The sequence below is a fragment of the Ambystoma mexicanum genome, chromosome 1p (assembly GCF_040938575.1).
Source record: "Ambystoma mexicanum isolate Mex_15411 chromosome 1p, UKY_AmexF1_1, whole genome shotgun sequence".
NCBI lineage: Eukaryota > Metazoa > Chordata > Amphibia > Caudata > Ambystomatidae > Ambystoma > Ambystoma mexicanum.
In genome coordinates this window covers 891,718,333-891,790,421 of record NC_090921.1, presented here as the reverse complement: position 1 = coordinate 891,790,421, position 72,089 = coordinate 891,718,333, and positions in this window count along the sequence as shown.

The window sequence follows — 72,089 nt, the reverse complement described above, 5'->3', positions numbered from 1 at the left end:
GTTAAACGTGAGTGGCATCATAGAATGGCATGTTATTGTAAACTTAAAGCATCATATTAAGTTATGTTGAGATCGAAGTGAGCGACAAGGAACATATGGTCAACATTTCTGCTGCAAATACTGCCAGTACCATATAAAGTCCTGTGCACAATATACAGCGACATAAGCTGGAACCGTTTACCAATCGTGAGCCTGTGTAATTGGCGCAGAATAGTGGAGATTAGAGGCAATGTGAGAGTCAAAGGGGTTGTGGATCACAGCCATGCCACCATGCTTTGTAAAAGTCACCCTAACAGGTATTGGGGATGGGCTAAAAAGGGCGATTTGCAATATTCAAGTCATCTCAGGACCTGGGAAGTCACAACAAGGGCATGAAAATGATCAGGAATAACAAATATTTGTTTTGCAAAATCTTTACTCTGGAATGTCTATACTGACTGACAGCTGCAACCCGAGTATCCACCAAGAGTGAAGCTTATAATTTGACACCTAGATCCTTCATCACTGGAATAGGGGTCAGAACAACTCTGCAGCTGAGAGGCAGCATTGTGCTGATGAAGGTTGAGCTGAACAATAATTTGCATGCAATCAGCAAAGGAGTAGCACCAGAGGCCATGGGCATGGACGAGCTTAACCAAAAGTTGGATATACACATTAAATATTGTGGGAGACAAGGAGGAGCCTTGGGGGATCCCACAAGAGAAAGTTACGAGAGTAGAGCAAAACATAGAAAGTGAGAGGGACTGAACTCAACCCGTCAAACATGATTTGAACCCGACTAGCACCTACCTTGACACCCATGCTTCAGACCACTGATCAAGCAGAATGCAGTGGTCGACCATGTCAAACTCTGCTGAAAGATCTAAAAATATCAGCATGTGATCCTCTGCAAAGACTCTGAACCATTAACATTGCCCAAGACCTGTTGACTTGAATCCTAGTTGTAGTAGCCGTTTCTAGATTGCCCTGCCTATAACTTGTTGGTGCTATTGATTTTGGATAACCTTGTCTTTTCTCCCTTTTAAATTGCTGGCGTGCAATTTTGCTCACACTTCATTTTAAGCTGAACTTGTCCAGAATTGATTGTGTGTTTTTGTAGTATATTAAGATTGTGATTTTCTGCTGCTTTATGATAGTGAACAGTTTTATAAATGATGATATAAATACATGTATATACTTTTACTCAGAAACCTTGAATCAGTGTTTGTTTGAACCATAGTGATTGTTGTCCTTTGTGTAATCTCTTGTACTGCTCATTTTACTCTTGAGATAAGTCTGGCTGCTCAGCCATCGCTACCACAAATTAATAGTCGTTTGCAAGAGAGTCGTGAAATCAGCATTTCACCCTTCGGGTAGAGCTTGTCAGTATAATGGGGTCATGGCAAATCACTAGTAATTTTATTGTGATTCCCTTTTTGGAGACCTATCCTTAAATACTGCTTTAATCTCAAGAATTAAAGCAGGGTGAATAAACACTCACCAACTCAATTCATGCAGGATCAAACTGTTTTTTCAATCATGAGTAGTTTAGATAATGCTAGATGCATCATCTATGACATTACCCTACGTGGCAAAACCTATTGAGTGGTGGGATTCAATTAAGGGATACTCTCTACATATAGACCATGTGTGTCTTAGTCCGTCATTGGAGGTCTCCTTTCTATGAGACACACTCAGAGCTACTTCTAATCACATGGTATGAAGCAATTGTTACAGCAGAAAATAAGGCAGCAGACTAATATTTTGCAACATTGTATGAAAAAGTGCATGGCAGGCTATTCTAATTGGTTGGCAACCCAAATACAACCTTGGACATTCAACTTGTTAGAAATACGTACATACAAATGAAACCCAGGTGGTTGGAGATAATTAGGCCATCCCCTTTCATCAGTAGGCCTAATACCAGTGTCTTCTGTTTGAAGTTTCAACTTGCCAGTCTGTTCAGTCTGGGGACATCCAAGGGAGTGTAGGTACACTGCTATCTTAGCTCCAGGGCTAATGAATAGTCCTTGTTTGCAAGCTCTTTATCACGTCTTGCCGTATGATGAATTTGTCCATACTGCCAGTGCTTTTAATCGTATTTGATTCAACTTTTGCTAGGTGCAGTTCTCCTTCTGTCCTTTAGAGACTTGCTCACTCTAGCACATATTGACTTTATGCCTTTTAACCGTACAAAATTTGGCATCAGTAAATGTCTTTAGAAAATATGTCCTTGTGCATATTATACTCATAGACTCCCTTTATAATTGTTCTTCATCTCTCAAAATAGCATCCTTGCTTCAAAGCCAATGGCCTCCCCTATTTCACAGGGAAAACAACTTTCTGCATCATTTCTCCATGTTTAAGATCCTGGGCTCGTCTTTTTGAGGTAACTGGGTTGATTAACATGAGCCGTCGTCCATCTTGTTCTGATGGTTGTCCTAAACATTAAATATATACCTCTCCTAATCAAACTTTTAGGTATTATTTCTACCATGTGTTTTTCAGTGTATTTACAGTTTGTATTTGCAGCTTCTGCATTATGGAGTACATATTTCTCTTACTGCATCAGTTACATCATTATTCTCAGGTATTTTCAAATAGTTTCAACATAGGGTCATATATCTTCTTTCGGACATTCTTTTGCTGTTATAAGACTTTGTTCAACGTACATCTATATCATGCATGATTTTATTCATGGCTGCTTTCATCATCATTTTAATCAGTTAACTTGGTAAAAAGCCAAAGAAAAGTCAATGAAACAGGGGTAGAGACGTGTCTCATTTAAGTTTTCTGGGCCGATAACCATAATGGTGTTATATTGGCGCTTGTACTATGTTATGAATGAAACCCCACTTAATAAAAGGATAGTGTCAACGTAATGTCCTCTCATTTCATAAAATCGGCAAGGGACACCCTTCTTGGTAGGTTTCCTCCACTGTTTCAACATGAGGGTATCTTCTGAATGGCTGCCTGAGTGCATATTGTTTTTCCAACAGTCAACCTGCTATGGACATGTTGCATAAACATGTGCATGGGTTCCCAAATATTGCTCCTCGTCGGTTACTCCAAAAGGGTGTGGGTGAGGGGGCATTGACTAGGGAGAATGCATCCACTTGCTGCTCTACAAAACAACCTGAACTGATGGACTAGTGAAAATGGATAATTAGATGCAAAGTAAATCCTAGGAAGACAAGTTAATGATGAGGGAAACAAGATCGGGACAACCTGATTTCTTGGCACTCTTCTCAGAAAAGAAGACCCCCCAAACATCAACCAGATGTTCCACGTTTTAAATGATACGTTGGCAAAAACCACAAGATCTCACTGACATAATGTGAGAGGAATAAAACAATCCTGAAAATCATCAAACAAGTAACCAACGCAGACTAATATTTTGTAACATTGTATGAAAAAGTGCATGGCAGGCTATTCTAATTGTTTGGTTGGCAACCCAAATCCAATCTCAGATATTTGGCTTGTTAGCAGCACGTACATAGAAACAAAACCCAGATGGTTGGAGCTACGTCAGCTCTTCCTTTGTTTCCCAATTAGGCCACTCTTTTTTATCAGTAGGCCTCATGCCAGTGTCTTTGGTTTGAAGGTTGACCTTGCCAGTCTGGGTACATAGAAGAGTGTCGGTGCACAGCTATCTTAGCTCCAGGCCTAATGAATGGCCCTTGTTTGGGATCTCTTCATCACGTCTTGCCGTATGATGAATTTGTCCATACTGCCAGTGCTTTTATTCGTACTTGATTCACCTTTTGCTAGGTGCAGTTCTCCTTTTGTCCTTTAGAGACTTGCTCACTCTATCCCATAGTGACGTTATGCCTTTTAACCATACAATATTTGCCATTAGTAAATGTTTGTGTTCCTCCTAATCTTTAGAAAATATAGCCTTGAGCATAGTCTACTTATAGACTCCCTTCAAACCTTTTCTTCATCTCTCGAAATAGCATCCTTGCTTCAAAGCCAATCTACTCCTCTATTTCACAAGGAAAATGGCTTTCTGCATTGTCTCTCCATGTTTAAGAGACTGGGCTTGTTCTTTTGAGGTAACTGTGTTGATTGACATGAGCTGTCGTCCATCTTGCTCTGATGGTAGTCCTAAATGTTGAATATATACCTCCACTAAGCAAGCTTCTAGGTATTCTTTCTACATTGTGTTTCAGCGTATTTACAATTATTGAACAGGGGGGTCACTTCTTTGTATTCACAACTACTGTATTATGGTGTACATGTTTCTCTTACTGTGTCATTTACATCATTATTTAGAAGGTATTTTCATATTTTTTCAACATAGGGTCATATATCTTCTTTCAGACATTGTTTTGCTGTTATAAGACTTTGTTTACCGTACATCCATATCGCGCATCATTTTATTCTTGTCTGCTTTTTGTCAACTCTGTTTCCTCCACTGTTTCAACGTGAGGGTATCTTCTGAATGGCTGCCTGACTGCATATTGTTTTTCATACAGTCAACGTGATATGGACATGTTGAATAAACATGTGCAAGGGTTCCCAAATATATCTCCTAATCTGTTACTCCAATAGGATGTGGGTGAGGGGGCATTGACTTGGGAGAATGCATACACTTGCTCCTCTACAAAACACCCTGAACTAATGGACTAGTGAAAAAGGGATAATTAGATGCAAAGTAAATCCTAGGTAGACAAGTTAATGATGAGTGAAACAAGATTGGGACAACCTGATTTCTTTGGCACACTTCTCAGAAAAGAAGACCCCCAAACATCAACCCGATTTTCCACGTTTTAAATGATATGTTGGCGAAAACCACAAGATCTCATTGACATAATGTGAGAGGAATATGGCGATCCTGAAAATCATCATACAAGTAACCACACGTTGGTATGAAACACCATAGAGTACACAGGGAAATGGAGTGCCTTGGTAAAGTCCAAACTCCAAGGCAAGAAAATGCATAAAATCAGAAAGCCATGATATGTAACTTAGCCTTAATGATGTGATTGAGTGGTGTTGAAAGCCATATGCAGTATGACAAGTAAAAACGGCAAGCACTGTTTTAAAATGCATTTTGAAATGTACTGAGGCAATGTGAACAAATTCACAAATAACAACAGAGAATTACATTGGAAATCTCGGATGTGCGGCAATATTGTCTTTGTAATGGAACACTGTAAACAGATTGTGTAAACAATGTTTCTGGGAATCACTCAAGACAGTCTGTGAGGCACTCAGTTTATTATGGTAAACAAAGCTAAACGGTTTAACAGATAATGACAATTACTAACAAACTACAAAGTACTCCAGTATTTCTAGTGACGTTGGATACAGGTAAATAGCTGTAATTTAATCAGAGAGCTGCCCATAACTCTGTGAAAGGTTTCAGCATCTTGCCGTTGGACTTGCTTTAGATATAAGCACCAAACGCACCTGCTGCATGCTGACAATGGGGACTGGATCTAAAAAAAAAGATGAGCTTTTGATAAACGTTGACAGCAGGTTTATGATCTAAGCTGTGTTCTGCTCCTGACTCTGGTTGGTAGGATGTGAGCTAAGCAGTATCTCACTCTTGCTGCTAGTGGGCTGAAAAAATATAAAAAGGGCTAGCTTTGGGAAGTTCGAGGTGGCTGTTCTGACGACTAGAAGAAGACAGGAGGCTGACAAATGAGGGCTGAGATGACTACCGCTAGAGAAGCACTGGAGACACTTTTTCTTATGATGAGGGGAGGTTTCCCTCCTTTTTCCTGGACTGAATTGCATCTTTTGGCATATGAGTCTCCAAATGACTCTTTTAAGAAGAACTTATATTTTGTAATGGAGCTCTATGCTGTCTAGGGCACATAGCTCACCACCATTGTACAGTTGACTACTTCTGACACCATGGTCAACTAAAATGAGACTGAACACTTCTAAATAATTTTTCTTTTTATATTTGTCCTGCTTGTTGCTATCCATGGTGATTCTGATAGGTGGCTTTTGGATTCAATATGTTTACATTTTTCCATATTGTGAAGACTGCAGCCTCGCGGACACTCTACTCCTTCTTCTCATCTCCCTACTTTCCATCTAAGGAGTAGCCAGTATGAGAAATTGTTTTACCCTTCTTTGATATCATGAGAAACAAATGAGGTGGTGGTCAATCCACGTTTGTGGTAAGATGTTGGAGATCGAAATGGCACAATTTCGGTTAGCTATCCAATCTAATGTCCGTCCTTTTGTGTGTGTAGGGGCTAGGACTTTTTGGGTAAGGCCATGATTGACTAGGATTGATTGGATGGAGTGGGCCTGTTTGTCTGTTTCGTCATTGAATCCCAGGTTAAAGTCACTTAGTGAGTGGAATCTTTGATAATATTCGACAGGAGGCTAGATAGGTCTTCCTCAAATCTACCTAATGGGCCTGGTGGTCTATACACCAGAAGGACAGTTAGTGTACTTTTGTTAGAGATCGGTATTTCAGCAGCAAGAAGTTCACACGATGTGATAGCTGGTTGTCGGGTGAGCCTTACAGCTAGTTTTGTTTTGGCAATGATGGCCAGGCCACCTCCCCTAGAGTTAGGCCAATCGACTCTTAGTATATTGTAGCCATCTGGTATGGCAATCATGAGTGCGGGGCCAGCAGCATCATGGAGCCAGGTCTCAGTAATGGCTAGTACATTTAAGTTGTCCATGGCTAGTATATCAGCAATTTCCGTGTTGTGGGCTATGAGGGACCTTGCATTGATGAGGGCTCCTGATAAGGTAGGAGTTGTGATTGTTTTTTGGGTAGGTCTAGGATTGTGGAGATTGGGTCTCTTCTGGTTGTAAGAGAAGTCAGTATGTATTTTTGGGCGTCTTTCTGCAGCTAGGGCAGGAGGGTTGGAGTCGGAGGCAGTTAGAGTTAGTGTGGGACCAGGTGGTCTGGTTCTTTTGTTTTTGAGGTCGTACAACCGTGGTAATCTCGCTCTAAGTCGCATATTTCTCTCTTGAAGGTTACAAGGTGTAGCGTTGGTGTAGGCCATTGTTATGATGCTAGTGAGAATGGTCCACAGTAGGGAACAGAATATGAGTGTACGGTAAGTCTTAGTAGAGCACATGTTAAGAGACAAGTAGCAGTAGCGCCTAAGTGCAGCAATCCCAACAATGACTAAAATGCAATGAACAAGGGAGGCACCTAAGTGCAGCAATCCTAACAATGACTAAAATGCAATGAACAAGGGAGGCACCTAAGTGCAGCAATCTCAACAATGACTAAAATGCAATGGACAAGGGAGGCACCTAAGTGCAGCAACCCCAACAATGACTAAAATGCAATGGACAAGGGAGGCACCTAAGTGCAGCAATCCCAGCAATGACTAAAATGCAATGGACAAGGGAGGCACCTAGGTGCAGCAGTCCCAGCAATGACTAATATGCAATGGACAAGGGAGGCACCTAAGTGCAGCAATCCAAACAATGACTAAAATGCAATGGACAAGGGAGGCACCTAAGTGCAGCAATCCCAGCAATGACTAAAATGCAATGAACAAGGGAGGCACCTAGGTTCAGCAGTCCCAGCAATGAGTAATATGCAATGGACAAGGGAGGCACCTAAGTGCAGCAATCCCAGCAATGACTAAAATGCAATGAACAAGGGAGGCACCTAGGTGCAGTAATCTCAACAATGACTAAAGTGCAATGAACAAGGGAGGCACCTAAGTGCAGCAATCCCAACAATGACTAAAATGTTTAATATGAGTACATTGAGGCAGGGCATGTGCATATATAGGCAGGGAAGTAGATAGGCGTCTGGTCATCAGACCGAACAAGAAGACCCGCATCATCACCAGACACTTGCAGCTCGCCATCCGCAACGACGAGGAGCTCAACAAGCTGCTGGGCAAAGTCACCATTGCCCAGGGTGGTGTCCTGCCCAACATCCAGCCGTGCTGCTGCCCAAGAAGACCGAAGGCCACAAGGCAGGGGGCAAAGCCAGCAAATAACAAGCCCAAGGTACACACTCTCCCAAAAACAAAACAAAAAACACAAGAGCCTTGGGAGGCGCATCAGCAGCACCCAGACCAGTAATAGCTGGGGAAGAAGGAACACTCCCATTCCAGGCCCTGAAAGCCTTATTGGAAACCTACCCCACAAGGCAGGAGGAGATCCCTAGATGGTATTCCTCTAAGTTGCGACAGCTAGAGGCAGGCTAGCCTCAAGTCACTCCTCAGCAGAGGTAGAGGGCTTTAGCAATCATAATGCCAACTGGTTGTAATCCACCTATGGAACACTGAGATAGATGGGATTCAGTGTACAGTTGGTTATATCTGCATTTAATAGGGACTACTTCAATTACATCATTAACTTCCATTATGGCAGATATACTGAACTCCCAGGGAGCAGAACTGACAATGAGTTTAGGACATGCACAAGCTGGGGGCAATGCTCCCATGGCAGACATATTAGTTATGCTCATCATAAAAAGGTGAGTCAAAGAGACTAGAGATCTTTGAATACCTTGAGATATTGTGACCAGGAAAGGAAACTCTAGTTTGGTCATATGCCAACTACATAGAGGTCTATAGGTAAAGATCACCTGGGTAGATGACCCAGAGAGGGGCCAAATAAGGAATTGGGTGAGAGTAAGCACTCTAAAAGGGCACAAGCCACAAGCACTGCTGGTATCAGACAGGAATCAGCTTGAAACAAACACTCAGTTAGAGTCAGAAAGGAAAGACTTGGGATTCTAGTGTGCCCATTGTTGAAGAAGAAAGGGAGACCTTTCATAGTAGACCAGTATCTGTAGGAAGAGACAGTACTGGTCCCAGGCAAGAGTCTGGTTGGAGTACAAGACCCCACAAGGGAAGATGTGGTGAAAAAAGTATCTATCAGCTAATAGATAGGGCACAGCTTCGAGACCACAAAGATACAGAGATGAATATTATCTTTCTTCTCCTTCATAGAAAGAGAAGAAACAGGGCTTGGCACCCGAAGGAAAGCAGAAGCCCACCAGGAGGGAGAAGAAAGGAAAACATAATCAAACAATGGCAAAAGCTCCAAACCAGACTCTCGGGATAATTCCAGTGACTGAAAAGCCAAGTGATTGGCTAATAATGCAATTGGATTCTGGTACAAAAGTCTCCATATTTAAAAAAAAAGACACAACAGTGCAGATGATATCACCCCCAAAGTAGAAGTAGAAAATTAAGTGTGCATATTTACTTATTTATATATTTGCATATTTACTTATTTATATATTTATTTGCAGTTGGTTTCATCTTCATTTGCCCGAGGCGTCCTCCATACAAAGGTATGCTGGCAACTGTTTACTTGGCTATTCTTAGCGCCGTAAGCGCGGTAGCCGTGGAACTATCCACAAAGAATGCAAGCTTTTAATCCTAGGCATTTGTTTTGCACCTGAGTTGTGCAGCCTTGCTGTAAATGCCAACAGCACCCTTTGCCACCATTAAAATACACGAGGTGCTCGCATTTTAAAGATGGCCGCCCGTGTCTTCTACACTGCCCAGCATCTGCAGCCCCTCCACCACAGTGCTACCTGTCGGTGATTGGCCCCTCCACCAACATCAGGAGCCTATCGGGAGCGGGTAGGCGGGAGCTTACTTCCGTGGAAAGCTCTGTGATCCAGCTACTGCAGCCATACGTCCCAGCCACTCGTACCATTCTGGAACAGGAGCAGGAGCTTCGAACCACTACAGGAGCAGTTGGTTTCATCTTCATTTGCCCGAGGCGTGCTGGCAAATGTGTACTTGGCTATTCTTAGCGCCGTAAGCGCGGTAGCCGTGGAACTATCCACAAAGAATGCAAGCTTTTAATCCTAGCCATTTGTTTTGCACCTGAGTTGTGCAGCCTTGCTGTAAATGCCAACAGCACCCTTTGCCACCATTAAAATACATGAGGTGCTCGCATTTTAAAGATGGCCGACCGTGTCTTCTACACTGCCCAGCATCTGCAGCCCCTGCACCACAGTGCTACCTGTCGGTGATTGGCCCCTCCACCAACATCAGGAGCCTATCGGGAGCCGGCAGGCGTGTGCCGGCCCTTCCTGGAAAGGCCCTGAGGGTAAGGCCAACAACTGTCCAGAGACTGTCCTGAGATGACCAGTGCCCAGGGCCATACCCCTTGCCTGCCAGTCTCTTATGAGGTTGTGAGCAATCCTCATTTGCACAACCTACTCCACTTGCGCCTTCCACCTTATCCACTCTATCTGCACCCTTTATTACCTTACCGTCATCTGCTATGGGTACCAGTCACTGCACTGGACGTTAAGGTTGCTCAAAACTATAACATTTGCAACAATGCACCACTTCCAGTCGGACCTATGTACTATGACCTATTTGGCCATCTCTATTACCTCCCCTCATAGACAAATCACATTCGTGTGCTCGTTACTATGCATTTGCATTGCGCCCCTTTGAATTTTTTAAACCTACTGCATTTTTGCTAAACTGTGTTATTCTGAACTTAGGTGTCACCCTACTGCATTTTTGGTAAACTGTTATTCTGAACTTAGGTGTCACTTTACTGCATTTTTGCTAACTTTGTTATTCTAAACTTAGTGGTCACCCTACTGCATTTTTGGTAAACTGTGTTATTCTGAACTTAGGTGTCACCCTACTGCATTTTTGCTAACTGTGTTATTCTGAACTTAGGTGTCACCCTACTGCATTTTTGCTAAAATGTGTTATTCTGAACTTATGTGTCACCCTACTGCATTTTTTCTAACTGTGTTATTCTGAACTTAGGTGTCACCCTACTGCATTTTTGCTAACTGTGTTATTCTGAACTTAGGTGTCACCCTACTGCATTTTTGGTAAACTGTGTTATTCTGAACTTAGGTGTCACCCTACTGCATTTTTGCTAAACTGTGTTATTCTATATTTAGGTGTCACCCTACTGCATTTTTGGTAAACTGTGTTATTCTGAACTTAGGTGTCACCCTACTGCATTTTTGCTAAACTGTGTTATTCTGAATTTAGGTGTCACCCTACTGCATTTTTGGTAAACTGTGTTATTCTGAACTTAGATGTCACCCTACTGCACTTTTGCTAAACTGTGTTATTCTGAACTTAGATGTTACCCTATTGCACTTTAGCACAATCGTATCATCTTAAACCTAGGCATCACCTATCAGCCCAATCGTATGATTTTGAACTCTTGATCTACTCGGTGCAAAGGGAAGTTAGCCTACTTTGTGTAAAGTGAAATTAGTCTATTCTGAGCAAAGTCCATGCGCCTGCCTACACCTGCCTAGCATTTACCCCTAGCTGGTACCCCTAGCTGTTACCGCACAGCTTCTATCCGCAGAGTGTATTTTCTTATCCAGGCACCAGCCCTAGTGTGTACCAGTCCTGCAGTAGCCGCCCGCCCAGACCATGTTCACCTGGCTCACACTCACTCTCGCCATGTTCCCTTTCTGCAGCATGCCGGACAATGTACACTGTACCAGCAACATCTTCATAACCGTTAACAACGGTCTAGCCAATCTAGGTTGCCCTAGGCACTACCCGATCCCCTGCCCGACGTCCTTCCTACCCTCCCAGCCGCTTTTCCCACCCAACCATCACTTTCCCCCTACTGCCTCCGTAGTCAACAGCTCACCTGCCAAGGTGACCTCTAACAATACTCCCAATCAAAGCACATTTTGTGCTCCATGTCTTACAGTACCCCCCCACACTGAAATTTCCAGAAACCCTACGTTCCACTAATCCAGACATCACTGCCCGCAACAACAGATTAGGCACCAGGCTGCCCCCTACATATAGCATCCACCTGGCCAAACTCAACACCAAAACTAAGAAGAAATTAAAGACCCCCAATGAGTCCGACCCACTCCCCCTAAAAGGAGCCTTACTCAATGCCAGATCCCTGGCCGCTCACCCCACCGAAATTGCTGACACCATCCTAACTCATGATCTTGACTTCCTTGCCCTAACGGAAACATGGCTACATGAGGCCTCAGGTCCACATTTATCGCTAGCCATTCCTGCCAACTACTCCATCCTTAGAGCTGAAAGACCTAATGGTAAAGGAGGAGGCGTAGCTCTCATTTCCAAATCACCACTAGGCTGCAGACTAGTGTCCACACTAGCACTCAAATCCTGTGAGTTACTCACAATCAAGTTACAAACTTCCCACACAAGCACGATTACACTACACCTCATATACAGACACCCAGGCCCCCCGGGGACCTTCGAGGAAGACATTACAGCACTCATCACTGAAAACTCCAAGACACTAGCACAAACTATCATCCTCGGCGACTTCAATTTAGGTTACAACGACGCTAAGGACGCACCAGCCGCATCCTTAGCAAACGCCCTAACTGAGAATGGATTCGCTCAACTCAGACTCTCACCGACTCACCAGAAAGGTAGAATTCTCGACTGGGTAGCAACGCTTAACTGTAACACCACCTGTAAGGAAACCCAACCTCTCACATGGACAGATCATTACCTTATCCCACTTGAAATTCACACCATCCAGACCACGCCTAAGAATCACCCCATGGCACCAGCCTGCCCAACCAGAAACAAGCGTAACATCACTGCCGAAGCCCTATTACCCCTGGTCCTACCTACCCTTAACGCCCTACCGGACAACGCTGACCTTAACTTACTAGTTGACACCTTCAACAACTCCATGGCTACCGCCATTGATACCATTGCCCCTTTGAAACTACGTAAAAGCAAACCAATAAACCACCTGAACTCGTGGTACACTCCCGAACTCAAACTACTCAGGAAAAAGAAAAGCAAACTAGAATCACTATGGAAAACTAACCCTTCACCTGAAAACAAATCCAATCTCAAGAAAATCTCCGTGCTATACAAAAATGAAATAATTTGCACCAAAAAAGATGCCTACAACGTCAGGATTGATCAGGCAGGCTCTTCCACCAAAGAATTATTTAAAATTCTAAAGGAGCTAGAAAACCCCAACCCCCCTCCAGACAACTGCTCAAAAGATAAACCCTGGGGCACCAGCATCCAGAATGCCCTCAACAACAAAATCACAGGGCTCCAGACCAAAATTGTGAATAAACGTCAACAACTCTCCAGCAACAAAACCACTAACCCTAGCTTAAGCCCACCTACATCTAACAAAGCCAACATAGGCTTCACCTTTAAGAAAGTGACCATCTTAGAAGTCCAAAAAATTATCACTTCCCTAAAACCTTCTAATTGCAAAGGGGACAGCTGCCCTGCCCAAATAATAAAAGATGCTGCCAGAGACCTCTCTCCCTTTATCACTAAGCTAATCAACCTTTTGTTTGCCAACAATTCTGTCCCCAACAACCTAAAACAATCTTGGGTGCTCCCTCTCCTAAAAAAACAATCCCTAGACCCAGCCATACCAACCAATTATAGACCCATCACCACTGTCCCGTTTCTGTTAAAAATCCTGGACAGAGTCGCCTACATCCAGATTCAGGAGTACCTGGAATCTAACAAACTGCTGGGTATACGTCAATCTGGCTTCAGACCTCAACATGGAACTGAAACCGCTCTGGTTGACCTCAAAAGCCAGATTGATGAAATCAAAGACAAAGGCAATGCAGCCATCCTACTTCTCTTAGACCTCTCAGCGGCCTTCGATTTAGTCGACCATGAAATCCTATGCAACCACCTATCCATCACTGCCCACTTCTCCTCCTCTGCCTCCGCATGGATACAATCCTTCCTAGCGAATAGAACCATGCGAGTCTTCTCCACAATAGCCGCTGCTGACCCGATCCCCATCGCCTGCAGAGTCCCACAAGGTTCCTGTGCCTCCCCCACATTGTATAATATATTTATGAAGCCTCTATTCGACAAATTGGACCATCTGGGTGTCACCTACACCAACTATGCAGATGACACCCAGATTCTCCTCACCATCTCAGGCAACTACAATGCGGACGTCACCCGGATTAACAAAATCTTCTCCATCATTCAGGCATGGATGGCCACCCACGGCCTCTGCCTGAATGATGAGAAGACGGAGCTTCTGCTGGTCGGTTCTCCTAATAACCTGTCTAAACTCAGCCCCAGTTACAAGAACATCATCATAGACGGTAACACCATCCCTATCGCTAAAAGTGTGAAAACCTTAGGTTTCCACCTTGACGCCAACACCAACCTCATCAAACAAATCAACTCAACTGCCTCGGCCACTGCATATACAGGTAAGCTAATCAGGGCTAGCAGACCCTTCCTATCCCCCGACAGCTGCCTCACTCTGGCCAGAGCATTCATTCAATCCAAACTAGACTATTGCAACTGTACCTAGGAGCCAACCAATCCATAATTAACAAACTCCAGGTTCTCCAGAACAATGCTCTACGCGCCACACTCAACATCCCAAGGCGTGAACACATCTCTACAACCAGGAAAGCATGCAAATGGCTCTCCATACAGCAAAAAATCGACCTCAAAACTATCTGCCTCACTTATAAGGCCTTAAATAATCTAGCCCCTACTGTACCTCTCCAACAAATTTACTTTAAAATCTTCATCCAGAACCACCAGATCAACCAACTCCTTAAGCCTACTAGTGCCCAGATTCGCCTTAACAAGAGCAGGAGGCGCTAGCTTCACTGTGCTAGCCACCCAACTTTGGAACACCTTACCACTCAAAATTAAAACCACTGAGTCCTTCCCGATCTTTAGGAAACTGGTTATTGGCTGGCTACTGAACAATGAGTAGCTTTTACCCTCATCTCCAACCACACCTGTATTATATGTAAATTGTCATATTATGTAAATCCTTCTTTGTAAATTTGATGTACCCTGTAAATGTTAATGCATATTGCATGACTGTAACCGTATCCTTATAGCGCCCTTCTACCCACGGGTCCGGTGTGCTCTACAAATAAATTAAACAAACAAACAAACAAACAAACAAACACATCTTGAAGGGAAATATCCAAAAGGAATAGAGGCACTATTTTGGTCTAAGTTGCATATAACCCAATATGGCCGTTTAGCAGCACATGATTGGCCCAGGTTATATGTTAGGGAAAACCCTGGGGGAAGAGGGAACATTAAACCAGCTTTTTCAGATGAAGTTGAGGAACATGTAGTGAACACATATAATAGGTAAGCCCACACAATACAACACTACTTCCAGTGTCCAAACTAGATGGTTCTTTCCGATTGGTAATTGACTTTAGGATTCTAAATGCAAGCATGTGCACAGAGGCTGTTCAGAACATGCAGAGATTGGGCCTTCTGAGTAACATACAGAAATGTAAATATAAGACTTTGTTAGATCTGGGAAAAAAATGTCATGGCCTTTGGATCAAGAGAGCTATACCTACACAGCAATAACATTTAGGGGGATACAGTTTTGCTTCATGAGGCTTCCACATGGGTACAAAAACAGTCCAGGGCTATTCTCCAGTAGAATACAATCCCTCTTAGAAGGCCTACAGACATAGAACAGATGTAGATAACATATACTGCACAGATGATGATTTAAATAAACACTTAGATGAAGTGGACATTCCCAGCTAAAGGCTAGATTTTTTATCGTAAAACATCTAAAATAGCCAATAGAGAAATTATATTTCTGGGGTTTCATTACCTGATGAGGGAAGGGGACTTGCACCACATTCCTAGAGAGAGAAAGATTTCATACTTGCAAAGCCAATGTAAACTTAAATAGTTACAAGCCATACTTTGCCTTTTACAATTTGGGCGTTCATACATTTCTGTCTATGCTAGTGAAACCCCTATATGCTTTTTTTAAAGCCCAGCTTCCATCCAGCAGACTGGAAGGGAGAGCACACACACACATTTTGCACCACATATACCAGCAGATGACTCACAGTAGTACTCTCCAGAACAGAAACACAGATAAGGACTTCAAAGTGATACTGTTTCCTGTTCCAAAAGCTTTTACTTATGGAGTGTGTAACCATGTAGAGACAAAACCCATAGAATACCACAAACATGTCTATACAATTCCAGAGCAGAAGATTGCTCCAGAAGAGAAGATTGTGGCTGCAGTTCAGATAACATTGTAGAAAGAATGCACATTAGCTGCAAACAAGACTGTGCACATAAATACACTGTGAGTACAATAAGAAGCAGCTACACGCTCTAGTATTATAAATGTGAAGGTGCAACACACCAGATGGGTACAATGGGCCTCAAAACAGACAGCACACAATATAAAATATAATTATAAACCAGAACTACTACACATGTATGAACTGGAATGGTCTTTAAAACCAGAAGCTGATGAAGCAGTACCAGACATCCCACTTTGGGTGGTTGAAAATAAGATATAATGGGCCTCTTCAGGAGTTTGGTGGTAAACTGGTGCTATTTCGAGCAGAAATAGGATTACCGCTGTGACCACAAATAGCACCACATCACAACATTATGAGCACACGCATCCTACTCTGGTGTAACGCAATCTGTGCCCATTGGAACTAGCACCGTAACAAGGGCCACTGCTGAAAAACCCAGTGCAAATAGCTATATCACCCATAATCGTCAATATTACTGCCGCAGAAATTGCATCACTGCCGGAATGGGAAGCAATGCAGCGACCATATTGAAAATCACAATCTATCAAACATCAGAGCTCCTTGTTGCCACCCAGACCTGCAAACAAAATAGAATGTCCCAGGACAGGATCAGGGGAAAAGCTGGCCAAGATCGTATCCACAAACCAAAAGTGAGCAAGGGGGAGCTGGTGGTGCTTGCTGACGAGGTGGTAGCCCACCATGATTCACTCTATGGGGCCAGGGAACGAAAGACATCTGCCCAGTGCAAGACAGCCATCTGGCATATGACCAGCCAGAAGATCACTGCGGTATCCACGGTCCCCCTCGATGGGAAAGACTGGCGTAAGTGCTGGAAAGACCTACAGGTCAGAGACGGAGGACTGCTGTCTCAGAACAAGCAGGAGAGCATGGCTACTGGAGGTGGGACTGTTGAGCCACTGTTACCCACCGCATGGGAGGAGAAGTGTAGCTCAGTGCTGGACATGGAGTGCATCGAGGGAGTTGGAGGTGCAGAGGTGGGTGACAGCACCCAGGATGCAGAAGGTGAGTCAATCCCTCTGCCCTCCAGCACATGTTCGTGCATCATTGATAGCCTAGCTCAAGATGCCCTAATGGACAGACCCATAAGCCGGGCATTGCGACAGGGTGCAGTGAGTGGGTGCCACAGTAGCCACCTACCGCAGCAGTCATGTGACAGTGCACCAAGACCACCCCTGTGACTCAGAGCCATGGGGAGGGCAGCCAAGGGGCCCATCCAAGTGCCATGTGCCCAGCCAACCCCAATCCAAATAGCACCCCATGGGGTGACGTGGATGCATGGGTATCAGAAGCATGAAGGGAAGAAAACCGCTGCCCCAGAACGGACCTCTTGCCATCCTCACACACAGGTCAAATACAAACTGCACATGTGACACACACCCATATTCTCCTCCATTCCCATCATTGTGAACTCACTTGCAAACACCCCTGACCAACCATGCCCTTCAGCCCAAATGCCCGGAGTCCTACTCAGCACCATGTAATGTATGTTGTGCATACCAAATCACGTTGGGGAATGAAACCTGACCACTTCTCCCATGTTGACCACAGGCACACAAGCAATGCCAGAGGCATCTGAGGATGAAGAGGGGACATGACCATCTGTGAGTGTGACGTCACCACCACCACCCTGCAAAGGGGCAGACAGGCCACACAAAGGTGGGTGTCACGCCATTACACACTGCAGCACAGACTACCAAGAGCAAAGTCATGCCAGCCACACCGACATCTGCAGCTGTGGACACCACAACGGAGGATATGCAACTTAGTCCAGTGCTCTTGGATACACAGGGAGAAAGCAGTCCTGACATAGCTCACGTGGTAGTGCCACCAACCCTTAGGTGCAGTCTCTGCCACCAGCACTCCACCACACCTGAGAGCCCACCCCATTGGCAACAGTGTGGACAGACCCCAGAAAGACCACCATGCCACCTGCGCATGCATACACCAGAGCCGGACACTGACACACCATCAGGTGGCTCCCCTGTTGACAACTCAAGCTGACCAGATCACTGGCTGCTGGGAGTGGGGAGAAGAGGCCACAGATATAGACAATGATGCTCAAACATTTGCCCGGAGAGGACATTCCGTGGAGTTGGTGGTGGGCGGGGGCTGGGGAGATAGTGTGCTGGGGAGTTGGTGGTGGGCAGGGGGAGGGTTATAGTGTGCTGGGGAGTTGGTGGTGGGTGGGGGCAGGGGGATATTGTGCTGGGGATTTGGTGGTCGGCAGGGGAGAGGGGGATGGTTAGTGCACAAAATACATTAAACATTGTTGCACACCATTCATGTGAGGACATTCCTGATTGTGCTCATGTGCAGTTTATTCACAGTGCTGTAAGTGGGCTTGTGCCAGTTTACTGTACTAGAAGAAATATGTCAATTAGTACCTGCCCGACCTGTCTCCCATCCCTCACGTCAACCCTGGATATGGCTGTTCTGTCTCCTGCCTCATGCTGTTTGTGCGTCTTTGTCTAGGTGTGGCATATCCACGTCTGGGGGTAGGGGCACTTTCCTACTCAGGCAGATGTTATATAGCATTGTGCACACTAGCACAATCTTTCCGAACTTTGTCAGGGGCGTATATTAGGGAAACACCAGTACGATCTAGGCACAAGAATCATGACTTGAGGAGTCCAAAAGATGTGCTCCATGCACACACAGGTCCTGCTTTGGGCATGGTTGTAGGCGGTCTCATGCGGTGTATGTGAGTCACGCACAGGGGTCATCAGCCACACCATGGGAGGATATTGGGGTCACCTGCATGGGATGGGGCACAAACATTGGTCACTTGTGTCATGCCTGGGGATGGTCTCATTCAGTTTCAGGGCACTGGTCACTGTGCATGCATGTATTCATCCCACCCAAGCTATGTGTATGTGTCATGTCTGGGCAGCCTTTGTCAATGGCAACATGCATTCCTTTGCCTGCACATGCACCCTGTGGCATTGTGGAGGTTTTTCAGTGCTGTGTCCCTGGTTGCAATGTTGCAGCTGTGTGCTACTCTTGTGCATGGGGCATGCTGGGTTGGCTGGCATCCTAACCACTGTTCTAGGGGCAGTTGGTCTACATTCCCAGTTGGCAGCACATGGGCACATGGCTGTAGCACTGGCTAGCCTGCTTTTGTGTGCAATATGTTGTTTTCCTTGCTGCAGGAGAGCATCCAGCACCAGGGCCATGACTGCACCAAATGTTGGCTATGCCATGCCATGCATCATGGTCACAGAGTGCTGGCAGATGCCCGTCTCTAGAAACTGCAAGACTGCCACCAGCTTGGCCAGTGGGGGCAGAGCTGTCCGGATGTTGATCCTGTTCCCTATGTCTTCCAAGATTGTGCCCAGCAGATCAGTGATTGTCTTCCTGTTCAGGTGGTACAGAGTGACCAACTGGGTGTCAGTGAGGGCCCAGGGCGATGGCTTGACCGTGGGGTTGGGTGAGTGCCATGCGTGGACAGATCTCCTTCTCCTGCTCTCCCCCCTGTGCACCCTGTGCACTGGCCTGGTTGTCCTGCATCTCAAGATCCAGGCGCAGCATGAGTGGCTGCTTGTCCGTGCTCAAAGTGAATAATGGCAGCATGGTGCTGGAAACAGTGTTTGGGGTAGGGGTGTGTCGTATGTAGCCCTCTGGGGTGGATTGGGTGCACCTGTGGCTTCATATCTGGCACCTCTGTTCATTTAACTCCAGCTGGAGGTAATTCTCGGCTGTATTAGCACCAGTTTTTGGCGCTAATACAGCCGTACATGTACTTGGGATACAGCTTTAATTGCACTTTGTGTTGTTGTCGCTATTAGCGCCAGCTGTAATAGCGTCGGCTGTAATAGCGCTGGTATTCACACTGACTCCTGATCTGGCATAGCGGTATTGGTGGCGCTAATTCCGCTGATTGTAAGGAGGTCATAAAAGGTATGTTGTCCTTATTAGCTCTGACAGCACAAACATTACTCCAAGCTGCCAATGGGCCAGTCTTTTCAGGCAAAGCCTTAAGAGAGGCCCTGACAAGCTGGAGTTGTACTCTGCACTCCTCTAATCCATTTTGCCTACAAGTAAATGGAGTTGTAGAGGAATCCAATGGGATAGTGAAACAAGCTGAAGTCTGGGAACTATGTCCTGGATATGATCCACTACAAAGAACCACTTATCACTACTTCAGGGTAGGCATGACAATCCACTGCTTTTCTCAGGCTAATTTAAACATGTGCTCTATTTGGTCTGTATGCACATATTGGATATCCTGGCATTGTATCTTACAGAGAGGATAGTTTGCCTTCAGAGGGTTCTTTTACACTCTTGATGCGCTAAAATGCATTCTAATATTATTGAATATCCAGCATTTCCTGATTTTCTGAAAAGATTTGGGGTAATCTGTTTTCATCAGTATGATTCCTGTACCAATGTCTTCTTCACATTTTTTTTATTTTTAATGGTAGTGTGCCTTTTTCCCAATTACTTTTTCTAGTTTGGTTAGGTGTATGTGTTGAGTGATGATAATTTCAATTCCAAAGGCACCACACTCAATGCAAATTAATTAAGCTGGTGTGGGGTTACACCTATTTTCAAGGTGCCAATATCAAATCATTAATGGGTGCAAAGTGTTGTCACCCCACCTAGCACTTGCAATGACTCAGTGAATAATAGTTTCTCTGAGCCAGTCTGAGTGCTGGGGTGGAGCCGGATCTCACAGCCCTTTAATTGTGTGCATTGGGTATTGACTCAGGTGTGGCGAGATGTTTCTATATTAGGGGCTCACTTCATTAAAGGGACTATGCTTCAAAATCTTTCTGTGTGGAGTCTCGATCGGAAAACATCTTCAGGTGTGCAGATATTGTGGTTGATGCAATATTCCTTCCATTGAAAACGTATTGTGAAGCCTTCAATTAGTGTTAACTTAGATTGGAACTGGTATAAAAGGATTGTTGGTGCCATCAATTAAAATCTTTATTATTTGTAGTTTACAACTGAAATATGTACATGTGTGTTACTGGCGAAGAGCCAAGTATTAATCAACCACTACCCACCCTAATATTCCTTATCTTGTTGTACAGACTCAGGAAACTACGATGGTCAAGCTTCCAGACTCCTCTGAATTATCTGAAACGCTCTACTCCACTAAAGGAGTACTGGATTTTGGCAAGCCGGGGGTACCACCAGGGATCACAATACATAAACATGTCACTGGTACAGGAAACATTGTGTACAGTATTAGCAGTAGGGCAAACATTGCAATAGCGCAAACAATGTTCTTCCAATGTACTTTTGCACCAGCATGAAGTTTGCCTTCTTTTTAACAGGACGCAGTATTGGCAATGGGGAAAACACTGTGCAGATGTAAACATACATTAAGAGAGCAGGCGTTTGCATTACAATAATTTGGCATACTGCTGATACCATGCAACATTGATCATTTGTGCAGTGATTAGGTTTTCCTCCATTCTGTTTCGTCAAGAGGTCCTCATACTTTTTTCATCACAATAAAATAAGTTGCAAAATAATAGCTAACGTACCATTACATTGATCACACATTTTTGTGAAATTCAAGAATTAAAAAAACAGGTGTTGGTATAGTAGTCAGAAAGTACATTCGTTGTTGATCTGATTTGCATTAGAAAGGATAGCAGTTCAGGAATTGTGCATATTCTGTCCTATGGTTTTCAATGCTAGTCCAACTGGTGAATGCATATTGCATATATGTTTTGCTTTTATTAAGATGATTTCGAGCTATACTTTATATTTTGAGCCACAATGGAAGCCTCAAAGGTAACATTCCAAGAGAAACGATTATCTTCAGTAGGAGTGCGATAATCTGTATTTTCTGCTCCAGTGCTCCGGGTGTGGAGTCAATAACTGTATCATTTACTACAGATGACAAAGGGAGAAACCTTGCAGCTACTTTGATCTCACTCCACCGTTGTCAATCACTGTTTTTTTCATTTATTCTTCCAAAGCCATATATACACTGCACAAGAAAGAACTGTCTTCATCCGATGCTGATGATCATATTATTCTGTAATCTTTCTGCTGGTTCCAACTTCCATCTGTAAAACCGGTTCCTGTGAGATAAGCTATACATTAGATACACCATATACCAAGTAAATATCCGAGAGCCGACTCCAAACTGCACCGCGCTCGTGTTAATGTGTTAAGATGTGTTGTTGCCGATATCTTTACCACATTCACAGTGTTTATTTTCATTTAATTCTGGGTTGCTGTCAAGTACGACTCGTGTACATGTTAATATGGGTAATTGTTGATGTTCGTGTCCTTTTCTTCTACGATTAAATCGGGTGCCCTCTTCATTTGCATCTAAATGGGGTTTGAATTCGAAAATGTGTATAAGTTAAGTGTATAAACACTTGGACATAGTGATGATTACGTTGTACATGTTTGCAAATAGCTTCTGTTTCTGCACCAATAAGATTCCAGGAGACGACCAAAATATATCTGAAGCTGCCATCCTACTCAGAGTGAAACTTTATCACCGCTTCCAAGATAATTAGGTCACATTTGCTGCTAGATTCACCTGTTCAAAGCTAACGGTTTTTGAATGGTATGATAGTGACTTGCAATATTTTAATTTGCACCTGGGTTCCTTCCTGAATTTCCTGTTTTTCTTTGCTCACTGTCCAAAGAGCACTTAATTCCCTCTCTTTGGTCTTTGATGTGTAACCTCCTTCCTTTATGTTCTGTTAAGCGGGGCAGGGGGAGCTGAGGGTTCACCTTTTTCTTATGCCACTGAAATGTGGGGGTGCAAAAGCTATCAAGGCAGCAAAGGTGTGCTGCTGGCCCAGCTCTACATCATGGTATGGAGTGGAGGAGAGAACAGAGGTGAGGTTAATGGGAGAGGGGGAAGAGTTGTGCATTCCACTACCACAAGCTGGGTCAACATGTTATGCTTTCCATACCCACAACTAATTATTGCCCCGACCATAGTCAGTGTTACATCACTTGCATTAGCAAACCAGGCGGCTGTATATTGGTGCCCCCATCCCTCCTGCAAGTAACAATACCCCCACCCCCATGCTGGACATGTATTTATTCTGGTTCAAAGACCTCCTATAAAATAATTTTTAAAAAACTCATCTTTGATCTCCTCCTGCTGGATACGGCCCTTTCCACTATGAATGTCCTTATTGAAATAGCTGCACCATATGAAGTGGTTCCCCATCATTCCTGTTGAAGACACCATACTTGATTGATGGGATTATCAACACTGAATTGCCACCTGGTTTAGGAAATGCCAAGTGACTTTGGAATGCAACCCCTTTGATCTGGAAACTGACATCATTTGTCATTGAACTGTAGTCCCATCACAGCTCTGTTATCTCTCCAAAGACACTGGTCTTGAACTGTTGCAAACCTGCATGTCACACCCTTCTTCTGAGTCTATGCGCACTCCGTATTCTTTAATTGTGCACATAAATCCCTCATGCTGCTGCACACTCTGCCCTTGCAATCAGCATTTGTCAGTTTAGAACGTTCACGTTTTACCTTCCCAGGAATAGTATCCTTGGCAGACACCTGCTCCTGGAAATTGCTCTTTTTTGTGTGAATCCCAAAGCATGTTAGCTACAGCGTACAGCTGTCCCTCGAACAAATGGCATTCATTTTTAAACACTGTTCATGTGGATATAGCTGAAAAGTGTCAGTGTATCCGTGTGTTCCGTTTTTATGAGTATTACGCATTTGGGGACATACTACATACATTCAGCACCAGTTCAAGTGCAATGTTTCACATTATTTGTACAGTGGGAAAAATGTCCTAGAGCCAAAGTGTAAATTGATTGCACTGCCCATGTGCACAAAGGCTGCCAAACAATTTGCAGTTCGCATCAAGGTATGTTTTGCCCAAAATGCTGCCCTATTGTGTCCCTATGAATTTACAGTACTTTGTGGTGCAATATTTCAACGCCATGCACAAGTCCTGACATTTTACAATGGCAGTAATGTACAGACACTTTCCTGAAAGACACACACTAGTACCCTTTGCATTTATGTCAGTTCTCCCTGTGAAATGAGAGCCGGTTACCCTAGTTTTGCTGCACAAGAGCATGGTACCTGGAAACACTAGAGTTGCAACTGCAATAAGTTGCTGTGGTGCATTGTAATGTTCTGTGGCATTATCCATTTTTTTGTGTTGTTCTAAATCTGTAAACATTGAAACAGCTGCACAATTGTGAATACAAAAATATCCTTTTAAGGGAACTGAATGGAAGAAGTCATACAAGGCCTAACTGGACAAAGATCTAGACAACAGGGATTGAGGATGAAAAAAAAAGACGTTTGCTTTGCTTTGTTAAACCTTTTGGGTTCGTGGCTACCTACTAGGTATGGACAACTCCATTCAGAGGTTTCTTAACCAATGTTGGTGTGTATTGGTTTTTATTGGCAAAACTCATTGTCTAATATTGGTTTATAATATTTAAATGTGTTATTTGTAAGGCTGCTGTCAGTCACTTCAAAATCTGCTTGAAATGCATCATATGGCTGTATTTATTTTTCTTCTGTTCGCTAAGGCTTGAATGACTGTAGAGCAGTCAAGTTGAAAGACCAAAGGAAATATCGAGGCTTGGTACCACCAAAAATGAAATAATGCCAATCACGAGTTCAGAGATTCATGTATTATTTAATATGCAAGTACAGTATCTGGCTCTCAGCGCCTGCAGTGTATACCAGCAGACACTGTGAGGGCAGAGAGTGCTGGACATTACAAAGTATGCGTCTTTTAAACACAATCCCGGTTACATCGCCCAGCCCTTCTCCAGGTTTAACCATAGGCTAGGGTTCATACCCAGGTCACATTGCTAATACAGAATCAAATAACTCATACAATGTTCGATGTTGTCTTACAACATTTAACATACTGTGTGTACACAGAATACAATGGTGACATTTGTCTTCCGATTTAAAGTAAGTCCAGTTTCAAGAATGATCGCAATGGATTTCTGCAAAGGCACGCAGTTTCAGCTATTCAGCATTCCATTCCACTATTTGAAAAATGATGAAGCTATTGGTGCAGACAACAACTAAATTGCGGCTCAGTTCAGCTCCAAGGTTTCTTATTGCAGGACAAACATTCTGCTCTCAGCAGTCACAACATGTTTACACAGTGCTAAGTTCATCTTTCCCTGCTGCAGCCGAAAACACAGTTTAACATGAGACAGAAAACAGGAGTTTAATCAAAATGGCGGATGTTTCTAAAATGGTGGCATATTCAGCATTAATTTGGGTTCATTCGGATGTGGTTTTCAGTAAAATGCAAATGTGCTTAGGCCAATGTTCATTATCAGGTGGTATTATGCGAAATATGGTTTTAAAAACCCTCCTTTGGCCTAAGCAAAGAGTATTTCGCAAAATGTTCACTATATAAAGACCATGTGTCATTGTCAGAGCATTATTAGCAAACAAAGGGGCAGTTTCTAATAGTTGACAGGGTATTGCCCTTAGATAGATATTGTTAACACAAAAAATTAGGCAATTTTTAGGCAATCACACAACTGTATGAAAGCTACTAGCAACAACCTGAAAACCCAAGATTAGGTCCAGATCGTAAAACCAAACCCTAAAAAACAGGGTTTTATTTATTTTACTTATTTAACTGTGGGGTGGACTCAAATCTATTCAAGAAGAAATAGAACAAGGTTGTGACCGAAGACAGGAGGATAGAGCGAAACGTGAGTACTATCCCTACCTAAAGTGCTCACTTAGCTAGGTTGCGGTGTTACAACGCCTATCTATTAGAGACAGAATAAGAGTAAAATTGCCACTTCTACAGTAAGTAATACATTCAACCTTGAGAGTCTCAGCCCACTCTCTTCTCGATTGGCTTAATCGGAAGAGACTAGCAATAAAACCAGGGAAAGGAAAAGGGAGTTAGCCCAGGGAAGTGAAGAGAGTCAATATTTCTCTTCAAACTAAACCGTGTGGCATCTAATGGGATTGACAATTTTTAATAGCCCATCGATTGTCACACGCTCCTGGGGTGCTCATTATAAAAATGACACAACTTCGGGAAATGGGATAAGTTCCCAATTCCATAAACACACACAAAGACAATACAAACACCTCTTCCCATGTGGAGTCAACTTTTTACTCATGGAAAGTGGGACAATGTAAAAGTTTGCTCAAGACTAAAGTGGGGGCGAATTGGAACCCTTTTAGATGATACAAACACCGTCGACTGGTTTCAGTGGCTTAGGTTTAGTAACGCCACATTCTTCAGGACAGTCTAAGCTCCTCACAAGAGGGTGCATTTTACTATGCAACAACTAGTTTAATGAGGACAATGGTTAAAAGCAATGGATGGCATGGTACATTACCACCCTGAAGTAGATGTCATGGAACTGGAACAGTCTGGGAAGAAACCCTTGTTATTCACTCCCTTTAGTTCTAACAACTGGTATGCCACAGATTAGTGTCCAATTTTTGCTGTCCAGTCCACGTGTAATACATATGAAGATTGCATAATACAGGCGCCTTTTCAATCAACAGCGCAGTGCTCTGGATCAGAGCGTCTATCATTGTCAGAGCAACCTGAGTCACTGGTTTCAGAAATATCAATCACCATTAATTCATTGATGGTAATATCCTGCATTACTAAGACATTGGTAGCTTTTTCAGGCATATGTATCTTAGGTCCTAGTGTACCTACTGCTTGTGCACAACCCCCGCCTATCATTGAACAAATGACAGGCAGACATTGTATGCAACAAGAGCAGAACAGCATCATGCCAAGAATTATCATAAGAACTGCAAAGAATTTCCAACCCCAGGATTGCAACAAGTCCCAGAACCATGTGCTAATATCCCAGTTTCCCTCTCGGACATGTACTTCAGTACTTAGGGTATGTAGATTCTGAATTGCCTTAAAAATGGTGGGTGAGGAGTCGGTTTCAAAAACACAACATGCAGATCCCACCATTTTGCATACCCTACCATGCTCAGCTAGAATGATATCTAGCAATATCCTATTTTGGAAAGCCACTAATCTAATTGTCTTCTGTTCTAACGTCATGTTATACAAAATGTCAGTGGTCCTATTGATGGTTTTCTCCAATACTCTTGCCAATCTCCTAATGTCTTCAGAATGGCACGAAGGATTTGGCAACATCACCCAAGACTTGTGAAGAAGTATTACCAATCCTCATCCCGCCTGGGACGAGTTTTAGAGACTTTGGCGGTGGATGCAACATATACTCCTTTCAGCAATATACATAAATAACAACTACCCTCCCAATCTCTGGGTAACCACGGATAGGCCTCATTGCTGCAAAGTAAACATGATTTCCTACATACAAAGGTCTATCCTCACTAGTTAAATCTGCAATATTTGTACATCCCTCGAATGTACCCATTGGTTCAGAACCTTGCCTTCATATGCAGAATGGAACATAGTTTGGACTATGATTGATAGTATAGGAAGGAGGCATGGCATCCCTATTGCCTACGGGAGCCATCTTGAAGGAATTAAATTATTGAAAAGGGTTAGCGAGTCTGTCAGCCGGTCTAATAGAAGCAGCATTCAGCTTGATCCTATTTGCAAACAAGGTACATCCTAAAGGTGTTAAAACTCACTTTTCAAATTCATTACGATTAGTCCCGTCAAAATTCCCAGTGACACCATCATGCCAACCACCAAAGAATAATGCCCTAAGTGAGGCATACAGGCAGTAGTTAAAGAAAGAGGATGTATGTACCACCCAAGTCCCTTTTCCCCAAATGTGAACAGATCCAGCAGTTTGTCTTATTTAGAATGGCATGGGTTGCATTCATTATCATTAAAAGAGTGTTATTATGATAACCCCCTCTGTGTTGGAGGTCTTGAGGAGGAAGAGTGTACAGATGCACATAAGGTGGAGAAACAGTGGAGATACTTGCAGTCGGTAAAAAGACATCAAGCAGATGCACATTTTCTAGATACCAGAACACAAATATCAATATAATTATAAAATATACTGCTATTGTAACCAGTAACCATTTGGTCCTTGGGGACCATGACCCTTGAAGGGCAGATTCATCATCAAACAAGTGACCAATATCCTTTCTAGTACGAGTGGTTTTCAAAATAGGCATTGTTTCTCAGCGTCCGTTAAGAAGCCTCACTGTTAGGTTTTTTTTCGTTCATCCGTCGGTGGCATCTGACCACGTGGCCTATGTTGATTGAAGGTAACTTTGCCGGTCCCTGCCTCTTAATTGATGCAGCAGAGGAATGATGAGGGACTGGCTCAATGGTGGTCTCTTGTGGGTTTCTTTGTGGGCACAGCCGGGGTTGCACTTTCCTAACCTATTTACATTAACGTAAATGTCAGCAACTCTAAATCTAAATCAGATTCCATGGTTGCAGATCATACCTTGAGACTCCAGGTACGGTGTGATCTGTGAACAATGTGTCGTCGTTTTCTGAAGACAATGAGGAAACAGAAGCAGGATCGAGCAACGGTGAAGAACAATTTGAAGAAGAAGCAACAATCTCCCCAGACCCCACTGGCTCAGGAAGGACTTTCGTAGACAAAGCAGCAGTCTCCCCAGGCCCTACAGGCTCAGGAAGGATTTCTGTGACATCCTCGGTGTCAAGGAGAGCAGGCTAATTGTGAGCATCAAGATCACCAATTCCCTTCTCCTCTCCTTTGTCATAGGGCAGAGGAAAAGGAATCCTCTTCACATGCATCATGTGGATCCAGTTCTTCTTGCCTGCCACTCGTACAGCAGTCTGTGTGGCCAAAAGGACATGGTGCGATCCCTTCCAATGAGGTGCGAGACAGGAGGCTCTTTCAAAGTACTTGATCAAGACCCATTGGCTAGGTCGGAGTTGATGACATGGACCCTCGTATTTTACTGGGAGGGCTTCTCGCACCTGTTGATGAATCAAGTAGTTTTGAGTCAACTGGTCACAGTAGTCAAGAACAAGAGAAGGTTTGACATTTTTTAACAGTTTTGGTTTTGGTATGTTCCATATATTGGCTGGCCTCCCCATGACAATTTCATAGGGGGGAGAGTCCTGTCTTTGACTGTGCGGTTCTCCGCATTGATAATAAGGCTATTGGTAAGGCATCAGGCCATTTTTAATTGCTATGTGCACACACTTTCACTATTTTGTTCTTCAAAATTCCGTTATGGCGTTCCACAAGACCGGCACTCTGAGTGTGTCTGGCCGAGTGAAACTGTTTGTCAATCTGCAACCCTGCACAGACTTGCAGGATGACAGTAATGATAAAATGTGGACCATTATCCGACCAAATGACTCTCGGCAAACCAAACCTAGGAAAATATTCCTTGAGAATGGTTTTCACCGTTGACATTGCTGTGGCATCTTTTAGTGGAAAAGCTTCAACCCATTTACTGAAGGCACAGATGACAACTAAAACATACTTATAGTTCTGACAACGCTCCTTTTCAATAAAATCAAAGTGAATAACCTCAAAAGGCATGGGGAGGGGGCAAAAACTATCCTTTGGTGTCGGTGTTCCTTTTCCAATATTATGCTGCAAGCATATCATGCAACTTTGGACAAATCTATCAGCAATCTTGAATATTACTATTATACCAGAACGGATCTAACAGTTTGCAAATCTTTTTGGCACATATGCGTGTTGGACCATGAGCCATTGTCACCATAGCAGTAAAATAGGCATTGGGTAGCATCCATCTTTGCTTTTCATTATCCACCCAACAACCCTCATCATCTAGACCCGCTGGACCCTCAGCCCACTGTTTAATTTCATCTGGAGTAGCGTCAGCCTGAATTTCTTTTATACAACAAATTCTTTCATCTATCAAATATCAGTGACCCCTTTGTTTGGTCTAACACATACATTTTTTAATGTAAATCAGTGGCAGTCTGTTTGGCTGTCAGCAAAAGTGATTCCTTTTCCTACGTCATCTGTTACCTTCTGATGCACCGCGGACTTCATTATTGCTAACCGCGTAGGAAGCGCAAGTGCTGAAAGTAACCGAACTATTAAAGTACCATGCTGAAACTTTGTTCCATGCAAAGTCAAGAAACCTCCCTCAGCCCATAGTCAACCGAAGTTGTGCACCACTCTGAACGCATACTGGCTGTCTGTGTATATATTAACAATAAGCCCTTCAGATAGTTCACAAGTTCTAGTCAACGCAATAATCTCTGCGGCCTGCCCAGTTATGCAGAATTTGTCTGGTTTCCACAATAGTGCTTAATGTGGTGATTGCGTAAGCAGCAGTGGATGTACCATCCGGGAGTTTAAAGCAGGAGCCATCACAAAACAGCTCCCCTTACGGATTGTTTAGAGGTGTATCACTTAAATCAATTCTGCCCTTAGTTTCTTATTCTGCGGTATAGAGGCAGTCATGTGACATTGTGTCACTACAATCAGTTTCTTGCGGAAGAGGCAATAGTTTGGCCGGATTTAATGAGCAACATCTCTTAATTTGGATATGCAGAGCAAATAGAATCAGCTTGTACCTTGTTAGTCGTGCTGATGTGAAATGTTGGGCCTGTGTTCTGTTTAATAGAACATCTACGGAGTGGGGTACCATCACGGTTAAAGAATGCCCTAAAACCATACCCTCACATTGTTTCACGGATGCAGCGGCATCAGCCACAGCTCTCAAACATCTCGGCAAAGTGCATGCAACAGGGTCTCACGTGTAGGAAAAATAACTGCACAGTCTATTCTTGCCCCCATGTTCCTGTGTCAAAACAGCCAAAGCTCATCCATCACATTAATGCACATACAACACAAAGATTTTTTCATAGTTTGGTGTGCCCAAAACTGGTGCTGAACAGAACGCAGTCTTGAGCAGACCAAAAGCATTCTAGCAATCCATGTTCCATGGTAAAGGCAAAGAAACGTCCTTCTTTGTCAATGCCAACATAGGTTTATCATTAATGAAACATTTGGGATCCACTGTCCACAGTATGAAACCATGCCTATTAAAGCTCTGACCTCTTTCCATGTATTTGGGACAGACATGCTAGAGATGCTTTGTATCCGTTCAGGTGTCAGTATTCTTCCTTCCTTCGACAGGAGATAGCCTAAATATGTGACCTCCTGTTGATAATACTGAATCTTTTTTAATGAACCCTTATGCCCATGATCTGCTAAATGAATAAGCAGTAACACAGTGCCCTCCTTGCAAGCAACTTCAGAATCTGCCGCTAGAAGCAAATCGTTTACGTAGTGCAACAACATAGAAGTAGAAGGTAACTAAAGCATATCAAGTTGTTCGTTCAACGCTCTATTATAGATGCTGGGACTCTCAGTGTACTCTTGTGGCACACAAGTGAATGTAAACGAGCATCCCTCTTGGGTGAACGCAAACAAATATCTGCTTTCAACATGTACAGGAATACTGAAAAAAGCATTTTTCAAATCCACAACACTAAAATGTGTAGCTCTAGCTGGAATCATGGTCAATATTGTAGTAACATCAGGTACAATCGGAAACTGTGGAGCAGCAACCTTATTAATGGCACGCAAATCAATAATTAACCAAAAAGGAATCGCAGTATCCCCTTTCTTATAAACTGGTAGAATCTGACTATTACACATGCTCCCTGCAATTTCCTCAATCACACCAATATGTACAAAATCAGAAATAATACTCTTCAAAGGCTGTTCACCTTCAACCAAATTCTTATACTGTGGAATATGTGGCAATTTAACACTTGGTTTCAACACAATTCTAACTGGTTCAATTTGTAAAATGCTGACATCATCATCATTAACTGCCCATAGATATGTCGGAACTCTATTCAATTCAGTTGGTAAAGGTCTAGACAAAAATTGTGGAACAGAAGTTTGTTGAGGTGAAATCGTTAAATGCACTCCATCTGGAGAACAGTAAATTACATCATTCAATTATTTTAATAAATTTAATCCCAACAAATGTTCACCACAATTTGACATCAGAAGAAATGAACATGAATCAGTGAATGGACTCAGTGAAATCGGTACCGGCCGAGAGACCGGACTAACCACTGGTCTACCAGAAAACCCTGCCGAAATGTTGTTCTGCCCTGACAGTGGAATATCTGGAACCTGTGAATGATCAATAGAACAGTTCTGTGCTCCTGTATCTATCAAGAATAGATGCTCCCTATTCCCCACCTTCATTTCAACATAGGGCCCTTTCTGATCGAAGGGAATAGGTACTGGTTCCAGACTCTGCTTCGGGCTGCCCTAGCAGAACAGTATATCATCAAATGCAGGCTCCTCAGAAAAATAGACAGTCGAAGGATTATCAAAAATGTTCCCACTATTAACACTTAGTTGCTGAATGCCTTGTGAAGGTCTCTGTTTATTTTGTGCAAACTGACTTCTACCAGGACACCCTAACCAAGGACGGCCTCTGGATCGTCTACCCATGGCACCATATGTGCTATTCGATCTCTGCTGAAGGATCGAGCATTGTGCTCGCCAATGACCTTCCTGTCTACAATATGCACATTTGTTCATGTGTACAGGACCGAGTTGTGCATTACTCGTGGTGTAAATTGACCTCTAAACTGTGTATTCCCACCTCTGGCTCCTCTAGTAATCTGATGCAACAATACTCTAGTTTTCAAGTCTCCCTTCTTCTGTTAACTCTATTTTCATAGTACTGAGCCATATGTAATATTTCAGATTGTGATTTCGCTAGCCAAGCGCTTTCAGAAGTCATAGGGCCTCATTACGACCCAGGCGGTAATCTTCCGTCATTACCGCCATGGCGTAATGAGCGTTTACGCCGTGGGCCGATGGCGTAAAGAGCGCCACATTACGACCCATCGCGCACGAGCATTACGCCATGGCGGTAATGCAATTAACGCCATGGCGCAAAAGGCCCCTACCGGCATCGTAAAGCGAGCAAGGTGCACTTCCGCCACCGTAAGTAGCGGCCACCGTAATTAGCGCCCACCGTAATTAGCGGCCACCGTAATTTGCGGTGGCCGTAAAAAGCAGGACCGGAAATAGCGTCATCGCGCCGGAACGGGAAACAGCACGTCGGCCATCTTTAAAAACACAATCCATTGCCATCCTACAGAACAACACCAGATCCAACCCTGACACCTGTCCCAACCAATCACCCACCCATCCAAGTACCCGAAAATGCCTAAAGTTGTAAAGAAGGCATGTGACCGCCAGCGCCAGGAGAGATTCAGCCGGGAGGAACTCTGCATGCTTGCGGAGACCCTGCAAGACAACGCAGGTGTCGTTTTCTCCCCGGAAATGACCAGGACAGCGATAGCGAAGAAGAAGGCCATCTGGGCCCTGGTGGCCGAGCGCGTCAGCGCGGTGGGGACCGTACCCCGCACCCCACACCCCACAGCAGTGCAGGAAGCGCTGGGTTGACCTACGCATACGGGTCAGAGCCGTCATCTCTGCAAACCGCAACCTTGCCCTGGGTACCGGTGGAGGGTCGGAATCCCCACTAAAACTCCAACCGTGGGAGGAGATCTGTGCAACCACGATTGGCATGGAATCCATTGAAGGCGTCGGAGGGATGGAAAGGGGAGCTCTGACATCAGGCGATGAAGGTAGGTGCCTCAAACAAGACATGCCATAGTCACTGCAGTCCATTCATGTGTAGCACAAGGTTGCCCTACAGTGTAAATGCAACACATTTCAACACTGCCCATAGCCACATGCGAGCACCACCCTGTATACACTGCTGGCACCCGCATACCTGCATCCACATACCACACTAAAAGGAGACAACCTGCATGGCCCTGCCTGAAATCTGCCTCATCTACTGACCAGAATAATGTCAATCATTGTCATTCCAAAGTCCGCAGACCCATCAATAACGCCCTCCCTCCTTTGCTCCACCACAGGCACAGATTCACACCCCGAGGACCAGGACACCCCTGCGACGAAGAGAGCCAAGAAGGCCATCAATACCGTCCCCGCACCCTCAACCTCAGCTGCAGTGAGGCAGACCCCACAACAAGCAGGACCCACTGCGAGCATACCGGACGTCCCGCCGGCAAGCACCCCTGTAGGCAGCAGGCCAGCAGCAGCTGCTCCACCTCTACCGACATTGCCTGCCACAGAAGGCACCGGGTCAGCGGCCAGCAGCAACATCGGTGAGACAGCTGCAATAGCTGCATGTTCAGACTCAGACATGGAGCACGAGGTCAGAAGCCCCACTGACCTACTACATTCCCCCTGTTTCTCAGACGCCAGCCCCCATGAGGATCACACACAAGGGCACACAGAGGTAGAGGAGTGGCCTTCCACCCCATGCCCAGTCCTCACTCCACAGGAGGGGAGCAGCCCCTCCATCACACCACCAGCACTGGCCATGGGCCAGCAGGGGCAGCAGTCCCTCGAGGACATCACAGAACGGCAGCAACAACTGTCCACGATGCTGACTGAGCATGCCGCGGAATGTGTGGGGGCTAGGGCAACCATTGAACAGGCCACGGAGACCCTAAGGGCCGAAGTAGCGCAGAGCACTGCCACCCTGAGGGATGCCATGCAGGCCATGTCCAGGGACATCTGTGCTGAACTTGCCGGCTTGCGTCGTGCGCTCACTGAGCTCACCCACACCCTACAGGACGTGCATGCACGGGGGCAGGCAGGGACATCCTCCACTGCCAGTTCTGCACAGAGCAGCCCCGTGCGACGTTCCGGACGTAACCTGCGCTCCACAGCCAGGGGTGCCCCGGGGGCCGGGAGAGGGGGCTTGTAACAGCCTGTGGCCACTGTCACAGGCATCTGTTGACACCTACATGGGGTGTGTTGGGGTGTGCAGGGGGGAGGTGGGAGGGGGTGTGTTGGGGTGTGCAGGGGGGAGGTGGGAGGGGGTGTGTTGGGGTGTGTTGGGGTGTGCAGGGGGGAGGTGGGAGGGGGTGTGTTGGGGTGTGCAGGGGGGAGGTGGGAGGGGGTGTGTTGGGGTGTGCAGGGGGGAGGTGGGAGGGGGTGTGTCACGACGTTTCATAGTTTGAATACACTTTTTTCTTTCCGAAAAAGAAATGTGTGGACATTTTCATTGCGTATGTGTGCTTTATTGGTGTACAGTCCACAGAGTGCATGTCCCAGAGCCACACAGTGCCCCAAGTGCAGTCACCATGTGATACACACCAGCCGTGTGTGCTAGAAGCAGTGGTCGATGATACTTTGGCGCATTGCACGCCCCTCCTGTGCATCGCCTCCTCCATGGGGTGCCGCCCCATCTGCACCCTCCTCATCCTCATCGTCAGGTGGTTGCAGTTCTGCGTCAGGGGGCAGGGGCACATTCCATCTGACGCACATATTGTGTAGCATGACACATGCCATGACGATCTTTGCCACCTTCTCATGGCCATACAGGAGTGCCCCACCAGACCTGCTGAGGCTTCGGAACCGTGCCTTCAATAGGCCGAATGTCTGCTCTATGACCACACGAGTACGTGTATGTGCACGGTTGAAGTCCTCATGTGCTGGTTCTGCGGGTTCCGGACTGGTGTAAGGAGCCACCTCTTCAGGGGATAGCCTGCATCACCTGTATGTAGGCGAGAATGTATGTGTCAGTCATGTTGTCTGATCAAGAACATGATGTTCCACCATGGCTTGCATCCAACTGTTACTTTGGCTCACTTCTACATGCACTAATTGATTCACACAATGCAACCAGTATATGCTCATGGCTCCCATGGCCTGTTTTGCATGCCATCACCCAATGTATGCAGAGGGGTTGTGTGCATTGTGAGTGCCCATCCTCTGTCTCCGTTCTCTGTGTTACTCACAGCCAGGTGGCGTATGCATCCCCCCCTTTCAGCCAGGTGGAGTACGCGTCATCCCCCCCCTTTCAGCCAGGTGGAGTATGCATCATCCCCCCCCTTTCAGCCAGGTGGAGTATGCATCATCCCCCCCCCTTTCAGCCAGGTGGAGTATGCATCATCCCCCCCCCCCTTTCAGCCAGGTGGAGTATGCATCACCCCCCCCTTTCAGCCAGGTGAAGTATGCATCACCCCCCCCTTTCAGCCAGGAGGAGTATGCATCATCCCCCCCCTTTCAGCCAGGTGGAGTATGCATCATCCCCCCCCCCATTTCAGCCAGGTGGAGTATGCATCATCCCCCCCCCCTTTCAGCCAGGTGGAGTATGCATCACCCCCCCCCTTTCAGCCAGGTGGAGTATGCATCATCCCCCCCCTTTCAGCCAGGTGGAGTATGCATCGGTACGTCATTCACCTGCCCACTTCCATGACATTGGACTCACCGAGTAGCCAGGATCTTGGCCCTGCATGTCGCTCCATGTAGCATGGTATTGTGGAGTTCCTCAGGACCATAGAATCATGGGTTGATCCGGGGAATCGGGCACAACAATGTGTGATGATCTTGTTGGAGTCACAGACCATTTGCACGTTGATTGAGTGGAACTGTTTCCGGTTGCGGTACGGTACCTCCATGGCACGTGGAACCACCAATTCCACATGGGTGCAGTCGATGGCACCAATGCAACCGGGTATGCCGGCTAGTGCATGGAAACCCACTTTGGTGTTTGCAATCTCCTGGCCAGTCCGTGGTAATGAGATGTGGTCATCTGTGTGCTTGAGGAGGGCATCGAGCACTTGGATGAGTGTTTGTGAGAATAATGGTTGTGAAATGCCATGCAGGTGCCCCACTGTGTGCTGGTAGGTGCCTGTGGCCAGGAAGTGGAGTACAGACACTACCTTCAGTAGGGGGGGGGTGGCGGTTGGAGTTTCTATCATGCTGACGATGTCGTTGTGTGTCATGTCTACGATGGCGGTGATGGTGTCCCAGTCCAAACGGTACAGGGTGTGGATCTGCTCAGCAGTGAGGTTGAATGGATTGGCTCTGATGCGTGGGATTGGGGGCTGCCTGCGTGGTGGCACTGGCTGTGCTGGTGGGGCTTGCTGGGCCTGCCTTGCCCTCCTTCTCCTCCTGCGTCTCCTCTGTGCTGCCTGTTGTTGTTGTTGCTGTTGTAGCACATGCATTGCTATCAGGTCCTCCAGCCCCAACATTGCTAGTCGTATTGGTATCATTGTGGAGTGTGACTGGGTGTGGGAAGGGGTGGGGTGTGCTCTTTTTGTACTTCCTGAGTCTGTATTGCCTTCACCTGTGCTGTTTCTGTGCACCTGTGGCAGCTGCATTCACTTAACATGGCCCTTTACGGTTGGTTCGCGATGGCGTTATTAGCACCATGGTGGTAAGGTACTTAACGGGCTGGGTGATGGCGTTAGGTGCATGTCCGCTTGGGTCGGCATTTGCGTACCTTTCCGCCATGGCGCTAAGTACGGTGTGGGCGGTCGCGTGCGTGCACCCTTAGCGCAGTTAGCGGCAGCGTTAACTACGATGCCGCTAATGGCATCGTAGTTAACGGTCACGGGTCATGATCGGACCTGGCAGAAAACGATGGCGGTAACCATTTACCGCCATCGTTTTTCACTTAGCGCCAGGGTCGTAATGAGGCCCATAATCTGTGAATGGATTTCAGGCAACAATCCGAGCACAAACGTGTCTACAAATAGCCTTTTCCTGACTCTGTACTCAAGTCTTGACCATTAAAAACCGAAAATACTTGTTAAAATCTATTAAAATTTTCAGTTGCACCCTCTGACTTCAATTGTACGCAAGCCATAAGTTTGTCCCATATGAATCTTTTCTCAGGAACCAGAGTTTTTAATTTCGCTACTATTCTATCTGGAAACATCAGTATCTCTTGTGGCGGTTTCTCACCAGCATTCCTTTCCCCGTATATTCATACTAAATTATCCCATGTATCACCTATCCCTGCCTGATCGTCTACAGTTCTAATCTGCTTCCTTAAATCAGCAAGAAGGATCACGGGAAACAGCAAATCTATACCACCCAGTGTGGAAACTGATGAATGCAAAACAGGTTTAATTTCTAATATCTGGAATTGTTTGTCCAATGGTATTCACTTCCTGTCTACAAAATGTAACATGAACAAACTGAGAAACATAATGTGCTTCAATAGTAATAGCAGGCATTCCTGCTACGGCATTAGCTGGAATTTCTACTTTCGGAACAGATGTCGGAGGAACCTCCCTCTTCGTCAATTGTAAAGTAGGAAATCGGAGGAACCTCCCTCATTGTCAATTGTAAAGTAGGAAATCTGAACGTTTATTAAGCAACAAGGCTAAAACAAGTGACAAAGTAGTCAAAACAGTATCAGGCGAAAAAGCTCTCTTGTAAATGACCATCAAATCTGCGGGACAACAAACCTTTCTCTTCATAAATTAATTGTAGTAATAATTGTAGATACTCTGCCATCACCTGTAACACTTCCCTTTGCATCGCCAGAGCATACTGACTAAACCTGTCATGCACTTCAATGGGAGAAATTGAAACATTCGAAATCCATCTAAGAGCGTCTCTTGTGCAAATGCAGATTTCCTCACTCATTGGTTTCAATGGAGGAAGAAATTGCTTCTGCGCATATGAGGCTTCCAGTCCATCACCCTCCATTTCATCTTTCTGTAACCAATCTAGCTCGCTCTTAAACTCAAATACCTTCTCAACATGCTCATGTACTTTCTCTGCAGTGTCCCTTCAGCGGGCTAGGACATTCAAATCCCTCAACCCCTGTGGGACATTCATGTCCGTCAAATCATTCCATATATCAGCTAAATGTGTTCCCATCTGTTCTATCAAATTAGTCTGTTCAGGAATACTTCCTTGGACAGAAATTGCAATTAAAACAGCCGATTCATCGCCCTCTTCTATGTATTTTTTAGCCCTGGTATGCAAATCTCTTTTTCTAGCTTTGGATACTGTACCACGAGTCACTATTCTTGGATCAACTCCCGTCCCTTCAACTACTACAGGTGAAGCAGAATCACTTGATGTTAGGCAGAATCCTGTGCAGTTCCCTTAGGGAACACTACAGAAGATTAAGGATACAGGTATATGCAAGAAAATCCCCTTTGGTATCAGTCTGTACCACAAAGTTAGCTGTGGCTAAGCAGTCAGACTTATCTCAAGAGGGAGATGAGCAGTATTCAGGGTTTACACATTAGGACTACACTACTATGGAACAAGGAAACACTGACCGAAACTTTGTATCGAAAAATAATATATATATTTTTTTACACACTCTGATGTTCACACACAAATCACTATTATTAAAGTAAGTTAAATCAGTCCATTAAAGTATACACAACTCCCTATTTAAATTGTAGACAAGTTTGAGCAAGAATGAAAACTGAGCAAAAAGGCACAGTGAAAACCAAGCAGAAATGGCACTCTATCAATTTCTCAAAAGGGAGGGAAAGGACAAGTTATATAGATTTAGACTCCTTAACACACCAGCAACACTTCCCAAGTAGATTGCGAACAAGTTAGGCAAGGCAGTGCTTTAGCATATGCAATACTGAGGTGAAAACCGAGCAAAATGGCACTTCACAAGTTTAAAAAGAAGAAAGGAAAAGGTGGTTATAAGAGTTAGGTGCACCAACACATTTCTAGGTGAAAAGCAATCTAGAGAAGGCAGTTGTAACAAATTTTGCCAGAGTCAATAGGCCTGTGCCCGGTCAATGGTACAAGGCAATGTGCCAAAGATCAACTTTTTATCGTAGCTCTAGTCAAGTCTTTGTTTAACGATTTGAAAAGGCAGTTGCAGAAGGTGAAAGACAATGTTAGATGTTAGGGGCGGCCATCTCAGTAGGTAAGTAAAGGATTTAAAACACCTTTAGCGATACCCAATGAAACGGGAGGCCTGGCGGAACAATGTACCTATATAGTAGAAGATGTTCCTGCGGTGGCGGTAGTTCCTGGCAGTTCCAGCAGTTCGGGAGATCCAACAGAGGAAGAGAGGCTCTCGTCGTGGAGGAAGGTTCGAGTTACTGCACTGCCCAGGGATGAAACCAGCTCAGGTGCTGCCAAACGAAGAAAAGGTACGCTCCTTTAAATCGCGGTCCGGGTGGACGGGTGCCTGGCTATCCGATCTCCTAGTGCTTGGCACTGTTGATTCGACCAAGGCAGGTCCTGGAAGGCAATTGGCGAACTGGTTGGCCCCACTAGCTCAAGGGAAGAAGACTCTTGCAGAGGAATATCTTCTCAGGGCTTCACTGGTGGTTCAGTTTTTGCAGATGTCTTCAGCTTCTCTCCTCTTCGGTTTCTTAGTTCCAGTGGTGATGTCTTGTCCTCCAGTCCTCAGGACCCTGCTTTTATGCAGCAAGACCGCCATCCATACAGCCTAGCTATCACTCACACAGTGGGGTGGCTCTCCTGGTGGGATAACCCCCCAGCCTATATGATATGATATGATATGATATGGCATTTGTAACGCACCTATACACAAGTGTTTCAAGGTGCGACGAGGCGGGGGGGAACAAGGGGAGACAGACAGCAATCCTACTAGGCCAGGTGTCATTCAGATCGCGCAAATGCAAGGGTAGAGGGGAAGGGAAAAGTGCAAGGGGAAAGGGAGAGGGGAAAGTGCAGGGTTAGTAGAATAAAAGATAAATAATAAGGGCCAGCTGGTGGCAAGTGCAGGGTAAGTGCAGGGAGGAGGGGCTGTCGGGATACAGAGACAGTCCCGCAGTGCAGGGGTTGCCAGGGAAGCAGTGCAGGTAAGAGTGGCTGGGCCAAGGACCGAGATCGGTGAGTGGCCTAGTTGCAGATTCAGTGCAGGTTCAGTGATTTTAGCAAGGGAGAGGGGTAGAGAAAGCGGAGGCAAAGAGGAAGGTTTTGAGGTGCTTCCGGAACCGGAGATGGTTCTCCTCAAGTTTCAGGGAGGCAGGAAGGCTGTTCCAGAGGGAGGCCCCTGCTGCGGAGAGAGATCTACCCCCGACTCGTTGCTTGGAGAAGCGGCTGACCCTGAGGGAGTTGGAGGCGGATGAGCGAAGAGCTCGAGAAGGAAGATATTTAGGAAGAGAGAGTTGAAGGTATTTTGGCCCAAGGCACCAGAAGGCCTTGTGGACAATGCAGAGGGTTTTGAACTTAATCCTCAAAGCCACTGGGAGCCAGTGTAGTGATTTCAGTCCTGGAGAGATACGGTCCCTGGGCTTGAGGCCAAGGACAAGTCTCGCAGTCCTGTTCTGGATGAGTTGCAAAGGGCGGATAGTAGAGGCAGGCAAATTTAGATAGAGGCTGTTACAGTAGTCCAGCTTCGAGAGAACCAGGGCTCTAGAGACAGTGAGCTTCTGGAGGGAGGAGAGGAAAGGAAGGATACCTCTGAGGCAGTGTAGCTGGTAGTGTGACTTCTTAGAGACATCAGAGATGTGAGGAGAGAAGGAGAGTGTGGAGTCAAAGATGAACCCGAGATTTTTTGCCTTTCAGGTAGGAGCAGGAAGAGGGCCAAGAGAGGCCGGCCAGAGAGCTGCAGGGAAGGAGGGAGTGGGTGTGCCGATGAGTAGAATCTCAGGCTTACTGGCATTAAGGCAGAGGTTGTTGGTGGCACACCATTCATGTATAGCAGAAAGAAAGTCAGAGCTGAGGGAAGGGGAAGAGGAGGCCGAGGGTAGTCTGAAAATGAGCTAGGTATCATCGGCATAGCACTGAAAGTTGGGACAGAGAGCAGCGATGCGGTGGGCAAGAAGTTCCAGATACTGGTTGAACAGCCATGGAGAGAGGTTAGATCCCTTGGGGACAACACAGGTGGAGAAAAAGTTGTCAGAGACGAAGGACCCCAGTTGGACCTGGGAGGGTCGATTGGAGAGGAAAGAGGTCAGCCACGCCAGAGCCTGACCAGTGATACCCAGGTTATCACAGAGACGGTTGAGCAGGATGGTGTGGTTGACAGTATCAAAGGCAAAAGAGAAATTGAGTAAAATGAGAATACATGGGGTGTTGGAGTCAAGGTTTGAGAGCAGGTCCTCATTTTAGGGCAGAGGGTGACTTGGCCTGCAGCATTTGATGCAATTAAAGACATCCCTATTAGGGCAGAGGGTGACATGGTTTGTGTAGGCAGCCCTGTCCATGTGCCTATTCCCCTTCCCACATATCCTGTCTACCCAGACTCAGTGGCACCGAGAGGAGGGCTTCTGTGCAGAATCCCGCCAAAAGGACGAACAAAGGATCCCCAACCTGGGTTAGGATTATAGAAAAAGACACGAGAAAGAAATCTTATTAAAGTTCTGGCAATAAAAATATACCAGTGTAGAGTTAATATTAAAATAAACCGGCGGTATGTTAGAGGCTGTCAGTAAAATTGGTAGCCTCGAACAATGGGAAAATCCCATAGGGAAATATTTGTGGTCGAATATTTATGGTAGTAACCACTGCCACCAGCCAGAAACTTTTGAGAGAGGGACTGTATGGTACCCCCTCGAAAATGAACATAAGGGAAAAACTATGAACCCTTTCCAGAACTTCAATAATAAGATGGTTTGCACTGGTTTAGTTCATAAGTATTGACTAATAAAGTCAATGGGGACTTTACATGCACTGGGAGACAGTAGTCAGTCCCAGGGTATGGAGTCCATGTTTGGGGGTCGCTACGACACCCCTGTGGTACGGCACAGAGGGTGCTGTGTACCACACATGTTAAAAAGACAATTCCTATGACGGTGAGAAAACCCCCATAGACCATAAGCACATAAAATAGCCTAAAACACACTAGCAATCTGTCTGAGAGTGGGAAAAAAAGGGTCTCACTCTTAGCAGGAGAAAAAAAATAAACCCTTCAAATCCAGCAAAGCTGCTGGGGGACTCTATAGGTATGGGAAATTTGCCTTAGAAGAGAATTCTCCCTAACACTTGGTAAGGAATCAATAGGTAACAAAGGTAATACCGCTGGAGGTGCAGACAGAATTATGGGCATGGCAACTGTCGGTAAGGGTGGAGGTGCAGGAGGAGGAAAAACAACAGGAAGAGGAACAACAATGGGAAGAGCAGGGACCACAACAGGAGGAGGCACAACAACGGGGGGAGGCACACAGGGAGCAGGTGCAGTTGCAACAGTTCTACTTTCATTCAACAATTTGTTAATTAGTCCATCTGATGCATGAAAATCCTGAGACCGATATTTCTTTTGCACATCAAGTGAGAAAGCCCTATCCATACTTCTGATAGATTCAGACTGTTTCTGCTGATCATGCCATAGTGCTTTTTCAGCATTTGTCATGTGTCTACGTGCATGCTTTTCTTTGCTGTTAAGTTGCTGCATATATTCCTTTCTCCAATCTTTAATTGCAAAAAATGCTGCAGGCCTAGCGTTTTTCTTCAACAATATAGATTCTAAATACTCTAGGCAGGCAATTTCAAAACTGCAATAGACTGGCCACTGATGGTCGGAAACATGTCTAGTCTGTCTGTGCCAAATATCATAAAAAACAATACTACTTAGGCCGTACTTACAGTACATTAAACAAGCCGGCGACCCAACGGATGGCGCCGGTTGGCCTCGTCCCAAAGATTGTCTATCTCTGCCGAAAAATACTCTGAAACAGGATGACAATTTCCCACACATGTCAGATCACTGGTGTTACCTGTGAGTTAACAGTGAGCTCACTGCTCTTAGAGAGACACAGCTTCACCTCACTGATGATGCCCAACTAGGGTGAAACACGTGTATGGGGTTGCTGTGGTACTCCTGTTCAGAGGAGAATTGCCTAGCATTTCGGTGCTGGACAGCCCCTGGGCAGGACAAAGACTGATATGCAGAGAAATGTCTTCTCTGTGAAAAGAACAGTGAGCTAAAGACTTGGTTGAGACTCTCCCAGGGGCCACCCACCCTAGGACAAGTCAATGGGCTGTGTTCGTGCTGGTAGAGAGTTTCCCAGACCCCCCTCTGTTTTGCATACCAAGTAACTTTGGGTCTCACCCTAAGTTACCAGGGGAATCCAGACGTGGACCCCTTGCTCACTGCTCTTAGAGAGACACAGCTTCACCTCACTGATGATGCCCAACTAGGCTGAAACACGTGTATGGGGTTGCTGTGGTACTCTTGTTCAGAGGAGAATTGCCTAGCATTTCGGTGCTGGACTGCCCCTGGGCAGGACAAAGATTGAAATGCCGGGAAATGTCTTATCTGTGAAAAGAACAGTCAGCTAAAGACTTGGTTAAGACTCTCCCAGGGGCCACCCACCCAAGGACAAGTCAATGGGCTGTGTTTGTGCTGGTAGAAAGTTTCCCAGACCACCTTCTGTTTGGCTTTGAAATTGGCTGAGCAAAAACACAAAATATGTTCGAAATGCTTAAATTATGATAAATTCCTATGGGAGTCACTTTGAACAGATGCAACCAAACACATGCAATGATTTAATCAAAAGGAAATAGTTGGGATCTCAAAGGCAAAGTGGGAAATAATTTAAAGGTAATTCACACGTGTAAACTTTTCCAAATGTCAATTGGCAGCATACTTTTACTCATGCGATTTTTGATATAATGGGTCAATTGCACTGTTTCACAATTGGAGTTGTAGAGGTAGCTAATGATGTTAGGTACAAGTGGGAGTTGACATTTTGCTTCTATCTTAAAAACTGAGGGAGTTATAGAGGTTTTAGTGAGAGGTGTTTTTAGAAAATAAAGACACAAATGTGGACACAGACTTCAGTTTAAAATCAGAACATATGGCTTATGCTTTCATTCAAGGCTAGAGCATTCAGGCTAGGCAACCGGGATGAAGTAAGCTCCAAGACTGATTCATGACTTCAGTAACAGATCCCCATCACCTTCCCCGGCGGCACCAGTCCGAATACCAGTCCCCCCAGTGGGATTAATGGATCAGAGTTACACAAATAAAGATGACTATGAAAATGGCGCTTTAGCAACTAGACATAATAAGATAGCACTACAGATTTTGACACTGTTACTGGTTAGGAAAGTAGGGATAGTTCAGAGATCAGAATGGAACAAGATAATGCAAGATATACAATAGTTCTCTAGCGTCCTATTAATACTCGCAATCCACTGGGATTTTAAGATTTTTGGACAGTCACAGTTCTGGTCAATGGTTTGGATCTATCAAGGAAAGACAGCACATCAGGCGTGGGACTGTATCAGCTAGGCTGGTCACCGGAACTGCACAGAATCTGCCCTTCTTCTTTCTGGGTATTTCAAATCAGCGGGATGACGAGTTCATCAGGCAAGCATTGTGGTAGCAAGCCAGATAGGTTCAGTATGCTAGTTTCAGGATGCTTTCTCACACCACAACGCTTCACTGGGTTGTAAGGATTATTTTGAGGATTGAGGCCTAACTGAAAAGGGTGCAGCTACTGCTTGGCCTGGTTCTCGGCATCTGGATCTGGAAGGATGTTGAACGCTGGATGTTGAATGCTGGATCAGTGTTTCGATGGAATCAGACATGTGTTGTCAGCTGTCTCCATTTATCCTTTCAAATGACATCACAAGAATGAATGTATGGGCCGGCTTAACTAATCTTGCCCCAGTGGACTGGGATTGGATCAGAACCTTCTCTCCGCCTTGCATTTGAGTGATTGGCTCAAACACAGGTGATGTCAAGTTTATGGTTTGGGTTTTACAATCCTTAGAAACCTCCCATAGCCACTAGTATCAAAATAGAATTTAGCCCTAAATACATGTTTATACATTTGTAACCTCACAAAAATCAAAAACAAGGATTCCATATTTTATGTGGTATCTGTTCATCAAAATCCTGCAGCTGTGAGATCTTGTTTCACCTTTCTGCAGCATTTTGTTCATTTCTACATGAAGACATTTTTCACACTTTCTCCAAATTACTACAAATATGTGTGTTTATCATAGGGATGTGTGTGTAAAGTTTAACAATTCTAGCATAAATACAGTTCCCATGAAATCACATATATCGCCATTCCTGTTCAGAATATGCTATGCAGTTTCACCACATTTTGAAATGTAGTGCCAAAAATTAGACTAACAAATCTGCCCTTTTGATATTTTTCACCATTTCTGATAACAAGTTATGAGTCTCTAAGAATTGTTCCTTACATGTTCTTAGCAGCAAATGGTCCGCATTTTGTCTCTCCCTGTAACTCAAGGAGTAGCCCCCACCTTTGGGAACCTTCTCCAAGCCGAGTTTACAACCTCTTCACACGTCCATTTCCTGGCCTGGAGGATCTGCCATTGTTCAGACAAAAGTCTGTCATACCCCACATTTATCATATGTCATGGAGTATCTGCTGAGGGGAATGCCCTCCCATTGGGGGAATCCTGTGTCTCCACTTCTTGCAGCCCAGCCAGGCTAATTTATTCTTAATTTCTTGACTTAAAATCCAGCAGACAACAAACTTGTTGCATCAAATGACATAGATAAATTACTTTCTTAGATTTAAACCTGTGGGATCAAAAACAACTGAAATCTGTGTTTCTTTCAGCAGCAATCCTGTTATATTTGCTAATCTGGCAGGCTTTTAGTTTAGATAACTTTAATGCTTAATCAGGAGAGCCCTTTGACAGGAACTGCCATTCACAGGTAGTCCTTTGTGCTGCACTCAGATATTTGACAGGGACTGTCATTCACAGTCAATCCAGTTTTTCTGATAAATGTTTTGCTCTTAACCTTTCAGGGCTTTTGTACATTCAGAGTGCTTCATTGGGTTAAATGGATTTTAGCACCAAGCAAGATTTTGAGTGTTGGGAAGTGTTGTGTACAGGCATTTTGGAGTTTTAGCAGCAAAGTAAATGTCATTTTTGGCAAATTTTTGAGTTTCACTTGCAAAACGCTGCTTTTCCCTGTGCACTCTATGTTTCTTGTCATGGAGCCACTGGCACTTTTTCTGCAGCATTTTCTCTGTTGCACCACACAAGCACCATGGGTGGCAGGTTGCGCATCCATCTTTTTGTGTGTTGAAAAACACGGTTTTGGCACACACAAAGTTTTTGCCTCCATTTTAATGTTTCTTGCACCATAGATAGCAGAATAAGGCCGCATTGTATAGCAGAGTGGGCCAATACATCCCACAGTTAGGATTTTTTGAGCTAGACAATCAATTTCTTGGAATTATTTTGGTACTCTTTTTCAAGATGAAGCTGTACCACAGTTTAGCTAGATAATGTTTTAGTGTTTGATGTACAATGATCTGCCTGTTAAATGGTCAGATGCTTTGCATATACTGAATTCTATATGGCAGAGCATGTTATGCCAACGCTGTATATTTTTTGAGAATTTATTTTCAGATGAAATGTCATCCCACAAATCTTTACATTCTTTCTTCTCAGCTATTTCATTGCCTGTGATGAAATTAGCATCTACATTAGCGTTCTACAATGATGCAATAATGGGATTGTAATCATAATTTACTTGGCTGATTCATCTCTTTGAAATTATTTTTGTCTTTGGGAGACTTACATTTGTGTGTAGTAGCAGACATGGACATATTTACCTGTAAGCAGGTCTTCAATATCAAAATGAGATTGTGCATTGGCATTGTCTTTATTACACATATATACATTTCAAGCATACGCCATTGGCCTGTAGGTCTTTGTTTACATCCTCATATGGGATGCCATATGTGTAGTATTTTTCAAAGAATTATAATTCTGGCTCATCATATTAATAGACAAAGCATGTAATTATGTGGAGCTCCTCTGTACTGCAAGAAATGTTCTATCCCTGTGGAGTTTCAGATGAAATGTTACAAGTATGTAATAGTAACATGAAACATTCACTGGATCTAGTGAACAAAGTTTTCCAGTGTTTTAAAAAAAATATTCCTCCTTTATTCTGATTTGCTGTACATAGGAAATCATGCAAGTCATCTAAGGTGCAGTGTGCACAGCTCAGTGTAACAAATCAAGAGGGACATTCATGCATTTTTTGAAGTTTAGTTTATTTGTAAAGCGCAGCCAAGCCCCTGGGCAACCGGGCGCATATTCTTAGATACAGGTTACGATACATAAAATATAAACAAATTAAATACATACAATACAGCAAATAGCAATTTACAGATTATAATACAAGTACATTAGAGCTTACATACACAAGTAAGAAATATTACCAGTCGGTAGCAACTCTTAAGAGAAAGGAGCTTATTAGATTCTGCATGAACGGGACTATTCTTGAAAGTTAGGAACGATGGCTCAGTTCTGATGGAGGTAGGCAGTGAGTTCCAAAATTCTGAAGCTAGGACAGGGAAGCTCACACCACCTGCTTTTTGGAGTTTAAATCTAGGCAGGATTAGGCTGTGAGTTTGAGCTGATCTAGTGGGTCGAGAGGAGGTGTGGAGTGTAAGGCGAGAGGAGAGGTAGGGTGGGGCATTGTTGTCCAAGCATTTATGCATCAAGGCTAGTGTTTTCAGGGCAATTCTTTGCTTTACTGGGAGCCATTGTAAATCAGATCTGACGTTAGAAAGATGAGACCGTCTGGGGATATTGAGAGCTGCCCTTATGGCATTATTTTGGATAGTTTGCAGTTTATTGAGGTTCGACTGGCTTGTCCCTAAGTAGAGGGCACTGCCGTAGTCGATTTTGGACATAACAAGTGTTCTTGCAAGGGTAATGCAGTTATGAGGGTTCAGAAAAGGTCTGCAAGCAGTGATAAGTTTGCAAGTATAGGCCGATGCCGACCTTACTGCATTTGTTTGTCTGTTCAGGGAGAGGGTAGAGTCCAGATAGACGCCTAATGTTTTAGTGTCTTCAGAGACCTTGATGTCATTGCCGTCAATTTTGAAAGACTTGTAGGCTTGGTCTAGTTTGTTGAGACGTTGAGTAGATCCTAGTAGTAGGAGCTCTGTCTTGTTGTCGGTAAGGCATAGTTAATGTTGCGCCATCCAGGCCTGAATGACTAGATAGACATCATTCAAGGATTTGGTGTCGGCTGTGTAATCACCAGTGATGGGAATGAGTCTCTGGGTGTCATCCGCGTAGTTGGTATAGGAGACACCCAGATAGTGGTACATTTGTGATGATAATGTCATAGGAGCAGGGCAATATCTATTTAGTTTATGACCAATAGTTGAAACGTAAGAGAGCATCCCACCCCTCCTTTTTTATTGAAATATGTTTTTTATTAATTTATGTATGTATTTATTTTACTTATTGCCTGAGCGTGTAACTTATTTATGTGATGTGAAGTAAGTTAGCACAACAGTATTAGCTTCTCATTAGCATCTGCAGCACAAACTGAAGATCTCTAATGCAGTTTCTACCGACTCACTTATTTAACTGATGGAAATACTTCCTATGGAAAGTAGAGATTTCTGTTGTTGAAGTAGTTTCTCTGCTGATTCAGGTTTCTGTAGAAATTAGGAAGGAGTTATACCATTGTTATTGTGGAATGTTTGATAACTATATCACAGGTGCAGACATTCATGTCCCCTTTTCCCACCCATTTGTGCTAAATATTGTTTTTCTGTGCATTTTCCAATGTGTATACTGGATTCACACATTGAAAGTGCTTTGATATATGCAGAGATGACACACATTCCCATGCACCTTTTTTGTAACAAAGGGCAAGGGGGATGCCCAAACCATCACCAGGTAATTTCTGACCCTGTCATGCATTTGTCTTTAAGTGTGGAATCAACTGGTTTGAATCACTGTTGTTGCACTATAATTTTTATCCCACAAACTGGAATCTTTAAAGGTCTGACATTGTTATATGCACTGCCCCACCTGCATGGGTGTTAGGAGACTGGCACACAATATAAGAATGGTGGCTGGCCATCTCATCTTTATCTTTGGCAGTGTGTCTTTATTTTACTTGCGTCACTTTATAAGATTCTGGTCCATAAGGTGACATTTGGCATTCTCATTGATATTTAGGTTTTATATTTCTGAGTAGGCAAAAGATGAGATATGTCTCTGTATATAAGGTTGTTCTGTTTTCATCATTTGCATATATTGTTATTGGTTATGTGCACTTTAAATACTCTCAATGTATGGAAATGTGAAGAAAATGTCAGTTACATGTAATATTTTTTTTTAACTTGACATTCTAAAATATTAATGGAATACGCATAATCATGGAAGCATAAACACTCTCTATGTCTGTGTCATTTTAAATAATTGGTGTAACATGACATCTGTGGCCCCTAGGCATAGGAAAAGGTCAATGGCAGTTGGCCCCAACCAAGATTTATTATAGCAAAATCTTTGAAATGAGTGAAAAACCTTTAAATTAAGACACAGTTAAAATTATCTGATTTATCTACCAAAAACTTGAATTTCAGTTGGTATGGGAAGAGGTGACCATCTTAATTCAGAGTACCTTTTTAAATACATCAATACATTGTATTTATTCAACCAACAATTTTTCCAAAGTATAATATGAATATAAATGCCAAATTAAACATTTTTTCATAAAAAAGATAACACATAAAAATATAAAAAGGGATACAATTTGATACCCACGGTGCATCTGAGGGAGTGTCATACAAACATGCAACTGGTTCACACCTATCTACCCGTTTCCCATCCTGATCATCCATGCTTGCCAAATGAAATAAGCCACTACAAACACAACCTCCTCATTAACTGAGCTAGAGGCCCACTCCATTACTTCATGAGTGCACCTAATCCCAATCTTTTTCAGCATATGTTTCAGTCATTTATTTTCTAGGGGCCGACTAGCGTGAACTTCAAACTGAAAATGCACTGTTGTCTTCCTTAATGCTCCACATGGTCAAGATAAGTCACTCATATTGGATCCCTTCCACTTCCCCACTTTCTCTGCCAAAGGCAATGTGCCAAGTTGAAATCTAATATAAAAAACCCTCATATTGGGATTTTTGATTTTATCCAGATACTTTTCCCTACCCGTACAGTTACTAACTTGTAACTGACAAGAAATCCTAGGGATTTTGACTGCTTTTTCTATCAGCTAATTGTCCATTTTCTCCCAGTACTTTGGCTTCACGTAACTCAAATCTTGCTTTGTAATGTGAGTTGTTTAGTCCCATTGCAGAGACTGATACCTTGTTCACCAATCCCTGTCTGTCTAGAACCAGTCAGTAGTCCAGCATATCAGAAGCAGCTTAAAGGTCCAGTGTAATTAGTAATGTGCTTTCCTGTTTATAATTATTCCAAAGTAGGTTCTCTCATACGTCCAGTAAGGCAAGCTCCCTACATCTCTGGGGGTAGAATCCTAACTGTTTATCACTCAGGAGGGTGTTAAATTTCACAAACTCAATTGTAAAGCAACTAGCGTCTCCAAAATCTTTGACAGGAAAGTAACATTCGGGAAAGGCCAGAAACTAAAAGGTAATGTTGGATCAAGGGACTGTTTCTTTTAAAGAGGAGTAATCCAAGAGAGATTCCCAGACCAGACCTTGGGAAAATGAGGATTTGATAAAAGTACAAAATAAGAACATACACTCATGAAGGATTTTCATAATGAAAATTGTGGGACATGGATCAGGTATGCATTGATTTTCAGAGAACTTATTATCAATTTCAAATCTTCAGTAGAGACCCGCTGAAAACAAAACTGCATCTTGGATGAAAACAACACCAAGGATTTAGTGGCAGCGTTTTGAGCATGTGAAGTACACTAATGAAAAACTAAAATCTTGTAGTACTCTGTAGGTGATCTACTGCCCCTAAAAAAACAGAGAGGGTCATTATGATTTTGGAGGCAAACCCGGGTCCGGTCTGGCTGAATGGGGATTTATGGAACATTCCGACCTATGCAGATCCGGTAAGTCCCCATTCAGTTAACCATTCCCATTTGAGCCCCCATAGGGCTCAATGGGAATGGGGAAGGCGCTAATAACGGGCCAGCAAATTGCAGGCCTGTTATTAGCTCGGAGGCCGCTTAACGGGACCCGCAGAGAACGGCTGGTCAGACCAGCCATTCCTGCTGGGACCCACTAAGGGAACTTGGAATAGGGCGGTAAGGGTTTAACGGCACCGGCTCATTACCAGTTAACCCTTACCGCCCAACTCATAATGACCCCCAGAGTCAACTGTGTGAATACACTAGACTGAATGAAAGCATGTACTTTTTCTCCTTTCTTCACCCAGAGTACCTTCTATTTCTTAAACAAATTATTTACTGAAATAACACTTATTATATTTGTAAACACTAGACTTATAACCCAAGATGTGTAAAACAGTGTGGCAAGAGCATTATTAACAAACCGCTAAAATTAGGCAGATTCTTATTTTTTTCATGATTCTGACACACAAAGCAAATCATACATATTTCCACCCTTTCATTTCTGAATTTTAAGAAATTGGTCTTAATATAAGAACCTTCCATATCTAACATACTTCTTAAGCCAGAAAGTTCCACGTTCTGAATATGAAAGTGTTCAGGCTGATGCAATCAGCCCTGAGCTTCACCCCACCGTAGGGGGACATTATCCCAGATTTCATTGGACACAGCCCCTGTCTTTCATTTGAAATCTCCTTCAGACTACTCCCTCTAACCCAACCCATTATTGCCACACAGTGTACCATTTACTTTTGGTATAAAGCAGTAAAATCAGGTGTTCTTTGGAACACTTGTTGTTATCATTCATTTTACAGTGCACACTGTAATATAGACACATTCCGAGGTGGGGTGTGTAGCTTTGTCTAATGTCCTGGCACTATTTCTAGGTTCCTCAGCTCACCCCTACATCCTTGGTACTGTCCATGAATTACAACAGTATGAGTGTGTGCCTGTGCAGAGATAAACATCTAGCTTCAGCACATGCTCAATCAATATGAAATCCAGGCTTGTGGTCTGCTCATGAATAGACCCGTATTTTCTGTGGAATGGTGGTACCCTGGCAGAGCCTGGGTACAATGAGGAGGCAGAGATGTGGATGTTGCTCTCAGGGTTCCTGCTTGTGCACTGGTTACGTGCTGATGCGGGCCGTCTTTATTATTAAGTGTCATTGTGCATTGCATAAGTACCACATGACATTCCTCTTTTTTTGTGATTGAACAAACAAAACACATGACAACATTTCGATGCATGCATAACAGAACAGCAGCATAACAGTACTCATCTGTCACATAGTCTTCCAGGTACGCTGTCCGGTGCCTGGATTCCCGAGTCGGGTACCGCTCCTTCTCTGACAGTTACAGGGGTGCGTCCACCATACTCTCATAGTCACTGACTACTCCCTTCACGTCTTCCTGCATCAGCAATCGCTGTTCATCATGGTCAGACCCACTATCATGCAGGTCCCTTCTCATGTTGTGGTCTGTACTTCTCATGAGACAATGTCAATCTCTGGGGACGGGGGAGCTTGCCATCTTTTTAAAGAAGATGGAGTTCTGGGAGACGGTCCTGATGCCATTTGAGGCTGTCACAATGGATCCAATGACATCAACAACTTGGAGAGGTTGTGGCTTGTACTTGAGCGACAGAATCCATGTGGGATATTGTGACCGTACTAGAACTATGACTCCCAGTGCCACTGTGTAATTGTGAAGTAGTCTTCTCCAGTTCTCTTGCTCAATGAGTCTTTCTCTGTCTTCCCACACCTCATTGTTGTCGATGTCTGGGATGAGAACTCAAAGGCAGCGTTGAAAGAGGGCCTCAGCATGTGCCACTCCTATGGAGCAGTGGGATGTTGTTTGGTATTCCAGTAAGAACTGGAACAAAGCTCTTTTCTTGTATGTGCCCTGCTCCTGTGCAATGTGAAAGACTGTGTTCAGTGTACGCATGAAGCATTCCACCTCGCTGTTGGCCCGTGGCCACACCAGGATGACTTTTCTGTGGCGCACACCTCTCTCTTCCAGAAACTCCTGTAACCCACGGCTGTGAAACAGAGTCCCGATGTCCGAGCACAGCATGCTGGAAAACCCATGAGTAACACATATCTTTTCCAATGCAGAGATCACTCTTGGAGGGCCATCAACGGCACAAATTCGATGTCCGGGTAGCAGGAACCACTGGTTCACCACGACCAAGAAGTGAGTGTCCCTGTGAGTGGAGCCAAATTCTTTGAGAATTGTTTTGCATGGTGCTTCACTCATCTCCATGCACTCGATGCACGGCTCAGCATGTCTGGTTGTGGCTGCCTGGCACCATATGTATGCCTTCACAAACAAACTCTTCAACTTTCTCTTTCAGAGCATGGAACCACACCTTGAGGCGAAGCCGGCCTTGTTTTTTGCAATTGTGAGCTAGATGTATGACTCTGTGCACCAGCGCTGTTGGCACCCCCATTTGGAAGCCTTGTAGCAGGAATCCATCCTCTGTGAAGGTTAGTTCCTGCCACACATGCCACAGGTGTGTCAGGCTGGTTTTAGCCTCTTAGGTGCACATGTCAAGGCTCCCTTGTGGCATGGCATCCTGCAATAGGTTGAAAAAACAGGTATTCAGCAGCATTTCCTGTACCTGGCCTGTACACCAGGGTAAAACTATACTGGTGGAGTTTGGCAGGAGTGTGTTACCTGTGAGGAGCTGCTGCTGAATACAGTGTTTCTTTCAGCTCTATTGTGGAGGCGGAGCAAAGACATCAAAATATCATGCATGACGCGGAGCATCGCAGGAGTGTGTTACCTGTGTTCCTGGAGAGCTGTGAGCAGTGGGAGCATGTCCGTAAGAACGGGTGTCCCGCTGACTCGAGCGCAGGTTAGACGGGGAACGAGTGTTGCCCGTACTCATCGAAGTGGCAGCAGTGAAAGCAGTGAAAAAGTCCAGCGTGTGAAGAGCTCTGTAACATCCTCTCCAATGGACTATTGGTGTGGTCTACTGGAATCAACAGAAGTAAGTGAACAGTCGGAGGGAGCCAGCGAAGGGGTCGGGGGAGAGCAGCATGCCCGAGTGTGAACTGCATGTTGTAAATGTCCATCATAATAAAACCCCTACATTCCCCCACCCTTTAGAATCCAAGAATAACGGACGTGACCTTTCTCTTTCGCACATGAACATGACACTACCCACGCAATTAAAAACACAAAATTTTGCAGCAAATGCTCCAACTGCATCTTTTCCAAAGGCTATAACAGCATCCCTAGGCAAGACGCCAGCAAAGATGGACTCGATGGGAGGAGAGTCTGGAGTGGCTAGTGAGGTGGGAGGAGAAACTTCGAGTAGCCTGCAAAAATCATTAGTAAATGAGCTGAGTGAAACTGGTTTCCGGAAAGAAAAATGGTATATTAGTGCTGACTGAGCCCTCTAAAATTGATGTACTAGCAAAGGGAGTGCAGGGGGAAGATGAAGTCTACGTCCAAAATTTCAACATATGACAATTTGCTACGACCCGTACTCCCTAGCATCACAGAGTACCTTGGACACATACACCCTGAAAATAGTAGCATGGAAGGCTGTGGAAAGGACCAGCAAAATTGCCGCAAGTAATGCTAACTTGACGGCACAAAATAATAAACAAATTAAGGAGGCGAGTCGAACCCCAAAAGAGTCTGTCAGAAGCCAGCTGGATGTGGACTCAGAGATAAGCAAGAACAGTCCAGCCACTTGTCCCGGCTCCGAAAAAGATATGGGTGTTCTTGAACAGAAGAATCTAAACAGACCAAAATATGTAACAATAAAACCATCCACAGTTCTGTGTACAGTGAACAAAACATGTCAGTCCATCTGGTCAAACTTGCAAGGAATATGTACACAGGAGGATGTTGCCTTTGCTTGGGGTCCGGGTTGGCCGGCGGTGGCAACTGGAAATATCCTCACTCAGAATGTCCTGAAGCACAAAGGCGAAGACGAAGTTTGGTAGCCGGTGATAGCCCACAATCTGCAGCCTGAGAACTCAGGGATTAGCTCCAAACAAATTTGTCGCAATTCGATTGCGATAGCTGATCAAGTGATTAGAGACCTCGCACAACTGAATGCGAAGATGGCGCTGTCCACGTCGCTCAGTAATTCAATTCAAAACCACCCTGTGGTGGGCGACGAGAAAAAGACGCGAGATGATAAACGGTGGCCCGCAAATGCAGGCCCTGCTATCAAGAGCTTGCTAGTTATTGGGTCGAATGAGGGGGGATATCGACCCTATTCAAAAAGGATAAGAACTGAAGTAAGCTCTGAGAGCGAGTTTTGCTATTCTCAGAAGCACTTTAAAAGATCAGGCCTGGAGGAAAAAACAGATTGAAAAGAACACAGTAGGATCCACAGGAGCACTGCAGCATGCAACCGAAACCTCAGCATCATCCACACAGTCGGAGTCTGAAAGATCAAGTAGTTCTAAATGGAAAGACAAGATATCAAATCTCCCGTCAAGGAATGAACACAACGGAATGCAGCAAATTGCAGCAAATATTGAAAAAGTGGTAAATTAATTACGCCCAAATCTAATGTCGGCAACTTCAAGTGCAGTGGCACCCCTTACAATTGTTTGAACAGTTGCACAAATCCTACAGGGACCAAAACACTTTGATAGCCCTACTAAATTCAAAAATGATAAAACTTGAATGCGACTTGATTTAAATGACTTCTCAAAATAACATGATGCGGAGAGGTAATGATCTTTCGCTATTTGTGCTGAAAGAAGCTCTCAAAAACAAAGCAGAAGACAAACGTCTACTAGCAGAAGTAACAAGACAGGCTCTAACAATCCTTAATAAGGAGCAAGAGGGAAGATCAGCCCTCGGCTGTAAACAAGGTGCTGGAGGGCAAGGACACTTAACTCACCAGCCAACATCGACTGACTTAACGAGTCTGTCACAGACTGACATCCTGTCCGAATGATTCCATGGCCAGGACTCCTTAAACATACACATGGGCGAAACAAGAGTTCAAAGTGTGATGGTCCCTGCTCCAGGTCTTGGGCAGGACAACACAAACACGCAACATTTTAAGGAGAGACCACAGGGCTGCCCACAAAGTCCCATACTTGGATACAATGCTGTAGAACCAGCATCGGAAGTGAGTGTCAATTCTAGTGAAGACTTGGCTCAGCCCATCGTGAAGCCATCTACCGTAGAGGCAATGATGACTTCTCAGAGAGAACCCAAAACCCCACAACTCAAAGGCTGCCCAGTAATCCATCAACGTCATTTGACGAGGAGGGAAAAAATGCAGGAAAAGTGCTCCCCTAGACTCCACCACAAAAGAATAATCATAAAGAAGCCAAATGGTATGATATATTTGAAAAACCACAGACCTCAAGCAAAATGTAAAAAAAAAAACCAAGGAGAATGGAGCTGACTCGAAACATGGAAAATGTAAAAAGAAAACAAAAAACATGCCTCCTCCGAACAACAGAAACGCAAGAAATGCTTTCAACTTCTTCAGAAACATTAAGTCTCCAAATGTTACGATCAATAACTCGGAAGTGAATAAAGAACTGACCACAAGAAATACAGAAGATGGACAAATGAACAATATTTCACCAGGTAAGATCGAGCCCTTGGAAAGGGCGGGAAGGAAAATCGCTACCGTTGAGATTAGTGATGATAATTGCTGTAATGAAGATCTGATAAACATGTTGAGATACAGCACTCCGGACGAGGAATGTGAAGAACCTAACAAAAGTGAGGATGTACTGAGCCAACATGATTCGGAGAAAGAGCCATCAAAAGGGAGGAGGTGTAACCCAACAGGAAATCCTCTGGCCGCCATAGCCCAAAAATGAGTGATAAGAATGATAGTATCACCGGAAAATTCCAGTGACGACCAAACAAGAGAAACCTCGGACAATAAACAAGAAGCAACATCCTTTTACACGATGGAAGAGAAACTAAAGCGAAGCCTTCAGAACAATCACTTAGAGACGCTTCAGAACTGCAAAAATGCATCAGAGTGTACACAGTTGATGGTCGCCAAGAACAAAAATGGAGATGGCATTCGAGAACGAACGTCTGACCCTCTAGCACTATCCTCAAAAACTATAGTGCAACAACAGACACGCTATGGCAGAAACCAGCAAGGTAATCAAGATGCAGGTCTGCTGAGACCAAAGTGTGCGGGCCCAAACTATAGAGTCCTGGTGGAATGAATTGAGCCAAAAAATGGTGACCCCCCAATAAATAGAAATCAGGTGTTGCAGCGTTTCTACTTTATTCCTGCCTTAAGGGCTGTGAAAAGTAGAAAGATTCAGCGGGTAGAAATACTGGATGATTCCAGTCGAGCTAGAGCTTTGTTGCACATTGACTCACTAAAATTAGCTCAGTTAGTGATGATGTGTGAAAGACAGCTTCTCGATGCTGGCTTCCAGATCTATGAAGTCGACAATGCCTTGACAAATGTTACTGTAACAATGATCACACCCCAAGCTACAAAACAAAAGGTAAAAAGCATCATTTTGAATCAAAATAACACTCAAATCAATGAGGTCGAGAAGAACAAGCCACAGATGGACGTGGCAAGCTTGCTTGAAGCCCAGAAAATGAAAAAAATAAAAATCACAGGTGCAAATCCAAAGGTGAATAATATTGAAAGCAGTGCGATAGCAACCCCGAAGCCAAGAAATGTGGAAGAGGATAACTGGTCCTGGTTAGCGAAGCTTCTAAATGAAACATCCCAAAGCTAACGCCATGAAGAGATCAATCAAATTGTGTTGGCAACTAGGAACTCCAGAGGATTTGCGCATTTAACAGATTGTCTGGCAGATGAGCTAAAGACATGTGATATAATATGTCTCCAAGAGACTTGGTTGACCAAATTCCCATGTATAGAGGGATTTGAGGTAGTCCTGAATCCTGCAGTACAACAAAAGAAGGGAAGACCAATGTCTGGACAACTTTTCTTAGTAAACCGCAAAAGTGGGTTCAGTATAAAAATAGAGCAGAACTTTTCACCCTACATCCAATATGCAAAATTAGAGGCAAACGTCAGGATGAACCATGAGAAAAAAGAGGTTCACATCATCAATATTTATTGGAACCACCAAGTCTCTGACCAAGAAAAGTTTATGGAAGAACTACTAGATCGCATCGACAGTGTGCTGGTTCACTGAAACTAATTGAAATACAATCGCACAAAGGAGAAAAGTCAAAAGTTACACAGCAAGAGTCAAAACTGAAAAAAAACGTGGTTAGAAGAAATTAACTATCGAACCATGAATATGATGAATGGGAATATCAGTGGTGATATCCCCCCACGAAAACCTGGGAGAGAGGTAACCAAATGTCAATATTGGACTACTTTTTTATCTCTGAACCAATGGCACTTGAGATCACGACTTTAAAGGTCATTAAGACACTGCACAGTAACCTGGTAACGATGGTATGGAAACAATCAAACCTTACACAAAAAGAACAACGGAAACAAGAGCTAGGTCTGGAACCAGGACTGAATCGCCTTAGACTGACTAACAACAATATCACGACCTTAGCCGAAGATATCAGACCAAAGCCTGTGATAAATAAGACACATTTGATTGAATACCAAGTGTTCATGGAAATTTACAAGGTCAAAACAACAGGGCCCAGCAAATTCAAATATCGGAAACATAAATTCAATGAGCAAGTTGCCCAAAAAAAAGAGAACTAAGAAAACGTTTTAGAGAATTAAAATGGGAAAATACCGGAAAGCAGAATGATCAAATAAGGATGTTAAAGGATAAATACAACAATTGGCTAAAAGCACACAGTCTCTCTAGAACAAAATGATGCATAAACTATTCTTAGCGCCTTATCGCAGAGAAACCCTAGAGGTTTCTGGTCATTAATGAATGAAATCGAAACCCCCCAGAAGGCTCTGATAAGGAATATGGTCAACGAAAGCCAATGGATATCTGACTACAGCAAATTGTTTGTGAAAAAAATGGTCGCAGAGTCCCCGCAGTTAACAACAAAACAATTGTGGGAATTAACAATAGAACGCAACGACATTAGGAAGTGCATTCAAAAGATCAGCTATTCCTGAGCCGCTGGATCCGATGGCCTATCCAATCAAATGTTGAAAAACAACCCAGAAGAATGGTCTAAGTTTTGCGATGTCCTATTCCAAAACCTAATACAGGAAACAAGAACACCCACCACTTGGAAAGAAGGAATAACAGTACCAATCTTTAAAAAGGGGTGTCGAATGGATCCAACAAATGATCGGCCGATAGCCCTTTTAGACATGGTGGGAAAAAGGTTTGCAAGTCTGTTATTAGCGCAATTAGCGCACTGGATAAGAACAAAAAAAGTATTGGATGTGAGACAAACAGGCTTCATTACAGGAGTTGGATGTAGCTTGAATCTCCTTATACTAAACCTTTTAAAAATGGAGGCTATCTGTGCTGGCCGCAAAGTCTACCAGGCATTCATTGACTTAGCACATGCCTTTGATGGCGTGGACTGAGAAATTCTATGGTCTAAACTAATAAGCCGAGGATGTCCACACAGTCTAATACTGGCCATAAAAGAACTGTATTCAGGCACATCCGTCAAGATCCGCCTTGATAATGAAGGGCATCTCTCCAAGGCAATATTAACGGCGCATGGAGTGAAACAAGGGTGCCCATTGGGAGCAACATTGTTTAACTTCTACTTTTCAGAAGTCAGAGTTGCCCTGGACGGAGTAAAATCTTTCCCACCGAAGCTGAATGGAACTCATATTATTTGGATCCTGTACGCGGATGATATAGTCATATTAGACTTGACCCCAATAGGATTACAATAAAAATTAAATGCATTGAAGACCTACATTGGAGATAATGGGCTAGAAATAAATACCGCAAAATCTGAGATCTTGGTGCCAGAAAATTTAAAAGGAAGGACTGCCAAAAAGAAACATAATTGATGGACACTAGGAGCTGATCAGCTAAAGCAAGTAGACTGTTGCCGGTACTTGGGAACATATATAGACTCAAGTATAAGCGACAAACCTACGGTTAAAAAAAAAATGATAAGTAAATGTAATCAACTGACAGCCCAAGCCTCCACAATACAAATAAGATATGGCAAATTCTTGTACATGCCTGTCATAAATGTTTATAAGAGTAAAGTGGTACCAGTATTAATCTTCGGTGCAGAAAGTATGTTCGGCTGGGCAAGGTGCGAAGGCATGTTTTGGAGCAAATTTTACAGCTCCCGCAAGGATGCCCAACAGCATGCATACTATACGAAGTTAGTTTGGCGACCTTGAACGCTAGAAAAATGTGGAATATGCTAACGCTATACAGTAAGACAATTGAAGTCTCATCTACACAATTTGAAATAATGGCTGAACAAAAAACCAAGATAAAGGAATCAATACTTCAAAAATGGAGACAAACATGTAAAGAGATCTTAAACCACATAGTGACAGACAAAATGACTCTTATATCCAATCAGAATGCAGTACAAAAAAGATATTTCAACTAGATTGGATTGAAACATCAGAGAAGAGACAGAACCATAAATGCATTGTAAACACGCCTTTTGAGGCAAAGAGTCTCAATAGCATACCGAAATATATGGAAGTGTTTCCGAACAAGCGCCTAAGGAAACATTACCTGAAATTTAGGCTGAATCTCTATGAAACAAGAGAAATACAAAGACAAAGGCGGAATCCACTAGCGGCAGATCTCAAATGACATTTGTGATGTCATCTTTGATGTCCTGGGAGTTAGTGTTAGCAGTGCATGGTGGTGCGAGTTATGGCTGCTTATCTTACCATAACTGATGAATTTCAGGGGTTTTTCGGTTTTACTTTGAACCATAACGTCCCTTTAACAACGTTTTTTTACTGAATTTGATAGGTTTTTAGTAGCGCAACTTAACCATAACGTCCCTTTAACAACGTTTTTTCACTGAATTTCATAGGTTTTTAGTAGCGCAACTTAACCATAACGTCCCTTTTAACAAAGTTTTTTCACTGAATTTCATAGGTTTTTAGTAGCACAACTTAACCATAACGTCCCTGACTTTATATACATGTAACATAGAACATAATGAACCCCTAGCTAGTGATTTCGATGTCCGCGGACTACCGCCATGTCCGCGGACATATCGAAAATCTGAGCGTGGTGAATGTAAATTTAAATAGTGTGCCCCATTTCCCCTTTGAGGTTGGCTCTGAAAAGAGCTGTTTTTTTGAGGGGGGGGGGGGGTTGCAGATGCTTGACAGACACCTGTTATTTTGTATTTTTTTATTTTATTTTTCTTACTTTACTCCTAAAATCTTCACATAACCTTCTACAAAGCAACCCTTACATTCCAAAACAGAATGGCATTTCCTATAAAAGATAAGGAAATGCCATCTTCTTTAAAATAAACAGCATTACTGGAATCAATATTCTCATTATTACAGAATAACATACCAGCTCTAAGCATGAAGGCACACATGCCTCGGTTGATTACATACCTAGCATTGTTTTGCTGAGGACAAAAAACTGAACTATTGTCCCATATTGCCCTAGGTACTAATCCAGAAAAAATTACTTTGGCATTTGGAAGGATGTTCATTACTGCTTGAACCAAGTGTTCCAAATCTGCCAACAAAGTAGGGGCACTGACATAGCCCAAATGGAAATCACCATAGTGCAAAACTACCACATGGCGACTGTTGATCCTGCCCACATCTTCACAAACTTGTTCAATTCCCTGTACATTGCAATCAGGCACAGTGCCCCACACCACCTCCACTCCTTTAACATCGAAATTCTTTGCAACATGCCTGCATTGAGCATACTGTTGTAAACCATGCACAAACATATCTCCGAGCACCAACACCCAGATTTTCTCCACTTCTGCCATCTTTACTACACACAGTCTCTTTGAACACAAATCCACAACCTCAACATCTGATTGGCTGATCCCTACAGTCTTCTTTCCATGCTGGATTTGCTGGAAAACCCCGGATGTAGCACGCACTGTCCGCAGACTGCGTAACTCTTAGACAGCCCTTCTACCATTTCCACTTCATTCTCTGTGCCATTCCCTCATTGGATACAGCTAAGCAGGCACACAATACGGAGAACGTCCTCAGAACACCCCCATTTTGTTTATTTTCGAACATTTCAGGACACCGCGAGTGTTCTTAGAACACATTCAACTTGCCAGCGAACAATACAGACAACGTCCTCAGAACACCCCCATTTTCTTTATGTACGAACATTTCAGGACACTGCGAGTGTTCTTAGAACACTTTCAGCTTGACAACGACCAATACAGACAATGTCTTCAGGACACCCCCTGTGAACATTCCAGGACCCCACGAGTCTTCTTAGAACACTTTCAACTTGACACCGAATCCATTCTGCTTATTTACGAACATTTCAGAACAGCCGTGTTGTCCACAGACAAATCGAACACAACAAAAGCGTCTAGCACATAAAAAAAATACAACATTGCACCTATCTCATACTCCATCACCCTCCCCAAACACTCTTACACACCAAGACACTCCACTAAATACAATTTCTAATCCAAGTTTCACTGCGCTGTCTGTGGTCCTCCGCGAATGCAAGATGGCGGGCGCCACAGAAAATCTGACGCGCTTCACGCACCACGGCGTCCAATCACTGAACACGTCAGATGTCCGCGGACATCACGCAAGCCGCTCGGCCAATCAGGGCACTGCCGGGGAGCGAACCGGGAAGTCCGTCCGCGAAGCGAACGGAGATATCACTAATTTTTTTGCCTTACATTTTGGTCATTTTAAAAAAAACTACTGGACGGATTTACAGAAAATTTGCAAAAGCACGCTTTCGGGACCAAACCCCCACTCCTGCCGGAAATTTGGTGTAAATCTGTCCAGCGGTTTGGGCTGTAGGTGTTCCCATTATGTCTATGGGTGTAACGCTTACCTTAGGCTCCACGGGAACACCTCTAATACTCTTCTCGGGGTGCGTGGTTCTCCCACTACTTCCCTGTTTAGAGTTCTATGAGTTGAGAATCTGTGGAATTGAACAACCAGTCAACAATGGAATCTAAGATAACTGAGAATTGTCTCCTCACCAACCAACACTCCTTCCCACTGAGTTCGCCCTGCTCACCTCTTATTATGTTTTGATGAGCTATCCGTCCTTCATCTGTGCAGGGGCGCAAGTCCTGAAGATGGGATTGAATGAGAGCGGGAAAAGGAACCAACTCAAAATGGAAGGGCTGCGGGAGTACTAATGCCTCAGGAGGTAAGTTGTATGCTGGAAAAGGTTCAATGACTAAGAGACGCTGGGTGCCAAGAACATGAGGAGAAAATCACTCCTAAACTGAAGGGAATGTCACTGAAACATTTACTAGAGAGTGTGTTGCTCATACACACGTTAACCAGACGCCTCTGTCAGGCAATGCACCAAGCCAATTATTTCCCTCCAATAACACCAGAGGGACTCAGGGAACCAACAAGGTGGGACTCTACATGTACGGTATGTTCCTACGTGTGTGTGAACAAACCATGTAAAACAAAAGCTGTTGTGACTAAACTGCCCAACTACGGAATAAACAATTAATGTGCTATGCCACAGCCTCAGTACATTCCTAGTGACACGAGCGACTAAAGCTCGCTTACTAACCGAACAGGCTAACGAGAAAACTAGATGCCAAAATAATGCTTCACAAGAAACTGTACTTGCGGTGAGAAGACCAACACGGACAGCTTCTCCTGTTAAATCCTGACAGAAGAACGCTCCTCCTCACCGGACACTCGGAAACTGTGAACTGACAGAATTCAAGTGGGAACTAGGAAATCTACAACGAATGTGAACTGAGAGTGACACAGGCACAGGAATTTTCAATGACAAAAGGGAAAACTAAGGACAAGAAATTCCTGTCAGAAACAAGCTGAGGTAAGCGTCCGCTAACAGCAAGAGGACGCAAAGCGCAGCTCCACCAAGGGGAGGGGGCTTAAATACTCGTGGAGCCTGTACTACTGGAATGCTCCCCAGGATTCAGGGACGGCCGCCTGGCGGCCATGTTGAGTAAAGCGGGATAGTCTGAATCACAGTTGGCCACTGGGTTCTCCCTACTCATAGCCCAGGAATGTTACGCAGCAGCCCAAGACCTTTTGCGGGAAGTCCTATGGAACGGTCCTGTGATCATGACAATGGGAAAAACCAGAAGTTTTGGGACCCCCCTATAACTTTGACCCCCCTGGACCAAACCTCTCCAAACTTTGCAAAAAAATTCAGAGTGGGCCATATACTTTTTTTTACAAAGTTTGGTGAGGATTCGTCCAGAGGAAGCGATGTTATAAGCCACCCAAAAAATGCTCTTCCTATGGAAACACCAACTTAACCATAACTACATGGACGCTACCATGTAATATTTTTCCCTTTTTTCAGTTCTTAATGTGAGATAACCTTAAGTTTTTCTCATGCTTATTTGGTTTTATTTTTCAAAAGTTTGTAATAAACTAAATGAAAATAATAAATAAAAAAAACTATATTCCTGCAGTGCTAGGAGCCATTTTCTGATTCTGTCTGGGGGGTTTAAAAGACACTCCTGACATAATGGGAAGGACCATCTTGTGATCAGTCACTAACCGCACTGACTTGCAAAATATGTATAAGTCATGTTATGTTATGTTATTTTGCATTTATATAGCGCCTTATATACCATTGGTATGGTCTGAAGGTGCTGGTAGGTTAAATGCCCTTGGGAACTGAAGTTCAGATCAGTAGAGAGAGTAGAGAGTCAAAGGTGCGTGTGAGCACTGGGTATGTGTGCAGCTGGTGTGGTATTCATGTAATAGCTGCTTCTTAGCGATAGGTGTGGTGGTTGAGAGATCAGGAGTATGTGTTGGTTCTGGCAGGATTTATCCGGACCGAATGTGGCTGCGTTAGGCCTGAGGAGAACGCCTGGCTGGGGGGGTGTGTAACCAGCAGTGTTTACTTAGAATGATGGGGAGTGTGCAGCGGATGTTGGTATGAGAATAGTTATACCGAATGGTGTCATAGTATCTCTGTGTTCTAGTTTAGTGGTGGTGTAAAGGAGAGAGTAAGCGTGTGATATAATGGGTTATATGCTCTTTCAAACATTCTCTGCATTCCAAACCATACTATATATGTCACACAATTCTGTGCGCTCCAGTCCGTTCCATGCACTCCTATCCACTCCATGCACCCATCTGCGCCACACACTCTGGTCCGCTTGATTCACTCATGCACTCGAGTCCACCCCACGCTCTCCAGTTTGCCCCGCATGCTCCAGTCCGCCCCGGTACTCCAGTCTGCCCTACGCACTCCAGTCTGCCCCATGCACACACTCCTGTCAGCCTCATGCATGCACTCCTGTCAGCCTCATGCATGCACTCCTGTCAGCCTCATGCATGAACTCCTGTCAGCCTCATGCATGAACTCCTTACCGCCACACCCACTCCTGTCCGCCACACGTACTCAAATGCGCTCTATTCACTCCGATCCGTTTCGTGTATTCTACGTTGTTTTATTCACTCCATCCACATATTTCACCCATACCATTCCGTGTATTCTAAGTTGATTTATGCACTCCGTCCACATATTTCGCCCGTAACATCTTCATACTTCATCCTTTCTATCCACCTATTTCACACATTTCATACACATACGGCACCCGATACATCCACCTACGGCACCCATTCTATCCACATATGTCAGCCGTTCCATCAACGTACGTCACCCGTTCCATCGACATCCGGCACCCGTTCCATCCATATATGTGATCAATTCCATTCACATATATCATTTGTTCTATCCATATAGACTACATCTACATACTTCACTCGTTCCGTCCGCTCTACACATTCAGCAGCTCTACATACTCATCCATTCTACGCACTCATCAATACTGCATGCAATCTGCGCTCGTTCGTTCTATGTACTCATCTGCTCTACGCAACATGCCTGTTCCGCTCTAGGCACTTGTTCGCTCTAGGCACTCGTTCGCTCTAGGCACTCGTCCGATTTATGCCCTCACATGCACTATGCATTCACCTGTTTTGCTCACTCACCCGCTCTACGCATTTATCCATTCTACGCACTCATCCCCTCTATGCACTCATCCCCTCTGCGCACTCATTCCCTGCTGCGCACTCATTCCCCGCTGTGCACTTATTCCCCTCTACACACTCATCCCCTCTACGCACTCATCCCCTCTATGTACCCCCTTTTTTCATATGCACTCATTTGCTCGTATGCACTCGTCTGCCCTATATACTTGTCGGCTCTACCCACTAGTCTGTTCTATGCAGTCCTCCACTCTACACATTCTTCCGCTCAGTTCATCCATCCCGCTACGCTCATCCATCCGTCCCCCGCACTCATCCGTTCTACGCACTCATCAGCTCTGCATGCATTCCACACTCATCCGTTCTACATGCTTATCCGTTCTACGCACTCACCCGGTCTATGTAACTCATCCGCTCTAGGCATTTGTCCGCTTTATCCCCTCGCATGCACTACACCTTCATCTGCTCTACGCATTCACCCACCCTACGGAATCACCTGCTCCCCGCACTCACCCGCTCCCCCAACTCACCAGCTCCCCGCGCGCATCCTCTCCCCGTGCACATCCGCTCCCCGCACTCATCCGCTCCCCGCACTCATGCTGTCCACGCATTGAACAGCAATATGCACCCATCAGCCTTATAAAGTCATTTGCTAATACGCAGTAATCCTGTTCTATATATTCATCTGCTCTCTACACTCATCTGCTCTATAACCTCATCTGCTCTATACCCTCATCTGCTCTATACCTTCATCCGCTCTATACACTCATCCGCTCTATGCAGTCATCCGCTCTATGCACTCATCCGCTCTATGCACTCATACGCTCTATACATTCGCCAGGTCTGCAAATTCATCTGCTCCAGCGATCTACACACTCTCTGCACTTCCGTACTCATCCGCTATCCACACTCCTGCGCTCTACATACTCATCTTCTCTACATACTCATCTGTTCTACACACTCATCCAGTTTACGCTCATCCGTTCTGCACATTCATCTGTTCTACGCACTCCTGCGTTCTACTCGCTTCTCTGTATTTACGCACTCATCCGGTCTACACGCTCGTCCACTCTACACACCCAACCGCTCTACACACTCATCCGCTCAACATGTTCATCCATTCTATACACTCATCCAATCTACATACTCAATCGATTTACACACTCATTCGAACTATATACTCATCTGTTCTTCCACTCATGCATTCTTCCACTCAGCGCATTAATCTGTTCCACATGCTTCATCCATTCTAACTATTTCATCCACGCCATTCACTTCGTTCACTCCTCATGCATTATGTCCATTTCAGGAGTTTAAATCTCTTTACTGTTTCCGTATGATTTATTCTTATTAACCACTTCACTGCTTTGATCTACTTTACTCTTTAAATTCTGTTTGTCCTTCTAGTTTATATTACGGGTTATTAGCTGTCAATTTCTCGCATCAGGTAGTTTGTTGGATTGGTATCATTGAGATGCTGTTAGTCTGTTTGGGTTAGTTTGGTACGGGTTGGTTTTAGGGGAAGAGCCAGGTTTTCAGCAGTTTTCTTAAAGATGTTAAATTCTCAGTTAGGCGGATGTGGGGTGGGATTGAGGTCCACAGCGTGGGGGCCAAGGCTGAGAATGATGATCCGCCTAACCTGACTGAGTGTGTATTAGGTATGACTAGGAGGACGGCTGAGCTTGATCTTAGGGTGCGTGGGGGGTGATAGGGTTTTAGCTTGTCTTCAAGATATTGAGGTCCGGTTTGATGCAGTGCTCGATGGGAGATGCATAAGGTTTTGAAAGTCACCCTTCGGGCTACTGGAAGCCAGAGCAGCGTCTTAAGGGCTGGGGAAATGTGGTCTCTTGGGCTGAGCGCAAGTAGCATTTGGCTGCCACGTTTTGTGCCCTTTGGAGTTTATTCAGTTGGTACACGTGGACTCCGAGGTATAGGGGGTTTGCGTAGTCCAGTCTTGATGTAACGATTGATTGGACCACAGAGAGTCTGTTGGGAAAGGAGAGATATGGAAAGATGTGCCTAAGGGTTTTAAGGTGGTAGTGGCAGGACTTTGAGACGTTGTTGACTTGGCGCAAGAGTGTTAGGTCAGAGTCAAGGGTGCATCCAAGATTTTTCACTGAGTTGGAGGGGGTCGGTGAGTTGCCCATTGCAGATGGCCAGGGTAGTGGGTGTGGAAGAAGTTCGGAGTTGACACATACCATGATTTCCATTTTGGAGGGGTTTAACAAGAGGTGGCTTTGGGACATCCAGAGTTCTATGTCAAGGAGGCAGGAGGCCAGGTCAGGTCGGGAGTTGGGTTTTGAGTTCAGGAGTTTTAGAATTAGTTGAGTGTCGTAGGCATAGTTGTAACACAGGATGTTGTGTGAACGAATTATTGGTGGGAGGGTGATCAAGTAGAGATTGAACAGGAGGGCGGATAGGCATGCTCCTTGTGGGACTCCCGTGTTGACTGGTCAGGCTTGGGAGGTATAGGTGGAGAGTATCGTTATTTGGTACCTATCTTTGAGGAATAAAGCTATCCATTTAAGAGCGGTTCCACTAATTCCTAGGGAGTGGAGGCGGTCTAGGAGGATTGAGTGGTTGTGTCAGAGGCAGTGGATAGGTCAAGAAGGATTAGTGTGGCACATCCAGTGGAGTCTGCTGTCATTTTAGGGTTATCCCAGATTGAGGTTAGGGTGGTTTCAGTTCCGTGACGGGCTCTGAAATCTGATTGTGCGGGGTCTAGGAGATTGTTGGCTGCTACAAAGGCATTTAGTTGGGAGTAGGCGGTTCCGTCAATGAGTTTGGCAAGGAACCTGGTGTTTGAGATGGGGCGGTAGTTTTTGGGCTTAAGAGGGCCGAGGCAAGGTTTTTTAATTAGAGGTTTGACATGAACCGTTTTGAATGCGTCGGGAAAGATACCAGAGGAAAGGGAGGCATTTATGATGGATCTTGCATGCTCTCCTGCGCAGGTGGAAGCAAACATTTCTTTGAGGGTTGTGGCTGGGCAAGGGTCCAGCGGAGAGCCAGATGGTTTGCGGGCAGATAGAAGTTTGAGAAATTGCTCTGAAGATATTGGGCTAAAGGATTCAAATGCTGGTTGCGTAGTGGTCGCAGCAGGTAGGCTGGCCGGTATGGGGAGAGTATTACCTGGTGGATGTAAGAGAGCCAGTTTGGTGGCTAGAGTATTTGTTCTTTCGAGAGCTGTGGTGTAAAAGTGGAGGGAGAGTGAGTCACACAGTGATTGTGAGGGGGTCGGGACTGTCGTGGTGCAAGCTGGTTTGGTGAATTCAGAGATGATTTTGTGGAATTCTTTGCTTTGTTTTGAGTTTAGGATTTGGGAGTTGTAGTGGGCTTTTTTTGCTTTCCGGATTTCGGCCTTGTACTGGTAAAGGTGTCGGGCCAAGGTAGCCCTGCTCTCCTGGGTTTTGTCTTTCTGCCATTTGCGTTTGAGGTATTTATATAGTTGTTTAGTGGACTTCAACTCAGGAGTGAACCATCTGGGGAAGAGGCCATGGCGGGTTGATGGTTTGCAAGGGGGAGTGAGCCGCATCAGAGATGCGTTGAGCCATGAGTCAAAAGCGTCAGGGGTTAGTTGTTTATTGAGTTGGCAGGTATTGTGGTGGCGAATGGAGGAGTGTGTCAGCTAGGTCCGGGACGATTATACTGATGACACCCCCATAATACTGCTAACGCTTTCCTCTCAATTTGGGAGTAACGTTGCTCTGTGATGCTCAGGGCTCTGCTTGCATAATTGATTGTCCGGACATCGACGGAGTGCGGACAGAGTGTTTTCGTTTGGCGGAGACTTCTGACTACAGTCTTTCTCTGGTGTTTGTCCTGCAGAGGCAGAGCCACATTCAACAGCAACGTGTGAATAATACAAAACACCCAGTCCGAGCGAATAGCGGTGCAAGTGCGGACAGAGTGTTTTCGTGTTCTCATGTGACACGTGACATTAACGGAACTACTCCTCTGTGCAATGGTAGTGCCTTGCTTTTGGTTCAGCAGCCAGAATACTAGGTACTGTGTAAAGTGGCATCTTAATAGTATTTGCAGCTTTACTACTGTACAGTGAGTCGGGAGTGTGACCAATTTTGGCCATAGCTTGCTTTACTGCAACTCATATTCTGGGGAGTGTGACAGCCGTGCCATAGCCCCGAGATTAAACCTACACACGATGCCAGTCTATAGTAAACAATGCAAGCACCGCCATCATTTGAGAACAGGAGGCGGTGGGGAAGCAGGTACCTCACCTAAATTGACTGGTGGTATCACTATAACTAGGTGAGGTGTGAGGACCACGTCACCTGTTTTTAAAGGAATGATGACAGCTTTCTTTCCAGCCAATGAAGCTCAGGGGGAAGATATTTCAATCCATGAGGAGTCAGAAAGCACTAACATTGAGGGAGGTATTTCTCGTGGCTCAATGAACTATGACGACTTCGACAACAATTAATTGTTGGGCTTTTGTCTCACAATTCAACGATGTATGACACCGGCGGTGCAAGCTCCCCCTGAACTTTCTGGTAATAAGAGGGGGGGGGCATTGTCACCTACGCCCAAGTCCTTAGATCAGCTGAGAGTTCTGGTTTGCAGGCGGCTTTGGGAAGATTATCTGCCTACCCCAACATAGTCCTCGATTCGGAGGGAGTGGTGCAAGTAGAGGAATCTGTCTTGATGGAGTCCTACGTTCCTAGCTCCTCATCCTTTGTGGAGCTACAATCATCTATTGCAATTCGCCATGAAGATATTACTTAAATTGTGTGGACAAATACATGAGAACATGCTACCACCTCGGGTTCCTGACCTACAGGAGCAGGAGAGGAGCAGGGTTCCTGCTGATAATCTAATTCCTGAGGAGATACTTTCTTCACTACCAGTCCCTTGTAGCCTTGAAACTGGAACTAACGGGGCAGACTCGACTACTTTTTTCTCAAGGATGCAGCAGCGTTTAGCTAAATGTGCTGCACTGCGTAATGTCCCTTGTGAAGAGGCATCCCCTCTTCCTAACAAATTACCTGCAGCAAAGAAGTCCAAAAAGGCGCGGAAAAGAGCTGTGCGTGCTCATAAATGAGCAAGCAAAGGGACTGGGAGACTGATTAACTGGATCTTACCTGAAAAAGCAGCAAAAATATCCATTGCCAGTTTGGAGACTGAGCCTGACTTATCATTTGAAGAGGTGCGGCTGGGGCGACTTACACCACATGGAACAAAACAGCAAAGCATCCAGGACCTTCGGTTCCAGTGCAGGTAGAGTGCTCTATGGGTGAAACAACAGCTCTCACTGGCTTGCCTGAGTGCAACACCTGCATTATAAATAACCTCAATCAAAAATGCTGAGGTAACTGGCTAGCTAGATCAGCTTTCCTCACCAAACTCCATTCAATACCACACTTGAGTTCTGATATCTGATGATTTTCTCTTTTTTGAACCTCTGAAAATTTCTAGCGACTGCCCAATTGCTCCGTATGCACAATGTTGCATTACGCTCAATAAACATTGACATTGACGTGGATCCGGAGCAGGAGGATCCATCTCTGGCAGTCAATTCAATTAAGTTGGAGAAACTTCTCTGGGTAAACCAGTCCTTCCGGTGGGAAAAGATGTTCAGCTCTCGGACATTCAAGCAATGCTAAAATGGCTTGCAGAGTCA